Source organism: Erythranthe guttata, chromosome 8, assembly GCF_056151865.1.
Source record: "Erythranthe guttata isolate IM_541 chromosome 8, IM_541, whole genome shotgun sequence".
In the NCBI taxonomy this organism is placed as follows: Eukaryota; Viridiplantae; Streptophyta; class Magnoliopsida; order Lamiales; family Phrymaceae; genus Erythranthe; species Erythranthe guttata.
The window spans coordinates 7,660,979-7,733,067 of NC_142540.1; the positions used below are offsets into that span (position 1 = coordinate 7,660,979).

The 72,089-nt window shown below is 33.7% G+C and overlaps 5 protein-coding genes and 1 long non-coding RNA gene across 12 annotated transcripts; 1 reads left to right on the plus strand and 5 right to left on the minus strand.

Annotated features, from left to right (window-relative positions):
- Nucleotides 1-4,458: 4,458 nt before the first annotated feature.
- On the minus strand, nt 4,459-9,526 carry RXF12 (glycosyl hydrolase family 10 protein / carbohydrate-binding domain-containing protein). 2 transcript variants are annotated; one of them, XM_012998248.2, is made up of 8 exons: nt 9,049-9,526; nt 8,893-8,955; nt 7,975-8,345; nt 7,733-7,892; nt 7,272-7,630; nt 7,010-7,187; nt 5,906-6,442; nt 4,459-5,776 (listed from the first exon to the last, which is right to left on the minus strand). In XM_012998248.2, the coding sequence occupies exons 1-8, from the start codon at nt 9,112-9,114 to the stop codon at nt 4,658-4,660; spliced, it is 2,853 nt and encodes a 950-aa protein (XP_012853702.2). In that variant the 5' UTR covers nt 9,115-9,526; the 3' UTR covers nt 4,459-4,657. The 2 variants fall into 2 exon arrangements, with proteins under 2 accessions (XP_012853702.2, XP_088677978.1); XM_088821852.1 differs by having other exon boundaries at nt 8,893-8,964; nt 9,049-9,395.
- On the plus strand, nt 9,460-11,881 carry LOC148768438 (uncharacterized). Its single transcript, XR_016033103.1, has 2 exons — nt 9,460-10,136; nt 11,573-11,881. It is a non-coding gene; the product is annotated as an uncharacterized LOC148768438 (long non-coding RNA).
- Nucleotides 11,882-31,417: 19,536 nt separating this feature from the next.
- Nucleotides 31,418-36,133, minus strand: LOC148768439 (zinc finger CCCH domain-containing protein 38-like). 2 transcript variants are annotated; one of them, XM_088821853.1, is made up of 5 exons: nt 35,958-36,133; nt 33,100-33,150; nt 32,224-32,353; nt 31,708-32,047; nt 31,418-31,624 (listed from the first exon to the last, which is right to left on the minus strand). In XM_088821853.1, exons 3-5 carry the CDS (start codon nt 32,346-32,348, stop codon nt 31,595-31,597), a joined length of 495 nt encoding a protein of 164 aa, XP_088677979.1. In that variant the 5' UTR covers nt 32,349-32,353; nt 33,100-33,150; nt 35,958-36,133; the 3' UTR covers nt 31,418-31,594. The 2 variants fall into 2 exon arrangements, with proteins under 2 accessions (XP_088677979.1, XP_088677980.1); XM_088821854.1 differs by lacking the exon at nt 33,100-33,150.
- Nucleotides 36,134-48,709: 12,576 nt separating this feature from the next.
- On the minus strand, nt 48,710-51,884 carry LOC105973182 (UDP-glucuronate:xylan alpha-glucuronosyltransferase 1). 3 transcript variants are annotated; one of them, XM_088821858.1, is made up of 5 exons: nt 51,760-51,884; nt 51,550-51,606; nt 51,068-51,274; nt 50,346-50,962; nt 48,710-49,789 (listed from the first exon to the last, which is right to left on the minus strand). In XM_088821858.1, exons 2-5 carry the CDS (start codon nt 51,567-51,569, stop codon nt 48,783-48,785), a joined length of 1,851 nt encoding a protein of 616 aa, XP_088677984.1. In that variant the 5' UTR covers nt 51,570-51,606; nt 51,760-51,884; the 3' UTR covers nt 48,710-48,782. The 3 variants fall into 3 exon arrangements, with proteins under 3 accessions (XP_088677984.1, XP_088677985.1, XP_088677983.1); XM_088821859.1 differs by lacking the exon at nt 51,760-51,884 and having other exon boundaries at nt 48,710-49,777; nt 51,550-51,708; XM_088821857.1 differs by lacking the exon at nt 51,760-51,884 and having other exon boundaries at nt 51,550-51,690.
- A 984-nt stretch (nt 51,885-52,868) lies between these two features.
- LOC105973252 (uncharacterized) lies at nt 52,869-55,534 on the minus strand. Of its 3 annotated transcripts, none has more exons than XM_088821862.1 (7): nt 55,453-55,534; nt 55,355-55,420; nt 55,204-55,258; nt 54,470-54,520; nt 53,516-53,607; nt 53,341-53,418; nt 52,869-53,235 (listed from the first exon to the last, which is right to left on the minus strand). In XM_088821862.1, the coding sequence occupies exons 2-7, from the start codon at nt 55,408-55,410 to the stop codon at nt 53,085-53,087; spliced, it is 483 nt and encodes a 160-aa protein (XP_088677988.1). In that variant the 5' UTR covers nt 55,411-55,420; nt 55,453-55,534; the 3' UTR covers nt 52,869-53,084. The 3 variants fall into 3 exon arrangements, with proteins under 3 accessions (XP_088677988.1, XP_088677987.1, XP_088677986.1); XM_088821861.1 differs by having other exon boundaries at nt 55,355-55,435; nt 55,470-55,526; XM_088821860.1 differs by having other exon boundaries at nt 55,355-55,532.
- Nucleotides 55,535-60,311: 4,777 nt separating this feature from the next.
- Nucleotides 60,312-64,378, minus strand: ATXR5 (TRITHORAX-RELATED PROTEIN 5). The gene is made up of 6 exons (XM_012998279.2): nt 63,846-64,378; nt 63,495-63,575; nt 62,181-62,413; nt 61,988-62,088; nt 61,290-61,502; nt 60,312-60,850 (listed from the first exon to the last, which is right to left on the minus strand). The coding sequence occupies exons 1-6, from the start codon at nt 64,195-64,197 to the stop codon at nt 60,691-60,693; spliced, it is 1,140 nt and encodes a 379-aa protein (XP_012853733.2). The 5' UTR covers nt 64,198-64,378; the 3' UTR covers nt 60,312-60,690.
- Between the last annotated feature and the right edge of the window lie 7,711 nt (nt 64,379-72,089).

Consider the following 72,089-nt stretch of genomic DNA (forward strand, 5'->3'; position numbering starts at 1 on the left):
CAAATATTACGATTTAATTAAATCTTACAATTTACGATTCAATTCAAACTTCAAATTCTTTCGAAATTCATTTTTAAATTACACGAGTTGAACAACATTTCCTTAGATTTTTAAATTATATTATATAAAGATTTGTTAGTATGGGATATTTTTAATATATAATAATAATAATTATATGAGAATTAATAATTTATTTAACATTATTTATATAAGTTTTATAACCATTATAAATTGTAGCTTTGTGATATATATCCGTATTGCCAGTTTATTGTCAATTATGTGTTGTGTCTTAATGGTAAGTATTCTTGTATGTTTTCAGATGGTCACAAGTTCGAATTTAGGTTGATGCAATTTTGGATGGGTGGTTTAATGATTTTTACGAATAATGATATAATTTACATTATAAATTTTAATTCAGCAATAAATATATATTTAAAATTGCATTAAAATATAGAGGGTAAAATTGACATTTCATTAATAATTTATAATTGCTGATTTTTTAAAATAATAATTGTAAAAAGGGTATTTGCGACAATACATAAATGGAGAAAAAATACGTTTTTTCGGTGGGACACGTGTCGCAATTTAAAGGGGTATCTCATAAAAGTTTAGAACACAGGATCTCACCCTAGAAAGACCCTACATATAAATGGGTAATTAAATCTTACAATTAACTTCTTAGGGGTACATATGGAATTTTCAAGTAATGTTTTTTGGATTCTCGCATTTATTTACCATGGACATAATTAAGAAACATGCACAAGTTAATAATATATATGTTTAGTACAATGATATAAATATTATATGTGAACTGGATTCCAGAATTTATAGAATTGACTGTCAATCCACTGAATCTTTTGTTGAGATTGTTGGGTGTATAAGTTACACGTATTTTAGGTTGAATTTTTGTGTGATTTGATATGATGAATGCGTTCATATGTTGTTTAATTGACTATGTAGGAGAATAAATAGACTTCGAGGTTGAAGAAGGTAAGGAGACGGAACGACGTGAAAATCCACATAATCGAACGAAAACCCGTGCTACCTTCTCGGACCTCAGTCTCAGAATAGTGAAGGTCCAGTATGAGATTAGAAGGAAACAAAGCTAAAAATATGCCTAATGAGAAGAGGTTTCACTTTTCGGTGCAATTTGTGAGACCGCAGTCCGAAATGTATTTTGTGTGGAAATTTGTTGAAAACGTAGAATCTTGGTCCACAAGTTTAGGTATAAAAGACGCGTTTCCAAGAAGTTAGGGGTGTCTATTGAGCAAAAATTAGGAGAAATCTTAGAGCAAGCAAAGCGAGAAGACGGAGCAAACGAAGACGAAGATTTGACAATTCTTCATCATAGTTTATCTCTTATTATTTTTTCTCCGAAACCATGTATCCTTACTATTTTTATTGTTGTTGTATTGAACAACATGAGTAGCTAATCTCGTAATCCAGGATTTCGTTGGAACACTATGCGAGATTTGTTGGATTAAATTTATCTATGATCCAAGTTTTATGAATTATTTGTTTTTTCACCTAAGGCCTAATTTATTCATGAATATGATCAATTTGTGATATTGTCTTTGATCTGGCCTAAATGGCCGGAACAAACAAATGAGAATATGTAATGGGTTAAGGAACTAAGTACGGAAGGCGCGAGGAAGAAAGCCCAAGCCAAGCCCAAAAGACCTGCAAAAAAGTGTAACGTGAGGAGTCTCCCGAGGTTACCACTACGGCGATCAAGTCAGTTAGGTATTCGAAGAGATGAAGAAAATCACATTATAATGGCAAAAGTTTGTCTATTCTTATTCCTTAAAATTGCTATTTATACCTACCCTTTAGGTAAAGCAGTGGGTACCGCTGTCACTTTATGCAATGCCCTCTCGTTGAGGTGATGTGACCTTCCTGGTTTTCTGATATGTCATTAGCGAGCTCCCGCTTTGGGGCGCAGTATCACGGGGTACCCATTTTTCCTTGGAGCCAAGTGGTTACCTCGACCCATCAAACGAGGCCAAGACGAAGGAAGCTCAATTAAGCCCAAGAGTAGAGAATTCTAGAAGATCTTTTAGAATCCTCAAATTGATGCAAATATCCTTAGAGAATCTTCCTTTGTATATGTTAGTCGGAGATCATAGGACTTAATCGTAGACTTTATATCAAGATGATCACCACCATCCATGGAGGAGGTGGAGTTGTATAAATACGGGTAGAGTCATTCATTTGTAACCATCTAACAATTCATTAACTAAAGAGTCTAAAGCTTGAGAGCATTTATTAGCATTCTCCAACACTTGTTTTCTTTCACAAACTCTTACAGACATTCTTGTGCACTTTTGAGTGAGGTTGACTTAGCTTATTTGTGAGGGGGGAGATGGAATTTGCGTAAAAGGCGCTAATTCGTGGCTAAGTGCCGCATGATACTTGACCGAGTTCAAGTCCGTAATATCAAGCTCTTTGACTGTGAGCAACGACCTCTGACGAGCTCTCCTAGCTACGTGGAATGGGAGCTCGCTCTTGAAGAAAGAACTCGTTCATAAGGGGGAAGGGCTCGCTACAAGCCCTTCCTCACATTTTGTCCCCACGTGGGTGGTTCTCCAATCTTTGTCATTGCAGAACTTTTCGCCCTTGTTGTCACCTCAACCACAAAACTAGTCTCATCTATAAGCCGCCCATTCCTTGTGAGGAAGGGTGATGACGGCTAGTGATACCCTCATGGGGTTTGGCCTTATGTAAATTGTATTTCCTTCTTAATGGCTATTCTTTTTTCCGTAGCCAAGGCAGAGAACTGAATTAATAATTCTCTTTCTTCATTATCAATCGAGTTATTATTCACGACCCAGGATTCTATTTTATCATCAATCCAATCCCCATTCACGTTTTTTTTCTTTTTCTTATAGTGAAGATATCTCTTTACTTGTATGACTTAGATGTCTCGTATTTCTCAAAAAAGTGATTCGATTGATGGGATTTGATATGAGATCAATGATAACGATGAGATATGGCTTTATAGGGCAATTGTGTTTGGATCGGTCTTATTGAATTATTGAAGTAATTGACGAATTGCTTTAATTATCTTGAACCGTGGGTAGAAGAGCTCTCGATTTAATTTCATTTACTTGATGTCTTAGCATCAATCCAATCTCCATTCACGTTTTTTCTTTTTCTTATGAATGAATATATCTCTTTACTTGTATGCCTTAGATATCTCGTATTTCTCGAAAAAGTGATTCAAATGATCGATGAGATTTGATATGAGATCGATGATATCGATGAGATATGACTTTATAGGGCAATCGTGCCTCGATCAATTTCATTGAAGTGATTGTCGAATTGGTTTAATTATCTAGAACCGTGGTTAGAAGAGCTCTCGATTTAATTTCATCTACTTGATGTTCTTAGAATTAATATAAGATAGAAATATACATGTATTCCTTGTGTAGCCGTAATTAGAATTTGTTCTTAATGTTGCATGTGATAATCGATTTGCATAGAAGTATCACAGATTAATTATGCATGTTAGGGTTATAATTCATTGCGAATACTATTTATTATTAATCGAGTATTTCGGGATAATAAATTAATTCATTAGTTTGCATGATTAGGGCTTTTTTTTTCCAACAAGCACATAGAGGGAAGACGAGATGCTAAACTTTTTCCCAATTTGATAAAATTCTCCTTTATTTGCCTTTTGCTATTTATTTATTTTCATAGTCGTAAAATTAATTAATTAATACAAAACCTAATTTTGTTAATTCGATATAAATAAGTTGTGACAATTTAGGTACTTAGAAGTAGGAATAATTTGCTCCTAGTGGGTACGATTAGGAATGTAAATGAGTTGAATCGGCTTATGAGCTCGTTGAGCCGGCTCGAGATCGACCTCGAGCACATCCTTAGTTGCTCCTAAGCTAATGAGTCGACTGATGAGCTTTTTTTTATATTTATATTTTTAATATATATATATATATATATATATATATATATATATATATATATATATATATATATATATATATATATATATTACTTTCTATAATAATAAAATATTTAATAATCATACTATATTAATAAACACATATAAAAAAATTAAAAAGAGTATCAGTTTTATTTGTTATTCTATAATTGTTTTAGTATCATATAAATAATTAACAATAAAAAATAATATTAATATTACGTAAAAAATAAATAAATTAAATAATTAAAATGAGCTGAGTTCGAGCTCCTAAACTCGAAGCTCGAGCTCGCCAAATAAGACTCAAGCTCGAAAAATCTGACAAGATCGGCTCGAACTCGGTTCATTTGCACCCCTAGATATGATATATCGACTCTCAAGAGTCCACTTTATTACTTGTTAACAATATGAGCATTTGCGTACGTGAAAATCATCAACACAGATCAACTTGCTTATTCCTTTAAACGAATATTCTACTCCAGAGAAACAGAATTTTAAGAAAAACAACCAATCAATTTCAAGCGATACACATAATAATATGATACTTTTATTTTTATTTAGTTGAATCTTACAATAGAAACAACAACATTATTCACATAACATGATCAACATTACAATCTACATTGTCAAGCTACCAACAAATTGTTTTTCTTCTTTTACATGTAGCCTGTTTCACAATGTGCAACAGTAAATTTATATATATAAAGAAAGAAACTAGAGATCAATGGATATTTCAATTGGATCCTCACCGGGATCAACGACAAACTTCCTCGTCAACTTCTTTCCAAATATAGTAACAACCTCAACTTCGTACGAACCATGAAACCCTCTAAACTCAAACTGCCCTTCTCCATCGACACACCCACAAGCACGCGTCAACCACTCTTCCTTAAGAGCAAGGTACCGTTTCCCCGCCTCGTTAACCTCACCTTCCGCATTAACCAAATGCGCGTTATCTCGACTCATAAACATCTCCCAAAATCCCCAAAGCACCACCCCCTCAACCGCTGGGTGCGCAAAAGCCTCCCTAAGCATAACTTCCAAATCATCCCTTCTAACAAACTCGTTCTCGGACGACACGTCGAGTTCCGTGAACCAAATCGGAAGCCCCAGAATCCCCAACTTATCGAGCGCGCTGCAAACAATGGGCCCCACAGGACTATCTATATGCCCTTGTATACCTACCCCACCCACGGGGGCCCCACGCGCTCGAAGATCGAGAATTTGTTGTATGTACTTCTCCGGCGAAGACTTGGAGTCGCAACCATCTTCTACGTGGTAGTCGTTCACGAAGAGGGCAGGGGTGGGGTCCACTTGACTTGCCGTTTTGAACATGTTGACCCTTGTGTCCTTTCCGAGGCGGTCTTGATAGAACGACCCGTGGAGCATCTCGTTGTTCACGTCGTAGTGCTTGAATCTCCCCTTGTAGCGTGTGAGAAGGCCCGTGAGGCGGTTTTGGACAGCTGTCGCTAGGTCGGGTTTGGTCAACGCGCGCAGCCAGGACTGGACGGTTGACTCGACCTCCCAGAATATGCAGTGGCCGCGGAGTTGGATGTTGCGGGCCTCGCAGAAAGTCAACATTTCGTCGGCGTCTTTGTAGTTGAAGTTGTTCTGCTGTGGCTCGGTCCAGTACCACTTGAGCTCGTTACCGAAGACCGACCAGTTGAAGTTTTTGGTGAAGAAATCGACGAAGTCTTCGTTGTCTATGTTGGACCTGTTTATGCACGATCCGAATGGGAAGCTATTTTGCGTTTGTTCGATTTTCAGATAGGTGCCGACCAATGGGAATGAATCTGATGTGTTGAGGTTTAAAATAATGTCGCGCTTACGTATCTGCACGGTTTAAAACATGCAACAATTTCTTGTAATGTAAGATTTTTAGCAAATTTCATACGTAAAAGATTCGAGCGTTATTAAAACTTTTCTACTGTTTACTTGAACAGCAAGAAATCGACAACTAACCTTATCCGTTCGTTTTCTCAACTCTCTAAACCTCGCATGCCGATCGACCGGAAAGATTTGAAGCCCCGCAACCATCAAATCAACACCGGCATCAGCACCCTGCACGTAAACTATCACCTTTGCCGGTTGCTTCTCGATCCTGAAAGATCCACCGATTTCATGCCACCTGTCATCATTAATCTCGATTTGACCACCGTTGACCCATTGACCGTCAACTCCGAGGGCGATGTTCACTCCTTGAGGTCTAGTTGCTCCAGTTCCAATTCGAACCCATGCGGACACTTGATATGTCAAATAGAGTTTCACTTTATCCGTAATCGTTTGAGCGGGACCCATCCATGTTTGAGTACGATTGGTGACGAGGATGTAGCGGCCGTTTAAAGGCTCGTGGGGCCCGAGTGAATCGGCCGCCATGGGAGGGAGGATATGTGGCGAGCCGTGGCCGACACTTAAAGTGCAATTTCCAAGAGTGAACCACCCTTCGGTGCCGTCGTTAAGGTTGCTATTAGCGATAATATTAACCCCATAAGCAGCATTCTATTTAATAAAAAAAACAACAAAAAAGAAAAAGGTGAGAGTACTTAATTTTATGTAGGGGTGAAATCAGATTGGAATTCGGATTTTAGGTAAAAAAAAAATAAAAATAAAAACCTTTTTTTTTTCAATTGAAAAACAAATTCCAATTCCGTACCAAAAAAAAAAAATTGGAAAAATCAAATCAGAATTAAAAACTTGGTCCAAAATCGGAAATTTTTGGATCGGAATAGGCAGAATTCATAAATTCCATTTTTTAGTAATCAATAACATAAAATCTAGAATAATATTGATACTATAATAAGTGTCTTTTTTCGGAAAATAATCGGAGATTTTCTCAAATATTTTTGGAAATAAAGTAGGATTGGAAATCGGAATCAAATATGCATTCCAATTCCAAAAAAAATCGGAAAATCGGAGATTGGAACATTTGAAATTCATCATGAAAACAATTGTTTCAAAATCGGAAATTTTCGGATCGGAATCGGCAGAATTCGGAAATTCCATTCCAATTTCTACTTCTCATTTCATCCGTCTTTTCCAAGTTAACATTTGTTTCAAAAGATGTACCTCAGTGGCCGGTGGAAGTGGCGGCGGGGCTTTGGCGGCGTGCTTTACAACTAGGTTATCGAGAAGAATATCAGTGCCCGGAGGTGGGCCCTCGAAATAAATAATTATTCTCGAGGGAGAACCATTTATAAGAAATTTCCCTTGCATTTGTACCCAATCTTTGTCTGTTGCCTGCACACTACATACATGCATAACCGACAAACTTCTTAAAAAGATCATACATCAATTCTAATGAGTTATATATTAATGGTCGAATTAATACCTGGCGATGCCGATGTATTGTTCACGGAGATCTGCTGACTGGACCCACAGAGTTGTCCTAACATTAGCACTAGTTACATTATTGCCGAATATTCTAACAGTGGCAACAACTTCGTACGCCAGCTTCCTCTGCACTCTCCCCGTTATCTCCTGTTGAATCCCGTTCCAATTTTGTGTGCGATTGGCTGTCGAAGCAAAGAACTTTCCGGAAATTGGAAGAATTTTTCCATCCGACATAGAATTATTTAATACAATCTTGCATCCTCTACCGGACCAATTATTAAGCCCATCGTCAAATCTCGGGTTCTGTATGATGTTCGCGTTCTCGTTTTCGTCGCACAAAGACCTTGTACTTGGAATCTATTCACATGCAAGAAGAGATATAACTTCTTGTTATACATTAATCTTTTACAAAAAAAAAGTATATAAATCAGTTTCTAGATTAAAAAAAAAAAGACTTACATCGAATTTAGTGGAACTCGGGCACGAAATTGCTACCGATCGTATGAGGAGGTCAACACCAGGCGAAGGCCCTTCAAGATAAAACGTAGCTCGTTTTGGCATAGCGGATAGAGAAAATGTACCTTCTATTTTCTCCCATTGCTCCATTGAAGCAGAAGTTCTGCACAGGTCCCGTAGATTCAGAATTTGCCACCTCATTCAAGAAGAGGAAACGAAAAAGAAGCGGGAGGGTACAAACTTACTTTCCGATGAAAATATAGCTAACCGATGAATCTTGATTTTCGACTTTAAGAGTTGCCTGCACATGAGATCCACGTTGAGGAGCAGCAGATATTGCAACGAGAGCGCAAACGCTATAAGTGGAAGCTACGGAGACTCTGTTGGTTATGTCTTGTTCGAGGCCTTGCCAAGATTCTTTTCTGTTTGTAATTACGGCAAAGCGGGCCCCGCTTAATTTTGCCGGTAGAGGGTAGTTAGAATTACCCTCTGAGGAAACAACAAAGCCATCACAGTTGTTAGGATTCCACGATTGAAGTCCGTTAGAAAAATCATGGTTAAGGATTATATTAGTAACCGGTCTGCTCACTGAATCTTTCGACTCTTCATTGGATTTCTGCCAGAAAAAAAAACAGAAAAAAAATCGAAAATCGAGTGAATATGAGCAGCAAAGTAATTAGCATACTAAATACAGTAGAACCTCGATAAATTGATTACCTCGTTTAAATAATAGTTTTTTCTGGTCCAGACTCAGTAAAAACCTACTAAATTATTAGTTTGATAATTTAATATTTCATAAGAGTTTGCTAGTCCCAACTGTATTAATTTATAGAGGTTTATACAGTCGAAAATGTAAGATAATTTAGGCGGCATTCGACGATTCATAATAGCTGACGCAACAAATCGAACAACTAAATCATCGAAACAATCACATCATATAAAACATCTTATTTTTCTTTTCTCATTGCGAAATTGAAAAAAACATATGAAAATGCCGGGACACAATTATTAAATAAGACAAGCATAACAGAACACAACAAAATGTATATGGTCTATTCAATCCGAAAAGGTCCGGAAAAAAAAACAAGAATTAGACAAAACTAATTTCAATTATCAATACATAAAACGAATTAAGTGAACAATTCGATGTTCGAGAAGATTACCTCAGACCGAAAATCGCCATTGAGGTTGCTAGTGGACGGCTTCTCCATAATGCCTCTTGATCCCTAAAACCCCTAACATCGAAAAAAATCAATGAAACATCGTACAGAAAAAAATAAAAAAAAAAATCAGTAAATCAAGAAACGTAACGGCAGAACCTTTGAATGTGATGGGCTTTGCTTTGAGATTGGGGTTGTGAAGAAACATTTGAAGAACGAGCTCATTATATATAGTAATAATAATAATATAATATAAACGTGTCTCTCTTCTCTGGAATTGTTTTTTTTGCAAAGTGAAGTCTAAGAAAAGCGCGGGACCATAGCAATCAACATTAAATCGATCGGCGTAATCTTTGTGTTTGAGTCCGGAGTTTTCGGATTTGGGTTTAGAAGAGTGGATTATTATTGTTGGGTTTTTTCTTTGGATTGCAGAAAGGGGATTTGATGTGTGGGATGCTTGAATTGAAAGACAAGATTTAGGCCGGGTCAAGCGGCTACAAGCCATGTCTATAATAAGCTCATAAAACTACAGCAAATGCAATTCAATGGTTAGGTATACAAATTGGCTTTCAATTTCAAGGGCTTTCTCAACTTAACTAACAAGTAACACCTCTCTTTTTGCTTTTTCTTTCTTTTTTGTTTTGGAAAGGAGCTACTTTTATGCTAATACGTTAAGGGCCCTTTTGGTTCAGTTGATTAGCCCTGATTGATAATATAATCCCTCCAGTACCGACGTTTGGTTCAGGTGTCACGTACCCGGGATTGATCCTCGGCCCGGGTCTGTGTCCCTTATTTGCGTGATAAGTCATCCGGTCAGGGAGGGTGGGTTCATGTAATCCCATGTTAAATTGATTGTGGTAGGAGTGTAAAATTACTTGGACACCCTCATACTGAATCAATTATTTCACTTGAACCCAATATAAAAGCTTTTTTTCTCTTCTAAATCCTTCTCACCAGCCTTCACTCTGCAACTCGTATATCACGACCTTCTTCCCCCTTTTCACCTATCTCTCTGTTACGCACTAATTGTTGTTTCTTAATCTAACTATTTCTCAAATTTAACATTATTGGAGTGGAAAATCGGATTAGGAAGGCAATTGTTTGCAGTCTCGACGTTTTCCGATGATATCTGGAGTGGAAAATTGGAGTGGAAAATCGTCTGCACAAATTGGAGTGGAAAATCGGATCTTGCAGTTTCAACCTTATACGCTTCAAATCGAGACTAGTAACTTATACCCTGGGTTCATGTAAGTTCTTATTTTCTTCCTGTAACCCTAGATTTTTTGATTTCCCATTGAAGAATAGAAACCTCTGCAAACACGAGTTCCCCTTTTTCCAATCGATTTTAGTAAAAATTAAAAACCCTTTACACCCCATTTCATGAATTCCAGTGGAAAACGACTAATTTCCTTTTGAGTTGCGCGATTGGCATTAATTTCATGTTGGTGTGAATGTTTACATAAGTGAATGTTTGTTTTTTATTAGCTCACTTTTAGATATATAGAAAAAATTATTGGTAGTTGTTTGGTGTTCTGCAATATTCACAAGTTGATATTTCTCTCTAGCTTGCATTTTGGTGATTGGGAAGAAGCACACTAGTGAGGATGTGTGATGTTAAAATTGTACATCACGCCTTGAAACTTATTTAGATTTTCATTTCCTATTATTTCCTTGATGGAGTTGTTGAATATAATGTAAGGAATTGAATTAAATGTTAAATTTTTAACTCTTAAATTTGAAGTACAGTTAATGAGCAATATTATATTTATATACACTCATCTTCTCACTAATTATAAATGTTTATTTGATAAAATATCATCCCTTTCTTGTGTATCTTCAGCTAAGTACTTTCCAGGTAAATTCATTTTTCTTAAATTTTATTTTTATGAATTTATAGACTCCAAACACCTAAAGTAGGATTTGATTTAATAAAATCCTATCATATCATTCCTTGCCCTAAACAATTTTTCATTTACTCAGTGTCATAAAATATAAATGCTCCTGGTTGTGGTAAACCTTGTTGCCCATCAAAAACCTATTTAGTTAATTAAAATAATTTATTTATTTCGGAATTACAATTTCTTAAAGATTTAGACCCTGCTTTAAGCATGTAGCAGATTTCAGCAGCATGTATTATAATATATGTGTGACATTCGAATACAATTGTGGGATAATTATGTACTGCCATCGCAAGTCATAGAGTATGTCTTTGCTAATAATTGAGGTAACTGCAAGTTTATGAGCTATTTTAAGTGACCATAATCCCAAAAGCATATTAGAATTTAGAATCATATTATACATATTGGTTAGGAATTTAATGCACTCGTGAAAGTTCCACGAGGTCTACTTCTGCCCAATTTGTCAAGCTCGTCATTTTCTTATCCTTGCAATACATTTGACTCATTTTCTCCATGTGTTGAGTATATTGCTTGCTGGCTATCTAATATAACTTAGGAAAACAATCCCAAAATTTGGATTCCTATTATATACACTTGTGGAGGAATTGTGGCTACAAGTACATCAATTGTACAAGGTATAGCTCTCTACTACATTTAATATCTGCGTGTGTGTGCTCATTCTTCATTCATAAAATATAGCCATTAATCAATTCATTTGTACTATTGTGGTTGAGAGTTTTTCACATGTTTTTTTTAGTTATTTGAAACTGAGCTTGTGATGGCAGTTGTGAGAGGTCGTAGGATTTGAGTTCACTTGTTTGGTAATATATCACTTTCATAGCTGGTGATCGGGTGCAAGTCAAATACAATCCAAGAAAAAATTATAGAGGATGACTGGTGCATTGAGATATTCTCAACTCGATATTGTCTAGCTTTCTTAACTTTCATTTTGTTTATCATGTTGACCCCCGGAAATGTTGTTTGTTTCACCGTTTCATCTGTAATAAGATTTGTTTGATGAAATTTTTCCAATTTGATACTTTGTTGTTAATTTAATGATATGATCATAAATAATTTATTTATGTTTCAGTGAACTACTACTACACCTAATCTTTTTCCAAAGAGCAAAGAGAATCTCTATGATTCGCTGTACAAATTTATGTCTAGGCATAAATTCTGACTTATTTTTATTGTGATGCTTTAAGAGTGTTGCACTTTGTTGTCTGTTTGGTCTTGTAAAACTTCTGATTTTTACAATTCAGAGTTTTCCAAAATGCTTCGATAATTTTTTTTTCTTGAAGTCAACGAAAGTAAATTTTTTTTCAATTGTGAACACCACAAAAAATATGTGGAGGGCTTTTGGCTGGTGAGATGGATTCTTTTATACAAATAAATGACAAGGGGTAATTTTGGAAATTACTACATTTATCCAATCAAAACTTCAAACCAAACCAGGGAATGATCGAATCACGCTGGTTATTGTCTTTGTAATCCGGTAAACCAAACATAAGCTATGACATTTTTTCGTTAATCCAAATAGTGCAATCCTACAAGGATTGTGCTATCCCATCCTAACCCAACCAGTGAACCAAACGAGCCCTAAAGGGGAAATGTGGGATAACACCCTACTTTTGAAAATATATATGAGAAGGTCTAATGTTTTTTCTCTCTAAGGCAAAAGCCCAAATTCTGAACTTAATTAGGTAGACTCCCTGAGGATAGAGGATATGACTATTTTACCCTTATTTTCTGTTTTATTGGGCAAGGAAATTCCCTAACGGTATAGAAGGAAGCAGCTTCTTTTTCTCCCTCTGTCTCGGCCCTGTTTCTCACGGTGCTTTGTCTCTCTCTCTCTCTCTCTCTCTCTCTCTCTCTCTCTCTCTCTCTCTCTCTCTCTCTCTCTCTCTCTCTCTCTCTCTCTCTCTCTCTCTCTCTCTCTCTCTCTCTCTCTCTCTCTCTCTCTCTCTCTCTCTCTCTCTCTCTCTCTCTCTCTCTCTCTCTCTCTCTCTCTCTCGCTTTCTCCATCTCAATCGCTTCCTTATACGATTGGGTAGGGTTTCGGATTTTTGGGTGTTTTAGCGTGATTTGCGTCGATCGAGGTTCAGCTTTCTCCATCTCAATCGCTTCCTTAAGGTTCGTTTTTTTATTTTTTTTTACAGAGATTTCATGGCTCGTTTTTGCTTATGATCATAATGCGCGACTGGGTGTTTGTTGATTTTACAATTGTGATTTTGAGTTTTCGTGTCTTTTTGTACAGTTTGGGGTTTTTATTGGTCAATTGTGTTTGTGTTGATGCATTTCGATATTATATTGTTTTTTGATTTTTTCAGAGAATTGTAATTATATATACCACAGTAGTCATGTTTAGCATCGTAGACCTGTTGCATATACAGAATTGTGTCGTTTTGATTTTTTCTGAGATTTGTATTTGATATATACCAGAGTAGTCATGTTTAGCATCATACACCTGTTGTATATCAGAGTAGTTAAATATATGTAACAGTAGTCATATACAAAATTGCTTTTTTTGAATTTGATTGTGTATATTTTTTTATTTGTATTGATATACACCAGAGTAGTCATGTATAGCATCATAGATCTGTTGCATATCAGGGTAGTTAAATATATGTTAAAGTAGTCATATACAATACTTTTTGTTTACAGGTGCAGAATGTCTACAAATATTGTACTAATAATGAGGTTTGGAGAATTATTTGGTGTGAGAAAATGTGTTACTTCCTTTGGTTTGAAGAGTTTGTTGGATTCGTAAGGGCCAAATGGGGCTCGTTGCACCAGAACACCATGTCTCTCACGTATACGGTTGTTGGTCATGGGGAGGGTGTGTTGTGTGATGATGCCGATATGTTTTACATGCTGTCGTTAGCGCGCTAGATGTCTCTTAATTGTGTTGAAGTGAATGTTAAACAAAGAGAGGGAGTTGTTCCTGATGTGGTATCAAGTGTAGCATGTTTGTCTAATCGGGCACAGCTGCATCATGAGGTTGCGTTCGAAATTGGTCAAGGTAGTGGAAGCAATTACTTGCAAAATGCTGGAATGTGTGCTCAAACTCAGTTGATGAGTGCTAACTGGGCTGATTTGATCAAGGATGTTGGTCAAGTTTTTCGTGGAGGTGCTGTGGAGTTTAGGAAAGCTTTATGCATGTATTCGGTGGAAACTGGATTTGAGTTTACATACGTTAAGAATGAGCGTGTGCGTGTCACAGCTGAATGCAGACACATGACAATAAAAAAATGTATGTGGAGGATACACGCATCAGTTAAGAAGGCCAATGGGTATTTTTATATAAAAAAATTTGAGAAGCATCACACTTGTGGATCTTCTTTTGGGTCGTCAAGGCAGAATAGAATGACGTCTGACATTATTGCTGGTATGATAGTTAATTTGGTACGAGCAAAGCCAGACATGGTTGCTAATGATGTTATTGTGGAAATGAAGATGAATTATGGAGTCGGCAGTAGCTATTATGTGGCTTGGAGGTCTGTCACGACAGGGAAGCAACATGTTTTTGGTGATGATACTAGTTCATACTCACACTTACCGTCGTACTTCGAAGAATTTGGTCGTACCAATCCGGATAGCGTTTATAATCTTGACATCGATGCAGATACGATGAAGTTTTGACTTTGTTTTTTTGCTTTTGGTGCATGCTTGTCGGGTTTCATGTCGACCGACACTCTCCCTGGATGGAACATTTCTGCACAACAAACACAAGGGCATTTTGTTAACTGCAATTGGGCAAGATGGTCATAACAGTAAGTTTTTGTACCATTATTGTGATTTATGACTATATATGGCTATATGTTACTGAGGCTGTTGTTGTTACTTTGTATACAAAACTGTTCCCGGTTACATTTGCCATAGTTAGTGAAGAATATGATAGCAATTGGGCTTACTTTCTTACTCATTTGAGGGTTTCCATTGGCACGGATCGTGCACGTTTTTCTCGGATCGCAATCACGGTATTTTGGATGGGGTGAAAAATATATTCCCTGATTGTCTTCATATATATTGCTTGTATCACTTGCATTTAAATTTATCAAGTAAATGTAGAGGTTGTCCATCTGGTTTTCGAAAGAAGAAGTCTCATTTGTTAGATGATTGTGCCTATGCTCCTACGAAATCTGAATTTAATGTGCATATAAAAGAGTTTATAGAAACTGGCGGTACAAGGATTAGAAATTTTCTAGCAGACCTTCTGTTTAACAACTGAACTTGTGCACATTTTGAGGGGAATAGGTACGGGCAGATGGCATCTAGTGTTGCAGAATCGTGGAATATGAAGATTGACGGCATTCGTGGCCTGCCTATAACAAATGTGGTTGATGGTCTTAGGAATAATATGATGGTGCAAATGTGTATAAGGGCAGAGGAGGCTGCGGTTATGTCAACTGTACTTTGCACTCCCATTCAGGGCGCTGTTGATAAACTAGTACATGACGGTAGAGTTTTGATAGCGAAGAGGGCATCAGAGTACATTTACGAGGTGCTTAGTACTCCAACAACTGCTGTTGACATTCGCAACAGGTCGTGCACGTGTAGAGTGTGGCAAGTCAATGGTCTGCCATGTATACATGTTGCGTATGTTCTGTTCCATAACAATAATGATGGTTATGCATATGTTGACTATCATTATACTGTTGAGTGTTATAAAACCATGTATTCGCACAATATTTATCCATTTGTCCAGCCAGATTTTGATGGTCATTTGCTTTTGGTTGAACCTCCAGACTATCATATTCGGCGTGGCAGGCCAAAGTGAAGAGAATTCCTTCGAGAGGTGAGAAGATTAAGAGGAAGATAAAATGCAGCTCATGCAACTGTATGGGCAATCACAACAAGAAAACGTGCAGGAGGCCTGTCTCAGACTTGAGTGGAACAGAAATGTATTTCAATTTTTTTTTTTTTTTTTTTTTTTTCTACTCCCTTGAATTTGTGTGAAACATAAATTGTGAATTTTTTTTCCTTGAGTTTCCAAGTACATGATCTGTTTTTTAAGTATTGAATTTTGCTATTACTGATACATGTAAGTACAGTTTTCTGTGTTTGGATTCTAACACCTGCAGTCACTTAGTCATATGAGTATTTACAACTACGGGGTCTTAAATAGTCATATGACTATGTGACTATAGGTGACTATGTAGTCACAGATAGTAATATTTTCATCTGACCAAAAAATGTAGATTATAAATAAGTAGTCATTGATAGTCTAACGACTATGTGACTATAGGTGAATATGTAGTCACAGATAGTCATATTGTAATCTGACCAAAATATGTAGATCATAAATAAGTAATCATCGATAGTCATAAGACTACGTGACTATAGGTGACTATGTAGCACATGTAGTCACATTGTCATCTGACTTTATATGACTTTATGTAGTATTCATAGATGTATGTAGTAGTGTCATACAAAAGTACTACAAAATAACATTTGAAGAATGGTAATGCATATAATAGCCATAAGAAAAGATGTTTTAAGTACTGCAAAAATACTCATACAAAAGTACTACAAAATAGTTATATAAAAGTACAACTACATAAGATTTTGTTTTGGTGCAAATAGTTTACAGAAATAAAAGCTTCACTTAACAGGATGTCTAATATCAATTAATCTTCTAGTGGAGCAGTGATTCAACAACGGACCTCCTCATGCAATCGACACCGATCTCAGAGCCGTTGGTAACCAGTAGAATTTGGCGGAATGTGTTCCTTATAACAAACAGGACAAAAATACCACAATCACTTGAATCATCTGTTTGTTGGGGTGAGTCATTTATCTCATGCAGCGGTGCGTTTATGGGAATGGCGGAGATGTTAAACTTCCTTGCTGTGTTTTCGACATACATTTTCTGTGTACATGAATGGATTAGATATTTGTTTATTAAATAGGAGGTGCTGGAAATAAATAGTCAGTAGTTTTGTACCATGTCGGTGGCGTCAATCAGGTATGGGTCCTTAAGACCTTTGCGAGAATGTAATGAGTTGTAGAAACGCCACTCATTTAAATTTATGTCCAATATTAACAGTGTCCAGTGGTTAGCCCCGGTTTGAGGATTACTGTTGGAGTGTAATGGGAAGATGAGGTATCTATGTTTGCTAACTTTTGCCGGTATGCGGAATGTTTTATTTTTGGATTGCCTCAACGATGTCTGTTAGAACTACTGATTAGTTACCACGGGAAAACATATATTTCTTTTCAAAAAAACAATTGCAAATATATTATCGACTTTGTACTAGTAGCATGCTGGTGAACGTCATGCTGGTTCCTTTAAGCGACTCATTAGCGCTACCTTCAAACAACCCTGCAGCTAGCTGATGTCCCAATATCTCACAGTAAGCATCTATAACCTGTGATTGTACAGTGCTATTAAATTTGTGTACATAATGTGGGCAGGATAGTTTATATCATAATTTTACCTCGCCCGAAATATCTTCCTTTCTGAGGATGATAAAGATGTCAGCCATCCAAACATGAATATTGCCATCTGGATTCTTCCACACTGTTCTACTACATTTATAAACATTTTTGAAGTATGAATAAGACATGTGATTATGCAGTCATGGGTAGTCATGGGTAGTCATATGACTACTCTTGACTACATATGACTGTATGAAGTAGTGTAGTATAATATTCATATAGATGACTGGATATATGACTGTAGATAGAGTTTACTTACTTCCCATGCACTATTTCATCTGCCATTGTGTTTATTATTGTCTTGTCTCTCGCACTCATGCCGATGAATGGGTTGTATTTTTTTGTATCTGAAATCTCTACGTTTCTTGGTGCTACGTGGTGTTACTTCATGTTTTTTTGACCTCGTACATTTCCCCACTGCAGATTTTGGGTCGTTTAGCTTGGCCTTGATATCTTCCTCACATATCTCAAAGTCGTTGTCCGAATGATGAATTGGTGGGCGCTCATCAAGTGCCTTTGCATATTCTGCACAATTAGCTTCAAACTCAACTATCTTTTCATCCCTTTGTCTAATTTTCTCAAGATGAGTCTTCTCAGCTGATTTTAGGAGGGTGATTTCAGCTTCCAAGAAGATTTGGATTGTTGTGTCCTCAGGCATGTTTGTCAGTGAGATATTTTCTGCTTCAAACTCTTGTGTCAACGACAGAGGTTTTTCGGTTTGTACAGTTGTTGTAGCATTTGTCACCTCTTCAAGACGTTTGATGAGGGATTCATTCGTTGCTTTCAGTTCTGCATTCTCTTTGATTTTTCTTTCAGCTCACTCTGGTTGGTCTGTGTTTGGCTCAAGATATTGAAAGACGGCCCATCAGCTTTGCTAAGCGTTACCTCGTCATGTAGTTTTGCAAGTTGAAGAGTGACATGTGCCTTTTCGTCAACAAGTACCTGCTTGTCGTTTTTTAGCATGACTATCTCCATCTGAAATTCTTCTACGACAGCTTGCAGTTGCGACACTTGGGCCTCCTGTTCTGTCCTTTATTTTGTTTCTACCTCTAATAGCCTCTTTGTTTCATTCAGCTCGGTAGTGATCTTGAGTTCATCTGATGGCTGCCGCTTTTTGTACCAATTTTTGATTGGGACATTCTCGTCAGAATCTGAAGCAGTGTCAGAAAGAACACTAGCATTGCTGTTGTTGTTATCGTTGTTATGTTCATCGTTTGCATCATCGCTGATATCGTCCAGGACCAAAATTCCATCTAAGATTTGTTGTTCTTGCTCTGTTGGGATCAGCGGATTCTCTTTGACGAGTTGTGGATCGATATCGTTCATGTCCTTGCTGCTCAGTGTAGATGCAAGCTCAGATATATCCCACCGCCGAAATCTTGGGAAAGCAAAATCAGCCAGTGGAGGCACGAATGCTACATGCTCACACATCCAATACTGTGTAAATAAACATAAACAATTAGTCATATTTGTGAATGTATATGACATCAAGTGACTATAAGTGAATGTACACGACAACAAGTGACTATAAGTGACTATTCATACTTACCAGCACAAGTGGTATGCAACCATGGACTTTGTCGTGTTTTTTTGATGTGTGGATTTGTTTAACCAAGAAATCAGTTATCCCCCTGGCCCAGTTGAAATCATTTGTTTAATCTATATCATCGCAATACTTGAACATCCACCAGGCTACGATTTCAGCTGAAGTGTTGAAAAGGACAGTTGACATAAGGTGTAGAATTATCAATCTGACCACATCTTCAATGTCTTCATTGTTGTCACTATCTACGCACTGAAGTAGCTGGTGTTTCAAAGTTTTTTGGTGAAGCGATGGGTGTGCGTCAAATCTTCGTGCTGCGAGTCCTTGTTGCAGCTTTCTTGACCAGTCAAAAATCGTTCGTGTGTTGCCAGATTGGATGCCAAAGATTAACTTGCAATCTTGTGGTGTGATTGTAATATTTTTGCCTCCTATATGGAATGCCCTTTCTGTTTTGTTGTATGACGTCATTATTTTGAAAGTTCCATTGTGTGTTCATGCGACGTCATCTCTGCTGAGTTTTTGTTTTGCGAATGGTAGAACGAGATGGTAGAATGGGGTACGGCGAAGACATGCATAGTGGGGTGGTCGTAGGTTTATATCTTCGAAAAAGGTCACGATTGATGGCATTTTAGCTCGGTATTGTGTCCATTTCCCCTTCTTACGTGAGTCTATTTGTTTATTTGTTTCAGTATCTGCTAATAAGTACTCTTGAAAACAACACACACACAAAACACACATGAGGTAGTAAGCAGGATGTAGTAAGAATGAATATGACTACGTATGCAAATATGACTATGTAGTACTACCCATGACAACAACACCCACACACACAAAAAACACACAAAAGCTTAAGCAAGTATGTATGTGACTACACATATGAATATGGCTATCCAGAACTACACATGACAACAACACCCACAACGACAAAAAACAGCACAAATGCTGCAGCAAAGGATGGATGTCACTACAAATGACAATATGACTATGCAGCAGTACCAATGACAGCAACACCCACACACAGAAACAGCACAAATGCTGAAGCAAAGGATGGATGTGACTATATATGAAAATATGACTATGCATTACTACCAGTGACAGCAACACCCACACACAAAAACAGCACAAACAAAACAACATGCATGAATGTGACCACATATGACAATATGACTACGAAGTACTACCCATGAAAACAACACCCATACACAAAAAAACACAAAATATGTGGCATGCATGAATGTAACCACATATGCAAATATGACTACGAATTACTACTAATGGCAACAACAGTCAGACACCAAAATTGGATACATGACTACGTTTTTTTCACAAATTTCTGTACTTGAAGTAGTGAAATGGTTGAATTAGGGTAGTACCTGTTGCTAGGTTTTCGGTCTGTGCCATTTTTTCCTTTCGATTACGGCCTGGAAAAAAAATGTTTGAAGGGGGTTTTAGGTACCAACGGAGGGGGGGAACAAAGTATATTGTAATGCAGGCATAAACTTATGTTTTGCCGGTGTCTTCTTCATTATTGGTGGAAGGTGACTACTGTTGATTTGGGTTGCTCCTCGTTTGGGTTGCCGTTTCCGGTGAATCTCCGTAGCGAGAAGATGGGTGCGATTTTTGCGGAGAGAAGGTTGATTTTTTGGGTGGTTTTTTGGTAGGTTTTGATAGTGGATGGACGGTTGATTTGGGAATTGATTTTGAATTTTGTATAAATTTGTATATGGGCTGGGTTTGGGGTGCAAGGGTAATTTCGGGTTTTTTTGGGCCAAGGGTGTATCTCAAAAAAAGATTTTTAGGGGTGAACTTATGCCTATATATTTTACATTCTAGGGGTTTATATCTAATGGACCCTAGGTTAAAAGATTGGGGAATGCTAAATCCCACGCTAAAAGTAACTAAATCCCGCACATAAATTAAAAAATATTCTCTCTCTATAAAAAATATTCTCTTTCTATATTCTATTTTCTCTGACTTCTCTCTAACTTTTTTCTAGGGTTTTCCACACCAAAAGTTACTAAATCCCGCACATAAATAAAAAATTCTATCTCTATAAAAAAATACTCTCTCTCTCTATGCTCTATTTGTTAGAGTAGGTGACCAACAAGCCAACTTGTGGCTGTGGTCTTTCGTATTTATTATGGTAATAAACGAACCTTTATTCGTATTAATGATAAAACACCTTGGCATTCTATATCTTTGTCCCTTTGTCACAAGCATAGATATAGTCCTTACAGTTATTACAAGTACTAGTAATTGATCGTTAGGATCGTGAGATATTTACTTAAGTATTATAACTGTTAAACGTGTTCCTAGTCGAAGGGTTACGCCACCAATGAGGATATCGACCTTTCCCATTAGAAGACTAGCACTTAGTGTATGTGTACTGCATCTCATCAGTAAACGGTATTGTGATATCGGCATGCATAAGTGGGTGCTCGTAAGTTGACGAGTTCAATGAACACCCTCACCCTAGAAATCTCTAAGTGGTTCCCAATAATCGAGTAGAGATATCTATGGTATAGTTGTACACCATTAGTCCTTATGACCTAGACATCACCGTGACTTCACTAGAGGACCAGCTGTATCGTGACCTGTCTCTGAGTTCCACCGAGGACCATCCCAAGGGCCAGTGTTCGTGCAGTCCGAAATCTAGTGGGAGGTCTGTGCATTGTAGTCGGGGATTCGATCGCTAGAATATTCTTGGATGTCCGGTGTGTTCTGATAGTTTGTAATCATTCTAAGTCTCTGGCCAGAGCTGACTAAGTGATGATTAGAGGATTCGATTCTCTAAGTCATGCATGTGACGATTACAATACTTAGAACGATCGCACCGTCATTGAACATATAAAGAGGTCTCGATGAACCAATGCCTCTAGTTCAATCGGGACATATGAATCGAAGGGACCGTACTGTACGTTAACTATATCTGAAGGTTCTTGCAGGCACTTCATTTGTATCTAGGGAATCATGACGCGTAGTTGCGAGACGCCAATCTTGATTCGTTGGGTGATTAAGGTGAAACGAGTTTCATCTTAATCGTAACTCTAAGGGGACGAGTTTTGACCACAAAGGGTTGTGGGCCCACGGCTAGCTTACACCTGAACCATTGAGGGTCACACTGCTCGTGCACATGAGATATTTGAATAAACGGTCAAAGATAAAATGGTTTATCTTTGCATGATTGGAAGTCAATATGATTGGGTCCAACATTCGTAATTTGGAATTATGAATGAGAATAAGAAAAGGAAAAGAATAGGCAAATGTATTAGTGGACTTTCTAAATCGGGAAGTTTCCAAATTTAGAAAGTGCACTGAATTAGGGTTTCAACTTTTGGAAAGTTGGAAATCGAGAGTTGGCACTCGTAATGACGAGGACATTATAATGATTCCGAAAATGTAATCGTTTCAATTTTCCGATCATTGAATTGAGAGAGACGAGCAAGTAAAAGAACTAACGAACTTAAGCTGTTGGGTCCTGTCCAACTTAAGCCCGTTAGGGTTTTATGCAAGACATATAAATGCTTGATTTATAGGTCTTACACACACACAACTAAGAGAACACACATTCATAACCCTAGCCGCTGCCTCTCTCGATCAGCCACCCTCTCCCACGGCCACCACCACCGCGCCGTCGCCGGAAATTCGCCGGAATCGGCCACCCGTTGGCCGATCTCTTTCGGTATTCCTTTTCTTCTTTCTTTTCTTCCGTTATTCTGACTATTACGTGTCTAGTGCCACGTGTTTAGTAGATCGAAGTATACGAGGTGAAATCCAAGAGGAGGAAGATCGAAGAATCGAAGATGCGAGAAGGCAATTCCGAAAAACTGCTCTCGGATTTTCTGCGCTGCCCAGCGAGAAAATTCGCCATAAATCAACCGGTCATCCGATGGACGTGAAATTTTGACAGCAGCTTCACGACTCATAAATCTACCATAGTCCAGAAGGAATTGTTCATCCATTAAATAAGAATGGAGATACTGAAGTCGGAGCAAGGCTGTAATTTCAGATCAAGCAAACAGGTTGGATCAATAGGAGTGGGAAGAGCAGCTAGCCATCTTCTCTGCGCGTGAATCACATGCCCCGCCGTAGCTCGGATCATCGCCGTTGCTGCCCCGGATTGCACGGATTAGTTTCCGTGGCAATCTAGCTTTGCTTAGTGCGCCTACCTCACGCTTCAAGAGGTAATGTTTCGAATCTATTGTCATTCGATTCGGTTACGTTTAAATTAATATATGCATGTTCGTTTTAATAAGAAACTTGTATGATTTTATGTGACTACATAAAATTGGTTTTATTATTGCGAGCATGATTATTTGATTTAAACGCGAGCATGCTAATTGATTTAATTTCGATTAAGTAATTAAGCATGTATGTTGTTTTAATTTCGCTGGAAGCGCAAAGGTACGCAATGTATGTTGTTTTTAATTTCGCTGGAAGCCCAAAGGTACGCAATTAATTGATTTATATTCTCGGGCATGTGCTTATGTATTTTAAATTCGTTTAATTCGCATAAAATTTTTGTTTTCCGCTGCGTACGCGTGCCCGAAACCCAACACTATTTTCTCGACTTCCCTCTAATTTTTTTCTAAGATTTTCAAAATACTAAGAAGTCGTCAAAAGTCTTTTTTTGTTACGTAATAATCATCAAATAATGAGTTCAATACCTTCTAACGACAATACACTTCAATCGGATGTAATATTTTAATTTTTTTTCCAAAGAATCGTCAAACGCAGAGGGCTGACAACCTGGAAGACGAAACAGATAACGCGCACATGTTGGGCACGCAATACACTGTATTCGCGTCCAAGGTGGGCGCCGTCTTTGATGCGTCCGCTTCTACTTTAGACACGGTCTTTTTTTTCTTTTTCTTTTTTGTAAATTAGTTTTTGTTATATTTTATTTATTTTTCAAGATAATGGCGAAGTTAATTATTCTGAATATTTTTTAGGAGTACAGTTGTTTAATTGTAGAGACGATTTAATACAGTGTCTGAGAGACACAACTGAAAGTCATGGTATTAAGCTAAGTATAGGTCATACTTTTTGTGATAGAGTATAAGTCATGTGACTGGTTTGAGAAAAAACAGGTGAAACGAAAGAATAAAGATGCAGAAAGTACAATATATACTGGCACGAAAAAATGTAATTGTGGTTTCTAGCTGAAGGGGGCTCTATAAACAGAGGGTAAATGGAAACTCTCTATAGTTTACGGGAAGCATAATCATCCTCTGACTTCGAAGCATAGTCTTTTTAAACAACTCTCGCAGAAGCAAGTTACCGAAATATTTAAATATTTATTAAAATTTATTCAGTATTTATTAAATATTTATTAATTATTAAATAGTTATTAAACATGTTGTCAATATTTATTAAATTATTAATTATTTAATTCTAAAATATTTTTAACATTTATTCAGTATTAAAATTTATTAAAATTTTATTCATCATTAAATAATTATTAAAACACTTAAGAAATAATTGAATTGAAAAAAGAAAAAAAAACGTCGCTTCTAACCTAGCCATCCACTCCAAAAAGAAAATCCCACACATGCTGTTTAGCCATGGACGCCAATTTCATGGAAGGTCCATGGCAGGCTGTGTCTCTCTCTCACTCTATACCACCCTCTATAATAAATAAAGCAATAGAATTGACAAAAAAAAAAAATATTGCGCTGCTATTCCAGGCGCGTCTCCCACCCCCCAAAAAAACCCCATGTAGCTTAATTTGTAGAATAAATTTGAGATAGAATGATAACCTTGATCGTAGAATAAATTAGAGAAGATTTTCTTCAAGTTCGATTCTCGAATTATAATACTATTTTATTGATATTTTTTGTGCAAGCATTAGAGGAAAAGAAGAACTTGTCTGAAGGAGAGAAGAAAGACCGACACATTTGAATTTTAGAGAGAGAAGGAAATTTTATTATTTGCATGATTTAGTAATTTCTATGTGGGATTTAGCATTTCAGCAAACGATTACATACTTAGAGCATCTCCAATGCTAAACTCAAGAAAAAAACTATAAAAATCATAGGTGTGAAGTACCAAATGTAGAATTTTAAAAATTTCTCTATCATATTCCATAAGTTTGAGATTCTCTACTACAAAGTCTTCTCCAATACAATACTTAAAATTCAAAATATTTTCTTATGTGTAGTTTATTACTGGGTTTTAAATTGAAATTAAAATTATTAATTTATTAAAAATAAAAGAAAACTTATTCCGTAAAAAAGAGAACAAATTTTCATTCATATTTTCATTCTTGATTTAATACTAGTAGGGTTTATACAAATTTATTTCAAAAGAGGGAAATAAAAGTGTATAGGGTTTTTTTTATGAACATTCATTAGTTAAATATTTTAATGAATAAACATTTTTTTTCTTTTCGCTAAACTATGAACATATATATATAATATACAAATTAACTATTTCTATAGATCACGCGTACGTCGTACGGTTCATTTGTTTTATGTGAGGGGAATCACACGAATTTAATTGATTAATGTTTGTGAAATTTATTTTTAAAACAAATTAAGTAATTAATTTGTGTTTTTACCCGAAAGTCGAATCTTCAAAGAAACATATAACTCCCATAAAATATTGTAGAAGAAGGTGGAATAAATAAGAGTAGAGCTATGGTGAAATTCATTTATGGTTTGAAGATAATTTAATTATCTTAATTTTTTTAATAGAAAGTAAAAGAAAAATTGTATTAAATGATGAGTTGGCACTTTAGACATCCTCAAGATGACACTTCAATTTCATAGTGTCATCTTAAGAATCTCTAAAATCACGGGTGCCACATCATTTGGAGATTTTTCTTAGGGGCTATTAGTGAGAATTCCCTCTAACATTATTTTAATGAGGATGAGTGTAACATGATACGCGTTTTCCTCACGTATAAATTACCGCAAGTATACAGTATCGCATTTTGCAGAACAGTGGTTCCGGATATCGATCCACAGGGACCTTGTAGATTTACATGTTGAGTAGTGTAATTATATTATCGTTATATTATCTAGCCGATCGTAAATATTTGGAATTGTGAAATCCTAATTTATAAGCATGCAAGATCGTAAACATGCAAATATAGAATGTACGTAAATAAAGTAACGACAACTCAACGCGGGGGTGACTTCGATTTAAAGGGGACTTCTAGGGCCAAATCCACCTATGTATAACCAACAACGATCTACAAATTAGCTATCTAAAATCACATTCATATTCGTTAACCCAGACGCTAATGTACTCTAACCCCTGTCTCCAGTATAGTTAGAGTCTACCCACATGTTCGACGTCTCTGTTCAGAACCTGCTATTAAGAGAGCATTTAGGTCAAGTCCTTAAGGGCTCCCCGAAGTGCATCACGTCTCCGTTTCCACACTCCGAGCTATGTTTTCCTAACTTCAAACAAGAAATCCTCTCTCGAGTTCATTCCTATTTAATATCAATCTGAGAGTTGATCAAACAATCAGAAGCATTTAATACAGGAAAACATAAACGAAATCAAAACACGACAAATAGATAACAGAAATGACGATCGAAATCAATATATACAAGGCTTCATTACCCTAGAATAAAATGTTCTTAGTTCATAACTAACATAATGTCAAAAGAATGTACAAAGGAAATGAATAACAAAACATAAAGAAATTGCGTAAGAAAAACCCAAGTTGGAACCCCCGTTGATGATTCCCGCGAAGAACTATCGAAAACCGTAAAAAGTCGAAGAAGAAATGAAGTGTGACGGCTTGCTTCAATTTATAGTAAATTGCAAAGCTTCCTCAAGAAGCTTTGATTTTTAAAATATATGCCCTCGAAAATCGTGTAAGATCGCGATCCAGAAAAGTCAGATCGCAATCTGGCTTCTCGTAAAAACGTGAACCACCATCCCAGATCGCGATCCAGGAAGTGCGGATCGCGATCTGCCCCAAAATCTCGATGCTACTGGAATTTGTCACCAGATCGCGATCCAACTTTCCTGGATCGCGATCTGCGTCTGAAATTGCTTGCTACAGGAATTTGCATCCAGATCGCGATCCGAAGTTCCTGGATCGCGATCTGGGTCTTAATGACCACTTTCTCGGCTTGGAAAACCGGTTTCGCTTCCAAATGGCTTCGACTTGGCAAAAAATAGCTAACAAAACCTAAAAAAGGAAATAAAACAAGAAACGCAATAATATATACAAATAAAGCCGAAACTCGGACGAACGAAGACCAAAACACGAAGATTTGATAAGCAAAAATCGTGCAAAACGAACACTTATCATAACACCCCCCATTTTCGGTATTAATATTATATTTTACCACCTCTATGTGCAAATTTATTAAAATAAAATTTGGACTAATTCTTGCACGATTAATAGTTGCGTGAATTATGTAATTATGTGAATTGTGTGATTATGTGAATTATGTGCTTAGGAAATATTATGTTGAAATAAATATTTCTCGAATTTGTAAAATAAATTATTTCCATGAACTTAAATTTTATTCTTGAATGATGAATTTAAATAAGCATTTTATCATCTTTATGCATGCACTAAATTTTAGAAAATAATAATTTACTCATGCATTTTAGGATTATTAATTAGTGGAGAAAATTAGGAAATCCTTCCCTTATTTTCTTGAAATTCCCGTCCACTAACACACACACACACAAAAATTTAAAATGTGATGCATATAAATTAGGAGAAGACAAGCATTAGAAGGCTTGTACATTGAGCATTGAAAGAAATACCTAAGTCTAGATTTTTCTAATCATTAGCTAGAGCACACTTAACCACTCTCACACTCCAACGTTAGCAAGTCCAAGAGTCACTCTCATTCTTCCTCTCTTCCGTCATTTTTCGGCAGCTCCATCTCCCCACTATAGCCACCATTTTCTCAAGCTCAAGCCACCCAAGAACCACAACCGCTCCTCTTCCAAAATATTGCAAAATCACCCTCATAAAACATGTATTTCCCTTTCTTCTCCATAGGCTTCGAGCTCTCCAAATACTCTAATTTTTTTTTTTGAAAAAAACCCCAATAACCCGACCCGACCCGAATGCCCACCCCTAATTATATTCCGGTGCTTTTGCACATGTGTTAGTTTGCTTGAACCAAATTTGCAGAATGCAGGGGAAGGACAAGTCATGCTCCCTCCTTTCTTTTTTTCTAATTTTTTTTTTTTTTTTTTTGTGTTATTATAGGTTACAAAGAAGAATTTGGCTTTGGAATATCCTTTTTTCAGTATGTTTTCTGCTGTTAGTTTCAGTTGCAGCCATCCAAAAAAGTTGATGATGTTGAAGAAGATAGGCACGTTGCAGGCCAGTTGAAGAGAATGAACTTTGCAGTGATACAATTATACATAGTCAGATATAAGATTTCGAGTTTTGTATTCTAACGTATAGTAATGTTGATGTGTTTTTTAGTTGAAAGAATTGATACATGTGATTGTTTTGATTTATATTGTAGTACTGTTTGATTTGTAATTGCAAAATTCAAATTTTGATTTTCTCTATGGATGTGGATTGAGTTTTTTTTTAACATAATAGGTGATATTTGTTTTTTATATAATTGGGTATACATTATTCTATAAGACTGTATACTTGAGAATATATTATTTTGAATTGAAATGTAAAAAACGGTAATATAAAGAAAGAATGTGGTTATAGTTGAGGATAGTCAAATATAATCATATTCAACTATAATCATATTCGATGTAGTAAATTTATCGAGAAAAAAGATGCAAAAAAAAAAATTAATTAATCCTTTTAAAGAAAAAGAATTATTAAAAGAATAATAAATTAATAAAAAATGTGAAAATGATAAATTTAGTTCAAATAATGATATATGTTTATTTATGAAAGGGGTGAGTATTTTCATTACAAAATATTTTGGGGGTCTCACCAATGATGAATTTTAGGGTTGAACTTAGTTTTATTTATTAGCGGTGTGAGAGCTTATTGCTAGAGGCCCCATTTAAAAAATACTAGAGAGATGTCTCACTAATAGCCCCGAAAGATCAAAGGCTTAAACTAAGATCGTGAAATAGAAAATCAAATGATAAAATTATTATTTTAATGCTCAAAACCCAAAAACTTCACTCCTATAACCACTCAATATATATTTATAAAATGACATATAAAAATAAAGATATAATTATTTTACTTAGAAATCATTTGATAACTATTATTTGAGCAAATGTATTTAAAAATGTATCAAAATAACATATCAAGTATTAAATGAATATTTAATAACTCATTTTGATACTTGTGCATTGGAATTATTCTAACAAAAAAATTTAATAATGAATATTAGTCGATTCTTTTATTTATAAATATTTTAAGGTTATTCAGTTCTTATAAATAAAAGATTATATCGATATTGAGTTGATTGAACGTGCTTTCTATGATATTTTGGTTATTTGTTGTATGTGTTTGCACACGCTTGAACCTATTACTTAAAGCTCAACAAGCGGCTTTTATTTGAAGTTAATTATTTTGTACAAAAAAAATAATAGAAAATATGTACAAAAATCTTTGCCCGTTGGACTACATGTCGATTTATATATTGTTTCATTTTTGCCGGAACTCAATTATTTGTTGCGCTGAAACTGAAATTACCATTTTCGTCTAAAATCTTGACAAACTCTACTTATTTTTTTCTCTTATTTTTGTAAGGAACATAATAACTTTACTTATGAGAATTACATCAAGTTTGAAAGGACAAACCATCAATCACTTAAATGTCCATTAAACTTTTATGGGGTAAAGTGCAAGTTATGGATAAAGTTCAGTGAAAATGTTATTCATGCTCCTTTTTAAAATTAGATTTAGCGAATTTTACTATTTGACATGCTTATTGTGTCTCCAATGGGTCCATTAATTATCTATATATATTTGGTCAACAACTAAGGGTCCAAAAACTTAAAGAAGTTTATATAACGACCAATCTCAATAATGTAAGGATTTGACTCCATTATATTAAATAAAACTTAATTAGGGTTATATTGAGTTACATTGACTCAATAAAGTTAAATCTCTTGAGTTATATTAAGTTTCTGCTTTATACCACTCCCTTCGTTCAACATATGACTTGAGGGTCAGACGAGTTTAATCGGATCAAACCCCCTCTTAGTTCATGTGCTTTAATTTTGTAGTTTATGACTCAGTGTACATCCCTACGTGGCTGAATCAACTACCCGCATGCAGTAACCTACCCCAGCATTCTCGTCTAATCTCCATCTAATATATCCAAGGTAAGTGATACATTTTGACGCCGTTTGTGGGAGTGCAAATCAGATCACGAGGCAAACAAGGTGATCAGGACAATAAACAACAATCCTCTTCCACCGGTGAACAACAACCCTCCCGTTGGCAAACAACAATCCTGCTTCGCAAGCAAACAACAACGTTCCTCCATCACCATAGAACGATAATAGGCTAGACCTTTTGTGTATCGCCAAAATGATTGAAAAAGTCCTACGGCTAAAGAAGTGTCTACTCGCGCCGCCTTAAATGCAGCCACTCGGGCTGCCGCAAAGATACATCGCCATATGTGTCCAGACCGATCCGTCTAACCCTTCCCAAGAGAGGAGTCATGCCCGAGGAAATCAGAACTCGCACTCCACCATCGATCCTAAAACTAAGATGATCCACAGGCAAACCACGAGACCCCCTACCTCCTCAACAAAGAGGCGAAAGATCCCGTGGCTCAACCAGATCACACGATTCGACAACCCAATGTCACCCACCAAGCCTTGACTACCGCGGTCGGCTTCAACACTTAACCTCTCAGCATCGTCGGCGAGACCTCCATACATCGTGTCACCAACAATGCACCTCCGAAACCCGCCAGTGGCGCCACCCAAACCTAGATGGCCTACATCATTGGCCAAATCATCGCCCCTCATCATGTTGCGATGTGTCTCGTCACCACACACCCAATTGACCTCATTAACCACCAATAGCCCCCATTCATCGCCTCCACCGACGCTAACACCCCCAACCGCGTTGCAAGCCACATCAAATCCTAGATTTGTGACGTTGGCCCATCTTATCGCCTCACAACCGGCAACGTTACCACCACACCCCTTCACCACACCAACCGCTCCGCCAGCAAGATCTACACCATCCAATCGCACCCCTTCCCCACTAACGCTTCTATCTATGCTAGACACTGCATTAACGCGCCGCCACCACTCCCACCATGACCCGCTACAACGCCGCCAAGAACCAACGAGCCCCCACTCCCAAATGTGCACCCTCCCTTTTCTTCAAAATAATTCTAGTGGTGGTGGTGGTGGTGGTAGTAGTAGTAGTAGTAATAGTAGTAATGATAATAGTAATTACAATAAATCACAAAATCCATGTATATAATTGTAAGTATTGTTCTAACAATAAAGTAGTATTAGTTGATGATGGGTCATTTTACACAACAATAGAAGTTTGAAACAAAATTCAAATATTATAAATTTTGAGTGTTTTTTACAACATAAATGCATCATTAATGATGGTTCAATTTTTCACTAACAAAGGTTTAAGATCATTCCATATTTGTAAAATTTTGTGATTCTTTTTGGTTTATTTTGCTCCAAATAAGCTTCAACAACGTTAATAGTGTGAAATTTTAAACAAATAATATAAGTAAAAAAGATTTCGCTTTCAAGCATAATAAATTGTGAAATACTTCTAAAATTTCAAGCAAATTGGATAGATGGGATATACAAAGTCATGTTTGAGATGAAATTTCATTAAATTAGTTAGTGAGAGAAATTTTCTCATGAAAAAGCCCGTTGTTTTGTTATTGCATGCAACCTAGCACTTTGTTGACTTGTACTAGTTCTTCGAGTATTTCCGCACATACTCCTGCAAAGAAATGTTAACATATTTAAGTTAGTTTACTTACATTCAGAATATCGAATACGTAAAAAGGAATAATTTGCACAAACCTCAATGAGTTTAGTGAGCTTAGAACGTGAAGATTTGATATATAGGTTGATATTTTTTTCTGTAGGGAAATTTTTATTTCCAAAACTTTTAATGACTTTTTCAGCCGATTTCTTCGCTATTACTTTGTATAAATCTCTGTCGATCTTCTTTTCTTTCCAATATGGGGTAATAAGTGTTTTCAAATGGTCCACGAGAATAGCCTTGAACGCGTTCAAGGCTTTAACACGATTACTTGGTTCTCCAACATTTATTAGAGGACATTCAACTTCAGTATGTTTTGTACCCTCTTTCAGTCCTTTCCCTTGTCCATTTATATAAACTGGACTGTATCCACTATCACTGCATATCAAAAGTATTTAATCATTGTAAAATTACAAATAAAATAATGTCAATTAATATCAATAGTATATTGATGAATATTATTTATATCGTTCACAAATTTAAAAAAAAATGAAGTACAATATGTATTTAATGAGATCTAAATAATAAACATCAGAAAAAGACAGTAAATGAACCTGTCCAGATGCATCATGTCACCATGACCAGAGGACCCATAACACTCCAATTTCCAATTATTCATGCCGGGTGACATTGGTGATATCTCAATAGATTTTAAGCTGTGTGCTCCATATCTGTCCATTTCTTCTGCATGTCGTATAAAAGAAAAAAATAATATAAACCAAGAGAACACCAACATACGTTGTGCATTATTTATTGGCGTCAATCAACAACCATCTCACTAAAGAAGTATACTACTCTTAAGAAGAAAAAAAAAAGTACCATTAGATCTTATTCGAAAAAATAAGACCATAAATTTCATAAACTTCTTATTTAACATATCAAACCTTCATACAAGTTTCTAATTTGGATAAGATCTTCAAAAGACAAAATAATTATCAGATTTTGTAAGGGTCACTTTTAATGTTCAATAAAGTTCCTATTATTAATAATGAGGCCGGTGATTTATAATTTTTTTTCAAATAATCCAATGTACTAACCACTTAAGAAACTATATGTTATTTATGTTATTGGAGGAATCAATCATCAATTGTTGTATAATTCTAAGGAATTACATATTATAGTAGCCCTTACACACGAGCGAATCTAAAAAGAGGTTTACTATTCAAGATGAGTGGTTATATAATATTATCACCTTATATAGGTAATATTTATACTAGGGAATAAATGACGAATATATGCATATAATTTAAAAGAACAAAATTATAATATTTAATACTAAAGCTAGAATCTCAAAAGAACATGCAAATGACAAAGTATTTTGCAAATCTCATCAACAACCAATTTAGGGACATGATATTTCCACGCCTAATGTAAGTTCATACCTCATAAACAATAACCATCTCATAAACAATAACTACATGCTATCATACCTGTTCAATGAGCTAAGTATCAACCTCTTTATCTTTTTCAACACGAATCTTCTGTGAATTAAAGAAATTAATTTGATTTGTTACTGTACATAATGAGAATGTAAATAGTGAATATTTGGATTAAAAGTTGTAATGGATATATTAACACAAATGCATATTCAAATGTAGATATAGTTACTGCTAATGTTTTCTTGTAAGTAACAACAACTCATGCATGCATATTTGTAAGGAAGACATAAGATCTCTATTCGCAAATATTGTCATTTTCATGTCTAGTGACCATGTAAATATAAGATAAAAACAATAACACAATAATGAGAGAATCATAAATTCCTGTATCGAGTTAAAGAGATAATTAGATGTGAAAAATATAATAATATGTATCAACTTTATAATTAAACACTTAAGATTGTTCATTATATTGGAGACGAAATAATCACTAGTGGATTTAGTATATACAACAAGATCCTATGTTGTTTTTTCTCACCATAATCATGTATACATAATAACTAATTGAATTTTCACACTTGGGGCTACATAATATTTGATAATTTCATTATCACGTGTACATGTGCCCAACTCCCTTAGCAATCATATAGAAACTTCAAAATTGGTACAAACATAGAACATATGTATCATCGTATAATATAAAAGGAGAACGAAATTTTAAATCCTTCTCCAAACCTTTTTTTTTTTTTGTATTATCTTGTCATGTTGAACGCATATATGGTTAATATAATTTTATTTTGTGAGTATACATCATCTAATGACCACACAATCATGAGGAATACATTTATATCCTTCTAGTAGGAATTGAAATTATTTTATGATCTTAAATCTTGGTTAATTCCCACATTTTATGTTGAATTTGACTATCAATATTGAACTCAATTAGACTTCTACTTTTCAATTTGGTGTAACATTCCTGACACTCCTAAAACTAAACCAAACTAAATGTGAATCACAATCTAATTTTCACATTTTAATTAATCCATATTTTAAAAATATAAAACCCAACTCCCTAATTTTTTTTTTAACTTGCCCATATAATTTTAATCCCTCACATCTCTCTCTCTCTCTCTCTCTCTCTCTCTCTCTCTCTCTCTCTCTCTCTCTCTCTCTCTCTCTCTCTCTCTCTCTCTAACGTTGGATTCCTTTCTTCGTCCTCTTTTGTTTACTGTTTTTTTAAACATACATACAGTCATGGAGTTCTAATTTTTTTCGTGTGCATCCGTATTTCACATTTTTCACCATAGTTGGAATTTGTTCGACGTTTGATGATTAATGACGGTTCTGTTACACGAACAGAGGACATGGGTGTTCTTATGATTGTGTTTGGCCTTGGAGACTGTGGTATGAGGTTAGAACGGAGGTTGGAAGTGGCTGCATCAACGTAGGACTCTTTGATGGTGCTATAGTTTGGTGGCCGGCTAGGGGTTGGTGGGCGAATAAGTTTAGGTAGATAGGGTTTCGCGGTTGTTGCTAGTTGGCAATACCAACCATGGTGAAGAACAAGAAAAATTATGTTGTTAGATTAGTTTTTTAGATGACTAGCTACAAGTGTCTATAGTTGACTACAAGTGACTATAGAGATTACGGACAAAATGCAGTCAACTTTATATACAAAATTATTATAGATTTAGATGACTACAAGTGTCTTAGCAAGTCCAGAAATGGGTTACATTGTGGGCTGGAAGTAGGATTTTGGGTGGTCTAAATAATAAAAAACAGGTGGACTACATTAAAATATAGGTATATTATATTAGAATTTGTTTTAATTGAGGTTGGGTTTGAGTCTACCCCTAGTATGATTTACATCTCTCGTATAATATGTAAGCTATTATAAGAGAGTGTAAGTTTACCCAATACACTATATAGTTGGGCAAAAAAAAAATGAAAGCTTATTTTGTTACGTATTATTACACTCCAATAATATATTCACATAAACACAACAACTTTCAGATATAAGGGCTTGTTTCCAATATTTTCTTAACGGCTAAATATCATACACCCCTCCTAGGACAACAAATTCAATTAGTTGGCTTCAAAGGGAATTTCAACTTAAATTGACCATATCGTAGCAATATCTCCACAATCTAATAACTTATTATATATATTAAATATAATCTCCTTAGGTCAAATATAAACTAAATCATCTTTATATTTTTTTAATGTTGTTAATGTGTGGAAAAGTTTACTACTAGAACCATATTTTATCAATTTTGAACAAATTAAAAATTAAAGTGTTATACCATTTCATGGGTAAAATCATTTTACTAAACATTTCAAAACATTCACATGGAGGTTTTGCTGAGATTTTTAAATTTGTACCAACATTGACCATCAAATCAAATAATAATGTTTCGCATGTAATAATTAATAATTCATAAAAAAAATAAAATTTAAAATATTGTTTTTTTATAAATGCATTCAATCGCATTATACTTTTAAGTTATAAATCAGATATATTAATTTATCATTGATACCGAGTCGCACCAACTCACTTTCTATAAAGTAAATATAAAATCACATACTGGTTGAAAAAAAATGAACTTGAATCATTCCAGTGCCATCAAAAAGTGATTCCTAACAAAAAAGTAGCATCATACCTTCGTATCTCACAACTTTTCAATGTACATAGAAAAAACAATTGCATAAAAATAAACAAGAAAATCTTTTTAAGAGCATGTAATTGGAGTAACATTTAAACAACACACTAAGAACTCCAATAAAATTATAAATAAATAAAATCCCTAAATCCAATCAAGAGATTACAAGGCACACAGAAAAGGAAAAACAAAAAGATAAATGAAATAAATGTTAATTTATCAAGAGATATAGAGAGATAGAAAAATTACACGGATCGGAGAGAAGCAATCACACTAGACGGAGAGAAGGAACCACACAGAGGAAAACGATTCGCCAATTCGCTTTGGTGAACACGCCGGTGTATTTATGTGTTTTATACAAATATTTATGAAATGGGGAGAAACGGAGATGGACTGTGAAGGTATGTGACAGATAAGGATTATTTGTCTTTGTTTTTTCCCTATGAATAGACGACTTAAATAGGCATATGATAATTTTATTTATTTTTTATTTAGTATTTAATTTTGGGCAAATTGCAAAACATTCCATTCGTTGTTTATAATATTTCAAAAATCTTATGTATAAATTATAATAATTCAATTTTAGTCTCTTTAAATGTACAAATAATTTAATTAAATATGCAATACTCATTCAGAGTAAATAGTTAATATTTTATTTGATTATAAATAACTAAATCATATTTCTCATTTTTATTATTTTTTTGGATTTACTACACTTTTATATCGATTTAGTTTTTAAGATTTAAATTAATTAATTAACTAAATAGGAAAAATTATAGTTTTGGTCCCTATATAATACACATTTTTTTGATTTTGGTCCTTAAATTTGTTTTGCCATGAAATTTTATCGTCTTGGCCTGCAATTTTGTTGTCTTCGATCGTAATATTACTGTCCCATGCAATAATATTACTATTTGGGACAGTAATATTAGTAAAATTACTGTTTGGGACAGTAATATTTGTAATTGTTTTGATATTCAATATTATTGTCTATCTGTCTCAGACAGTTAAATTATTGTTTCCGACAATTAAATTAATGTTGGAGACAGTAATTTAGCAGCCAAGACATATTAATTAAAATATTTTTTTTAAGAAAAAAATTCAAAAAAAAAAAGTCAACGCCGAAGACCGGCAGTTGACTGACCGGAAAAAAAATTCACAAAAAAAAGTTTTCAAAAAAAAAAAAAATCAACGTCAGAATCTTGCCGGAAAATAAATTATTTTCTGAAGAAAAAAAAAAGATTATTTGTTCAAAAAATTATTAAAATGGAGGTTAATGTGATATATTTCTTTAAATTCGGAGTCAATGTATAATATTGAGGAAGTTAGAGTATAAAGGATGAAATTGAAAAAAATACATTATGGAAGATATTTTAGACAAAAGACATGGGGATGGATTTATTTGGAAGACTTTTTTCTGTTTCGCCGATATGCAATTACCGCCCTTCTCATATCCCTCTTTGTTATAATAAATAATTAATATTTTAGTTTTAAATTTTAATCCCTATATTTTCTTCTTTGCTTCTTATTTTTTAAAAGAAGAAAGGGAAACATTACCAGGCGTACGATGCCAAACTTGAAGGAAGGGTTAATCATGTGACTTAGCAATAGCATTAGCTAGCTTGTGACTTAGCAATAATATACTATTGCTAAGTCATGTGACCAATGTTATCAGAACCGGACCGGCTATAGAACCGGACGACAATTTGGGTCATGGGTTTTTATGGTCGAACCGGCAACCGGGTTTTTGTTTTTTCCTAATATGTCATTATTTTATTAATTTTAATATTTTAAAAATATTATTTTCTTTATATTTTTAATCTCCCACTTATTATTTTCACTTTTATCTATTTCACCTCACTTTTTACTATATTTTACTACTTATACTCTATATTTTTCCATTATTTGTACTTCAAATCTGGCAATCGGCCACCACCCATGATCATATCCGACAATCTTTAGATCACTCATGACTAAATCCGGCCACCCACTACTAAGTTTGTGAAGGTTCGCTCGAATCTAGCCATAAATAACCAACTCAGCGGTGATTCGAGACGTTTTGGCCGAAAACCGGGTTCCTTGACTGACTCGTCGGTTCTCGGGTTTTACCCGGTCGAACCGGATTTTGGTCATTTGACCCCGGTTTTCGATATTTCCGGTTTTAGATGTCAGACCGGACCGTTTTTTCGCCGGGTCACGGTCGAACCGGTCCGACCGGCCGGTTCGGTCCGGTTCTAATAACATTGCATGTGACTTCGCAATAGCATTAGCTAGCTTGTTCCCAACCCCTTCAATAAAAACAAATGAAAGTAAATCTAAATTACGAGCTCGAGTTAAACATCCCACAATGATAGCGCCAAACGGAGTCGATGAAGTGTCTCAGCCTTATAGAGCTTCGACAATTTGTAAGCGGTCACATTCCACAATAATTGATCGCCAGTCCGATTCTCTAGCTTTCTTCATAGCTTTTAGAGCCGCCGAATTTCGGTTTAGGCCGACTCGAAAACTTCTCCACACACCACCAAATACAATTTCCCATCCAATCCCGAGCAATCATTGAAGTACTATAGAAATCTTTGTCCACCGGAAAAGTTGCATCTATGTTTATCTTAATAGTACCTTGGCCAGGTGGTAACCAGCTTAATGGGTGTTGGGACTTTGGTTCACTCGCTGCTTCGTTATTGTTTCATGGTAAAGTGCTAAATACATTGTGCTTCAGGTAAGGAAATCACCCGTCGACGGTCGATCCATTGTCTTCTCCATGCATGTCTCGGTTCCATGCGTTCCAAGCTTTCCACATGAGCACCGCCGCTAGCCAAAGTTGTTCCTTTTGGAGATTTTGATCGAGAGCTTCAACCAAGTCACAAAGTTGAGAGCAGGCCCCATGCTAACTCCATCAAACGGGAGCTGCTTCCACACTACGTCCATTCCTCGGCACTCAGTAGATACGTGCAAGATATTTTCAACGTTCTCACAGAGAAGACACGACGGAGAGGTAGACACTTTTCGTTTGTAAAGCTCTGATGCAGTCGGAAGAGAATTAAGGGTTGCTCTCCAGATGAATATGCGAATTTTCGGAAGAATATTCATTTTCCAAATTATCATCCATAGAACAGACTCTCCTCCACTTGAAGCTTGACCCACTCGATCATGATTCCCACCCACTTCCTCAAAACGCGAAAAAATGAGGCGGTAGCATGAGTTGATCGAAAATATCTCGTGCGGGGTAAAATGCCATGTCACTTTATCATTCGCCTGGTTACCTCCTATCGGCACCGATAGGATTCTATGCCTGTCAATTGGCCAAAAAATGGAGTTAATAAGGGGAATATTCCAATTATGTGAGACTGGTTCAATAATATCCGCCACCGTGTCGCGAAACAAAGTGTGAAACGATCATTTGGTTATTACTCGAAGACAATTATCATCCACGAACCACTGATCCGCCCAAGGTGAAGCGGACTTACCGTCCCCAATCCTCATCCTGGTATCTATTTTAAGGCAATTGCGAGCAGCTAAGATACTTCGCCACGTTAGCGAGGGTCGGGAACCAATGCCTGCTGTGAATGAATCAGAATTTGGAAAATATTTCGCCTTGAGAACTCTCACTAGGCCAAAATGCATTTCAGGCGACTTTTTATGGCGACGAAAAAATATTTGTCACACGATTTGCGACTATTTTATACAAAATCGTTGCAAATAATTGGAAATTATAAATTTATAGAAATTATTGCGACGATAAATAATTTCATAGTAAAATATTGCCGCACAATTAATTGCTAATATTTCCCTCCAATAGTTGCGACAAAAATGTTTTTATCGTCGCAAACTTGTGTCAATAATATACTAATATGTCGCAATGGAAAATAAAAATTAAATTTTTTTTACCAAATATATATTGCGACGTTTATATTGAAAACGTCGCAAGTAGAATGGACATTTTGCGACGTTATATGCGACATTTTAATTTTAAGTCGCAAAATTAAGACGTTTGTATTTTAACTACATAACTTGTGCTCCGAGTCTGTGCGATTTTCATTCCTCTTATAAATGCCTCATATTCTGCTTCGTTGCTCGAAATCCAATGTAACTTAATCGTAAATTTCAAGTTCGAATCCAATAAGGTCTATTATGAAAATACCGGCACCACACCCCGTTGTGGTGGAAGATCCATCAACATAGAGCTTCCATTCTTTTTCTATTGATACCCGCATAGTCTATTTTATAAAGCTGACCAATGCTGGTTCTTTAATCGAGGTGCGAGGTTGGTACTTACCTAGTATTGTCCCACTTCGACAGCCGGTCGTATGCTTCTTCATGATGCTTCAGGCTGATCTAATACCTGGCGTAGGGGTACGTAAACTCGTTTGTATGCAATTTTATCTACTTCGGACTTCGGAGTATCGTGACTCTATCTTACTAAGGATTTTGCTCACATAGTAGATTGGGAGTTGTTTCCCTTGGGTTTCTTTAAAAGGTACTGAACTAATGGCTTACTCCCCTACAGATAGATAAAAGAATAATGTCACTCCTTATTCTGGGGTTGCCAATATGGATAATTCCGCTAAGGTGACCTTCAGTGCTTAGAAGGCGTTTTGGCATTCAGCAGTCCACTTGAATCGGGCTCCTTTTCTAAGACGTTGAAGAAAGAGTAGTTTTTATCTGCCATACGCGATATAAAACGAGTCCAATCGACCACTTTTCCTGCCAGGGATTGGACCACTATGATAGACCCAGATGGGGCCATGCCCAACACCGCTTTTACCTTATCCCAATTTACTTCGATTCTTTTTTGCATGACGATGTACTCGAGGAATTTACCAGCACATACCCCGAAAGCATATTTCTCATGATTCAATTTTATAACGAAGCGACACTTAGTGTAGTGAACGTTTCTGCCTAGCCCCCCAAATTAGTGGATCGCTCCTTAATTTTCTATTGGATTGGCTTGCATCCCGGCTTTAAACTAAGCCGATGTACTGCATTTTTTTGGTCGATCCTGGTTAGATATTTTGGATGCCACGCGAATATGTACATATTATTTTTTAACAATTTGATTAGTTCCTCTTGAAAACTTAGTTCTAATTCCTTACTCACTTTAGTGATCTTTCCTTCGCCATGCGCCAAGTCTATTACCATTAGCTCATCCATCGGTTGTACGTGCATTGTCTTGTCTTCGAGATAAATTAGGTCATTTTCCATCACCCAGGTCTTCTCGGATCGAGGCTTCTCGTTTTCCTTTTTCTGTCAGCTTCACCATTTCAGTGTGCAAGACCTCGCTTGAATCTGGTCTCCCCTTATTTCACCTACTGGATTACCCACAAGGAATTATGGAAACGACAAAACGTTCCTAACGAGATCAAGAGTTGATAAGAGCTATAGTTTGCCCCTCTTATTTCATCTGATCGCTTGACCATGGTAACATGGTCCTTACGAGGTGGACCCAGTTCTCTGTTCCTACGCCCTTCTTTCGGACTGGGCACTGCCATCTAGTCAAATTCCTCCATTTTTCTGTTGATGGGCTTCGTTGAGCTTGATAAAATGAGAGGAACGATCCAACAAATTATCGAAGTCGAGCGAAGGTTCTAATGCCAACGCGCGAAATAATTCCCCGTCGCATAGTCCGAAGGATAAGGCAGCCATTAGTACCTCATCGCTTGTAAGTGGGATCTCCAAACTGGCTGAAGTGAAGCGTTTTATGTAACTCCGCAGACTCTATATATCCTTTTGTTTGATGGTTTTGTTTGATGCTAACAAGGACTATGAGTTTTTCTTGCAATTTTAGATCTAGCGAACTGATTTACGAAGGTGTTTGCGAACTGGCCTAAGGATCTAATGCTACTAGCTGGTAAGAGGCTGAACCAGGCTTGTGCGGCCCCAATGAGGGTGGTGACAAAAGCACGACATTATACTCCTTCGGTCAAATTGGTAGAGGGAGATAGTGTTATTGAATCGTCTCAAATGCTCATTTGGATCATTGGAGCCATTGTACTCGAACGAGATAGCGCGATAGTTCATTGGGATGGGGTCATCAACGATCTTTTTAGAAAATGGACTTATCTTTCCAAATCCACGTTGCATTCCTCTTCGAAGGGCTTTGAGTTCTTCAATGTCTCTTCGTGAGCTGAAAAATAGTTATCGCATTCTTCTTATTTGACACGTTTTTTTCGCCTCTCTTCGCATCTTACAATCTTGGGGTAACGGACAATAGTTTTTCAAAGCTGCCGCAATCATGGATTGTACCTCTCCTCGGGTGTACGTTTGTTCAAGATCTTTTTGGTCTGTTCCTTTTAGAGAATAGGGGGTGTCGCCGAGGATATTTTCAGTCTCCTTTGGCCGGAAACTTAAACGGCCTCCTATCGTAGTCCCTGGGGGGCATCACCTCTCGCAGCATAGATCCAATTTCAGCAGGCCGGCAAGGTGGGATCTGAGGGGTCTCCGGTGGACATGGTCCTTTCTTGGTCACAGCAGCGTCCGTTTCCTTTTGCAAATTTCGCGCGAGTGAGCTTTCTCATTTCATCTCCACGTCCTAGCTCTAATTCAATCGCTCGTCCTTCAAAGAAATTTTCTTGACGAATGATATTGTTTGTTTTCCCACACACGGCGCCAATCATCAGACTCTATTCTCTTGTGTTGATGATGATGGTCGTGACGACATTTTGACTATGTTGCATCAATCGTGGACCTCGCCTAAAAACTTGATCAGTTGTAGTACCTGCAACACCGTGGGGTTGTGGGGGTTGTTCCCGGTGTAGAAGCTCCGACGATCAAGTTAGAGAAATGGGGATTTTACTATTTTATATGAAAAAGGAGAGAAATATTCTCTTCCATTTCTTTCTCCTTTTATAGAAGTTTCTTGCCTTGAGCTTCAAGACTTTTCTTCTAGGGTTTTTAACCTAATTCTCTTTCTATTTAGGATCAGCCGCTATTTTAATGGGCTTTTCTATTAGAGTAAAACAAGTTTTCCCTTTCTTGTGGTTAAAACTCTCGAGTTGAAGAAATGAATCTGTGAACTAAGGAAGACTTCCTTACCTCGCATCCCGAGGTAAGTTATAGAGGGAGAAAAAGGCCTTTAGCATCTTTGGCACTTACTTTGGGCATCATCGTTCTTTGAGGCCCATTTATTCTTAGATATGCTTTGTTTGTATGAATTTAGCCCAAACAGGCGAAATGGGCCGTATCAACTCGTTATTGATGAAATCGATTTTCCGGAGCTGTAAAATTTGCAATTTGAGATTTTCCGGAACGGTGGTCAGATTTGGTAACAAATGGGTCAACCCAAAGGGAAGAAAGATATGGGATATTTTTTTGGAATTTACATTTTCCATATACTGTTAAAGGATATTATTGACATATTAAAAATAACTAGTAATTCACCCGTGCGATGCACGAGATCAATTTTTTCAAAAAAAATATTTTGTATAAAATAAAACGAACGAAAACTTTGAACAGTTGACATACATGTAAATAATACAAAATATTCATTTGTTTGTGATTTACCTTCATATTCGCTGAAAATCTTTTGTCACACAACATTGCTCGTAATTTTACAACATTGCTCGTAATTTTAGTTATATCGCCCGATTCTGAGTTGATAATTATTTTTTATCTCAAATCTACTTTTATCTCTGGACATTGCGGCGTACAATTGCCTATCCACCCTAATATTAACACTAATATTCCACTAACAACTACTACTACTAATACTAAAACCAACATTGATAATACTAATACCAATACTAATATTAATATTAAAATCAACACTAATAATACTAATATTAATACTAATTTTAATATTAATACGATGATTAATACTAATAGTCTAATACTAATATTAATATCAACACTAATATTAATAATAATACGCCACTTCTAATATGAATATTTAATGTTTAAACTAATAAGCCAATACTAATAAGAAAACTAATACTAATACTAATGCTAATGCTAATGTTAATGCTAATAGGCCAAGACTAATATGAATTTGAATACTAATAATAATACTAATAATGATAATAATATTGATATTGGTATTGATACTGATACTGATATTAATTTGATACGAATATTAATACACATACTGATACACATACACATATTGATACTGATACCGATACCGATACCGATACCGATACTGATACTAATATTATTATTAATACTTATACCAATACTAATACGATACTAATATTCATACCAATATTCATACCAATAATCATACCAATACTCATACCAATACTCATATAGATATAAATATTGATACATATATTGATACTGATATGGATACTCATACTCATACTCATACTGATGTTGTTATTGATAAATATTAATACTGATACTAATACTGATACTAATACTGATATTGATACTGATACTGATACTAATACTGATACTCATACTAATACTAATACTAATACTAATACTAATACTAATACTAATACTAATACTAATACTAATACTAATAATAATATTGATACTGATATTGATATTGATATTGATATTGATATTAATACTTATACTGATATTGATATTGATATTGATACTATTGATGATACTGCTACTGATATTATACTGATACTTATACTGATATTAATACTGATACGAATACTGATACTGATATTTATACCCATACTTATACTCGTCCTCATACTCATACTCATACTCATACTCATACTCATACTCATACTCATGCATACTCATACTTATAGTGATATTGATACTGTTATTAATACTGATACTAATATTGATATTGATATTAATATTAATACTAATACTAATACTAATACTAATACTAATACTAATACTAATACTAATACTAATACTAAAACTAATAATAATATTAATACTAATACTAATATTAATACCAATACTACTACTAATACTAATATTAATACTCATACTCATAGAGATCTTCCTCAAATTTCAGTTTGCAATCTCAACAAATCCGTAATCGAGACCTACTTCATACAAATTAATCTCGTAATATTGTACGTCGATTTCTTTTCATTGGAATATCAAACCATTTTGTTTTAGGGAAAGAGATAATTTCTCTAAAATGTTTTTAATGATCCAAAGAATACACACACATAATGTCCTCGTTGGATTGACAACATCGATTTTCACATATGTATATTTTACTATATATTTCACACATTATTTTTAATGTGTTTTTTTCCTTCCCTGATCAATGTAGAATGCTACATAATTTATATATTTCGCTAGTTAGTATAGGTTTTTCTGCAAAAACATTACTTCTAAATCCTAATATGCTTGCATAAATAATTATCTATTTCAAAACATACAAAATCAAATATTGTCACAAATACATCTAGGCACAATGTTTCTAATATATCATAATATTGGAATTACAGTGAATGAAGAAGGGTGAATCTATAATGTCATGTATGTACATAAAGATTCAAAAGATTAACAGCAAAAAAAAAATTATGAACGTACAAACTAATAATATTTTACATAAATATTAAAAAATGATAAAAATAAAAGAATTATTACGATACGTACAAATTAATATTGTAACATAAAAATATAAACACTAAAGAAGATTTATTTAAATATATTCAACAAATTATATAAGAATCTCTATTACAAATAACGAAATACATACATGAGTTACTTTAGTATTTTTTTTATTACATTATCACCTTCATTAAACTCAACTTCTTCATCGAAACTAAACTTACAAGTATTGAATGTATAATCAAAGATGGAAAACCAGAAGTAAAAGTTTTTAAAACCCATCCATATAATATATCTAAATCATATATTTGTATTCTACGCAACGCCACAATGCTTCTCCCTTGCGGACGTCGCCGCATATAGCACACACGATGTTATCCATGGATCTGAAAATTAAAAGGAAAGCAAAACAATGATTTGTTAGATTATTATACATACGCATACATAATAAACGTATAACGTAATAAACACTTGGCGAGAAATAAAATGCTTCAAACCGAGCATGCACATCGCACAATACTGATCGCATTATGAAATTACAAAACATAAATATGAAGAAAAAAAAGTTTTAAGGTGAGGACCTTGGTTTAGCATGATCATAACAAAACGTGTTGAGAAAGAATGAGATAAATGATCAGTTTGTGTTGATGGTCTTTATACTTCATTTTCACAAACTAAATAAGTTAATAAAATAACTTTAAGCAAACAATATATTTTATTATTTTTTGTGTTACTCGGTTAGAAAAAATCAAACAAATTCAAACAATTAGAATTAATAAGAATCCAAAATTATTGAGATGCATAATAAATAAATGCGATTGTTAGGGGTTACTAAAAAAATTATTCAAATCACATGTATTGATTTGATAATAACATTAAATAGTAATGAATTAATCAGAATCAGAAATAACATAACCAAGGAAACATAACAAAAGTAACCAATTTTAATATAACATGGCTTTTAAAATATTACCACTTTTACGTGTTATTAGGTATAAAATATTATGCTCATAATTTATTTAGCATAATACACACATTGATTTGATACAGTAATAAATAGAAACCTAAATAATATCAATTTGTATATAACAAAGACAAACATAACAAAAAATAAATAAACAAATAAAATCAGTGATCAATCATATCCTTAAAATTCATACTTTAAATAAGAATATCAAACAAATGAAATCAAGTCATTAATCTTATCCTTAAAATCAATACTTTTAATAAGAATATCAAACAAATCAAATCAAATTATTATTTTATGCTAATGTAAGACATTATTTTTTTTCTTCTCTAAAGTATAAGTTGATATGCAAAATAATCATTACAAATACTTATGTTACAACATTATCGAAAATACAAAAAAAAAATTATAATGAAAAATGCTAGGAAAATTAAATAAATAAAGTAATTTATATAATTAAAAATTATTAAAATAATTAATTCGTAATAAATGTAATAAAAAATAAAAATCTAGTTAATAATGCGTTTTATTACTTCATTAAATATTTAATGGAATAATATTGAAATATGTTACTTATATATACCATTTATTAAATTATTTATGACAATTTAAATATATTTCATTCCATTAATTGACATATTACTATTCAATTAATATATTATAATTTCCTAAGATTGAGTATATAAAAAGGACAACTCGATACAATATTTTATTCCATTAATTGACATATTACCATTCCATTAATATAATAATGCATTAATAAACTAAATTAATGTACAATTATAAAACAATATAATTACTATATAATGAATTAGTGATAATATATTAGCACTCAACATTTCAATGTAGTTAAGTGAAACAAATCAAGAAAAAAAGACGAAAACAATAAGTTTCCAAAAACAAAAACGACAGATGATCCAACTTTACACGAATTAAAAAATGAAATATATAAAATTTTAAATAGCGAAATTGCATATATAACCATATACTAAATGAGCTTGATGAAACAATATTAAAAATAATTACAGACATATATAAAGAATAGAAAATTGATAATTGCATATAATGTTTTACATTTATCACTTCGATGACGGTCTTTTAAGGATTGAAAAAAATGAGTATTTTTTCTCGCACAATTCATATGAGATTCACGAAATTCTTTCTATTCCTTTGACGCAACCAATGTCGTCACACATAGCCCATATGTCGATATTATCCATAATATCTACAAAAATAACATAAACAAACAACAAATAACATGTTAGACTAAATACATGTATATGTGTAAATAACCATTAGACACATACATTATATCAAAATAATGAAATAAAGAACATGTAAAACTATGAATATATTAACAACAAAAAAATACAATATTTCCTCTTTGCAGCCATTTCGGGCTGACCTATTTTTTTTATTTTTATGCGAGTGTAAAATTCGGGTGGAGAGTATGAGTGAGTGAAATGGATTGGAATGAGAGGTATTTATACTTGAATTTTATATAATAAAAAAATAAATAGTAAGTTCTTATGGAAATACACATTTAATGTTATAATCTTACCAATTATTTGATTAGATATTTTTCATGAATTAACCATATGAATCAAAACCAATCAACTTAAATAGGTAAGAAATCAAATTATATGACATAAAATTGGGGAATGATTGATAATTTATAGTAAAAAAATATTTGAAATTCAAAATTTGGAATACAAAAATTTTAATTTCAAATTTTAAATGTTATTTAGTTATTAATATTTATAAAATAAAATTAATACATATACATTAAGTTGGCAAAATATTTAAACAAAAAAAATCCATGTATAGTGATTAATAATTATTAATGATTTGTAAAAATAATAATTATTAGTATTATTATTATTATTTTCGAATATTATTATTAAAAAAAACTAAATTCCAAAATATATATCATAAAAAATGAGTGTTCTATTTTTTTAAAAAAAGACATTCGAAAAATATATTTCGGAAAATTAAATTAAAAACGTGAGATAAAAACAATTAATCAACCGTGTATAGATAATTAAATATAATAATAATTATTTCGCTATAAAAAAATAGTGTGTAAAATATGATATAAAAAATCGAATACTCGTTAAAAAATTGAGTGTTCTGAATTTAAAAAAAAAAAGAACAGACGAAAAATATAGTTCAGAAAATTAAAACTATAAAAAATATAATATTTTTAGAAATGATAGGAAATTAAATTCCTGAAATATTATATATAAATATGTGGTAATTATTAAATGATTGTGTAAATGTGAAATAGGAAAGAACTTAAAAACATACCTAAATAAAAATGACACATAATCAATTGAAGAATCCACCTCATCAATTGAACTCCAACTAAGCAATTTTGACAAATGACATCATCATTTGTCACATGTCAATCATTGAGGGCATATATTCTCTTTTTATATTATATATAGATAAATTTATTAGAAATTAGTTCTTATTAGTTGAATTTATACCTATATAATCTCTTCTAGGAGGACATATAGCAAATTTACCCTAATATTAATATATAAATTCCTTTCTCTTCTTCTTCTAAATCAAAATGAAAAATTCTAACAACAATAACTATACTATTAGAATCACATAAAATATAAAGATGATCAAGGGTTTGTAGTAGTAAGATTGAAAAGGTCCATTTCTTGATCCCAATGCCTCAACATACCCTTCCAGCTACAATCCCTATCAATACACTTATCCAAACGCTCATCCCTAACCCTAATCCTCCAATGCCCGTCCGAATAATTCGCCTTCTCCGCCTCCCTTCGGTCCCACTCCAGCTGCGCCTTCTGTATCGTCCTCAGCATGCAGTAACCCTGCAACTCCTCCGGCATCCTGTCGTGCACCTTCCACCACCGCGCGTGCGCCACGTCGCTCGCAAACTCCTGCAGCTTCGCCACGTTCCAGTTACAGTCGTAGTCCCTGAAACACACCCACGGCTTGTTCCCCAAGTAATGCAGCACGTGCAGCACCGGCGGCTCCGCCTCGAACAGCCTCACCTTCGTCTCCCTCGCCTCCGGACCGTCGCCGGCCCAGAAATTCTTGAGGAAGTTCACGCGCCTCGGGACGCGGTGCCACCACGTGAAGATCTCGTTCAGGTAGCCCTGGTCGCCGCCGTTGTACGACTCGATGCCGTCCACGTGCTCCATCAGGAGGCGGAACGTGCAGTTCGAGGGCTCCAACACCATCACGCCGGAGTTGAAGAGGGCGCCGTTGTTGCCGGTGGCGGAGATCTCCGGCGACCGGAACAGGAAGTCGATGTTTCGGAGGATTAGGAGATCGGCGTCGATGAAGATGACCTTGTCGTAGTCCGTCAGCTGCCATAGCCGGAACTTACTGTAGTTCCACTCGTTGTAGGCGTCTTTCTCAGCTTTGGGGTTTCGGATTCTCTCAACTGTGCGGACCTGCCAACCGGCCAGCTTGAGCCCGGCCCGGTGGTGGTGGCTGATGGTTTCGTCGACGAGGATGACGAGGTCACGTGTCGAGCCCGACATTCTTAAGCTCTGCGCTGCCGCTATGGCACCGCACACGTATACGGAAGCAGAGTGCAGGATTGTGGCGTACGCCTCGCGCTGCCGCTTTCTCGTGTAATCCTCCCCTGTGTTTTTTTCTTTTTTTTTAGAAAAGAAAAATGCAAATTTAATATGATGTTTAATACTAATATGATAAAAAATAACATAAGAAATTGGAACGAAAATTCTGATTCTGATTTCCGCCGATTCTGATCCCGAATTTTCTGATTATGGAACAACTTTTTTCATTCTAAATTCCGATCTTTCCATTTTATACTGGAATTGCGATTTACTATCCCATTTCGGAAACTACACTTATAATATCATTATTATTAAGTATTTTATATTTTAGATGACTAAACATTTGAAAACTTCTTAATTCCGTTTCGTAAATTTCTGATTTTTCCGATTTTGATTTTTTTTTAATAACGGAATTGAAATTTATTTTTCATTTATGAATAAAATCCAAAATTTCCGAAAGTGCTAATTACGATCCGATTTCCACTTTAATAGTAACAAAATATATGGCCGGGACATTTAATTTGTACTAATTTCTAATTGGTGAAACGGACTTATCACTGTGGATAATGAGTTGAAAAAAGGGACGAAATAAACGAATTTATAGTGATAATACAAGAATAGGATCGAAGTTACCTCTACCTCCAAGTTGAAGCGCAAGTTCGCATGATCCAATTGGGAGCCGAAGCTTCTCTCTCAACGAACTCAAATCCGGTTTGTACAGCCAAATTTGACCCTCACGCGCAACAAGATCCTTGCACGTAAACAAATTCGGTATAGGAAAGCACCTCGTCACAAAGAGCACATGCGGAGGATAACTCCCCTTGCAAGAGGCGGCCACCTCAGCAGCCGCCACCTGTAAATGCAGACGAGTGATATCCCTCGACCACTTCCCTTCACTACGACACGGGATCTTCACCGCAATGAGATCGAGTCGTTGTCTCGGGATTTCAATGCTGGGCAATGAGGGGCATTTTGGTACTTCATTTTCTTGCTCTTCATCGATCCACTCCGGGTACAATGATTCCCACGTCACGGTTTCGTCCGCATAGTCGAGATGAAGAAGAGTGTGATTTGCGTTGGGGATTACGTTTTTCCATTTATGGATTTCGTTTTCGTTGAAATTCAAAAGGCCAACTCCTTGGATTTTTTCGTTGTTATTTTGTGGTAATTGGTTCAAAGCTCTCGAGATTTCCTCCCAATTGATGTCTAAATATGATGTGTACCGATGATCCGAGCCACCCCATATCCACCTGTTCAAAGAATTCAATTCAATTTACCATGATATCTTTTCAAGTACTCTAATAAAAATTTACGACATAAAAAAAAGGGTATTTGTTAAAGGACAATTGACTTACCGAGAAACCGAGTGGGATGTACTGTTGTGATAAAAAATAGTCGGAGAAGAAATGATTGTGAAAAAAGCGCCAAGTACGATGATAATGACGAGATATTTGAAGGAGTAGAACTTCCACTTAGCGGCCTTGTATGACGTGGCAAATTGAATAGAATTTTCGACACTCCTCACTTTGATCCGCTTCAACTTTCTTTTGTATGCGTCGTCTCTGGATTAATACATGACACGAGTGTTGTTATCACTAACAAGGCGAGACAAATATATATATATATATATATATATATATATATATATATATATATATATATATATATATATATATATATATATATATATATATATATATATATATAAATTTAAATTATTGATGAAATACTATGATTCAAAGACACGAGCGTATGATCCTCAACTAAAATGACGAAAAAATAATTCCTTGTATCGAGAATTACTAACGAAAAGAAAAATAAAATAAAAACTACTTACATTCGTAGTCTGGCGTCCATGGTGATTCAGAAACAACCGATCAACCGTGTTGCGTGCCTATTTTATGGATATTGAAAAGAAGATAGTTAGTGTTAGTTTTTTGTGAGAAGTAAAATAATATTAAGGTGGTGATTAGATACAAATATTACAAGTAATGATGAAGAAATTGAAGAGCGAGAATGGAAGATAATCATCTCAATATTATTGTACCATAAAAACAGGGGATATATAACATGGGAATGCCATTCAAAGGTTATCATGTTTCATGGAAAACGGTAATAGTTTACCGGTAACTACCATATTCATTCACTGTAATTAATTTGGATACATGAACACACACACACACACACATGTGTGTGTGTGTGTGTGTGTGAGGGAGAGAGAGAGAGTGTGTGTCCAATTGTTCTTATGTTTCATGTGTTGTGGAAAAACTACCAAGAATCATTTTAATTTGGTAAAAGGAAGATTGACATCATTAGTTTCCTCTTCGATATTTATTGCAATTTCAAATGACGATGATGACGTGGCGTGATATTCGTCGTCGTTTTATTTTGAACAATCGCGTATGGATTTTTTATTTTTATTTTAAATGTGTGAAGGATTTTATAAGATTAGAAAACACGAATCTTCTTTTATGAAAAATGATATGGTTTAATGATGATGGGTTGAAATTAATTATACCAAATGCAACAAATAGTTTGGTCAATAATTATTGTCATTTAGTATCAGTAACGTCTGCTCACCATACATCTTCTTACACGTACACCTTTATTGTGTCAAATTCATTAGATTTTTTTTAAATTCTGCGAAATGTTCTCTAGTTTGTACTCATTTTGTGCAAAAATACAGTTCCAGAGGCGCCACAATCTGATATTTACAAGTCAAAAGACACATCTTATGATCATTTTTCTTCAAAATGTGGAACTCGAATGGCATAAAACGAGTACAAACAGGATAATATTCCACATAATCTAGAAGATTCCACTAAATTTGACATTGTAGGTAGACGTGTACGAAGGTTCATAGTTGAGGGTTGATTGTAATTACCCAAACATGAGGAAATTTTTCGTAATTTGACCTCACCTCAGGGTGACCGTAATTTACCCTATATATAAATATGTAAACAAATTATAGAAATTAAAAACAAATACAAAATATGCCAAATTCCAAAGACAATTCATGTAATAGGATAATGTAATATAGTATCTTCATAATTTAACAGAAAATAAATATATTTAAAAAAGATAAAACAAACAAAACCGTGACAAGTTCTCTCGAACCTCTCCGATATTCAAAGCAAAAGTAAATGGTTCATATGATCAACGCGAATACACACTTTTTATTGCAACAACCATTCTGAAATCATGTTTTTTTTTTCGGCAAAGAAAAAATCCGTTCATCGTTTGCACTAAATAGCAAAATTTACTCTGTCTAAGTCAACCAAATTATAAAGTTTACATATAAAGTAGGAAATGAGCACAACCCTCAAACATATAAATATATCCAAACAAAATTTTCGAAGAAAATGACATACTTCAATTATCAGAATCGGTGCTCCTCTCTTCTTTAGGTGGTGCCATTTGTCTGGTGAGTCGAGATCTCGTCCAGGGATCCATGGCTGCCCTCTGTGGTGGCTGCGGGGTTGGTGGCTTTGATTGCCTAAGTTCGTTTTCTCTATCTATAAACCTGCCATTATTTTCGTTACAAAAATTAAAAATAAATAGAGACTGCTATTATACAAAAAGATTAAAAAATCGTGACAATATAAACTAAAAAAAAAAAAAAACATACTCGATATAAGCCATAGGTGCAGCATCACCGACACGAATTCGAGTTCGAAGCAATCTTGTGTATCCACCAGCCCTATCTCTGTTATACAACATATATCACAATCACATGTTCAACAAAAATTTAACAGAATTGAAGCAAAAAAAAAAAAAAAAAGTTGAACAGGATTGAGAATCACTTGTATCGATGAGCCAATTCCGTAAATAACTTGTGAATGACATCATCCCCACGGACAAAGGCAGCAGCTTGCCTTGCAGCGCATAGTGTACCCTGTAGTGATTTGGACAGGTGTCAACATCCCAAAACGAAACAGATTTTTCCAGAAACACACACACACACACGAGCACAAAAATAATTAAAAAGAAAAAAAAAACGAGGATTCATTCTCCAGCTTTTTTTATCTCGGAAAAGAATATTTCTTGGACAAGACCTTGTAACATAATTTATTAAACATATGATGAAGGAATACATAAACATGGAACAATTATACAGTGGACGATGCAAGATGAAACTTGTTACGAATAATAAGTTTCGATTAACATGTTATTACAGATTGGTCAAAAGGAATAAATAGTTTCGATTCACAACATAAGAAATGGGAGAAATATTTACAAATAGGTGCTTGACAGAGTGTTGCTACATGGTATGATTTTACAATGAGGTGACGTGTACGAGTTTATGATAAGTTCCAAATATTCCAAATGATTTAGTCAGTGGTATTTTGGTGGATTTTTCGATTGTTTCTTCCAGACATCACTATGGAGTATGTAATAACTAGGAGAATCCAGTTAGAACGATGTAATAAAATTATTTTATTTTCGATTTTGTTTGTCGAGTGGGGAGTATATAGTACCTCTCTTAACTGTATTGAAAGCTCAAAATAAGGGGAGAATTGAGAAAATCCGAGATCCGACATTTTTTTTTTCTCTCAATTTTCTATCAAATTACTAATTTTCAAATTAGTTTACATCTTCAACAGATGCATCCACTTTTCAATAGGTTTGACGAACAATCAAAGTAGAGTCTCTCCGCCATATGATTTTCCAAAACAACAAAATTACACACGAAACCAACAAACGATGACATAAACAAATGCAAGGAAAAAAACGGATCGTATAACAGAAATACACACCTCCTTCCCGAGTTGTACCATATTATCAGCAAGCCTACGAACTTCCTTTGCCTATAGAAATTATTAACACACGAAACAATTCAGACAGATATCAGTGTTTTATATTTTCACTACAAAGCCGAAAGTTGAACCCAGCATCACGAGTTCTTTAATAAGAGATGCAATACAAAGAAATTAAACATTAAAATGAACGCAAAGAACTTCCCTATCAACATGTTCTTTAATAAGAGATGAAACATTAAGAAATTTCGATTGCCGCAGACTTCATCGGAAGAGGAAATACTGAGTGGAGAACTAAAAGGTTTCTCTCGTTTCAGTAATTTGATCAATTACGCATATCTTTCTATTTTAATTTTTCTGTTTTTTTTTTCTTTTTTTTTTTGATAATCGCCCATATCGATGTTGCATAAAATTTGCAACAAAGCCGAAAACACGAGGAAAAAGTAGTGCATTTTCCCAATTACTTTAAATTTGAAAACTAAAAACACAACCTTTTTTCATTTCAAGCACATTTGATACCTAGACAAGAACAATTATTTCCTAGGTTTAGTCTCTGAGAATGATTTCTTCAAAGATTCCGTATAATTTCCTTATACAAATTCACGCAAATCAATTTTCCTACTTAAGATATGACACAAACACATAATCAAAAGAACAAAGATAAATCAAAACATTAAAACCCAGAATTTTTCAGAGCTAAAAAAAGAAAAAAAATTAAAATTAAAATTAATTACCTTCGCCACTGTAGTTTCTATCCGCTCGTGCTTCACTAACTGAGATACCATCGTCCTACAAAATGCAAATCAATCCATTGTTCAGTAAACTTTCTCATACAAAAAAATTCAAAAAAAAAAAAAATCAAAAATTGAAGCAGGTTAATAATACCGAAGCATGGACATTCTATGGCCTGTGGGGCGATTGAGCTTCCTGAATTTCGTCATTCCCACGTTTTGTGTGTGTGTGTGTGTGTGTGTGTGTGTGTGTGTGTGTGTGTGAGTGAGTGTGGCGAAGCTGAAAATCGAAAAACCCTTTGAAATTTGTTCTTAGTGATGCGAGAGATGAAAAAGGCAGAGAAGAAATGAGTGATATAATGGGCTTCTGAATTGGCCACTCATTGGGTTGGGCCTAAAACATTATTTTTCAGTCCCAAAAAATTTAAAATTTTAATTATCACCCCAAAATAGTGTTTTCCGTTACTTGCTAACGGACATGTAACGGTAGTAACCAAGAGTGTTTAAAATTGAAACTTGGAGGTGAAATTTGTTCACTTTGGAACAAGGTGGACCAAAAGTGAAATCGAGCCAAACATGAGAGACCAAAAGTATAATTCTCCTGTTAAACCTCCATAAATTAATACAGTTAGGACCATCAAAATCCTATTAATTTAGCGAAATATTAACTTATACTTAGATAACTTATACATCAATTAATAACTTATTAATTTATGAAATTATTTTTAGGCTGCGGCTATATACAATACTCATTCCACTTGTGCAAGACCAAATTAAAGAAAGATTCCAAAAGATTCTATTTTATTAAGATGGAATGACAAGTATGCCCATAAATTAAATTGGCTTTTTTTTCTCATGTAAGACCAAATACAAATAATGAGAAAAAAACAAAAATCGACACCAAGGTGTCGAAAAACTATGCAACAAATCGACACTTAAGCGTCGAATTTCATAGGTAAAAATCGACATTGACATGTCGAATTTGTTGCACAAATTAAATGTCGAATTTTATACCTAAAAATCGACATCTAAATGTCGAATTTTATACCTCAAATTCGACATCTAAATGTCGATTTTTACCTGTAAAATTCGACCTGTACATGTCGAATTCGTTTGCGCGGGATTTTTTTTGGAAAATCGATATTCTAGCTAAAAAAAATCCATAAATGCATACATTCTTGGGTTCTTCCATCGTAAAATCTTCTATTTTGATGTCTTCTGACTCCATACTTGCCATCTTTGTAAGATTTGTTGAGTTTTGATGATTTTGAATTTCTAGGTTTTGTGGGTTAATGGAGGAGGAAGGAGAAAGGTCTTGTGAGTTTTGGAAGATGGAGAAGATGATAGTTGGTCTTGTGGTTTTGTGGTCTTGTGATAGGGTTTTTTGTGTTTTTGAATTTTTGGTCTTGCATATTTGGAATTTTTTATTTTTTTAATAAATAAGGGTATTATAGTATTTATACATTGAAAATTTTAATTTGGTCTTGCACAAGTGGAATTAGTCTTGCATATAGTCGCAGCCTTATTTTTATGGGTTTATTAGATATAACCCCCTTAAACATTCAAATAATAGGGGTAGACCCAAATTTAAATTTGCCATTTTGATAAAAGCCCAAGCTTTTCGTAATTACATAATTACCCTCAATCAAATCCCACAAATCCCGTTACTTTACCTTTTTTAAATTAATAGACTATCTCATATCTTTTAATAGACTATCCCATGTATCTAATTCGACTATGGGTTTAATTAATTGACTATTGGAAAAATAATAATATATATGGAAACTGAATAATATGTTTGTTTGAAATACTAATCAATTAGGGTAATTTTCCTTATTATATGAAAACGATTAGGGTAAATAATAATATATATGAAGAAATAATAATATATATGGAAAGTGAATAATATGTTTGTTATACTAATCAATTAGGGTAATTTTTCTTATATCATGTAATAGACTATCTTATTGATCTAATTCGACTATGGATCTCGTTAATAGACTATGGATCCCGTATTATTCAACCACATAGTATATTAATAATTTCAATATAGTACATTAATCTGCTATGATAGTATATTACGGTTATAGTATTGATATGAAATTGTGTTACAAACAATATACCACTGAAATGACAAGAACATTGAGAACAACACCAACGTAAAGTATACCACATAACCAATAAAATAGTACATTAATAATCTCATAATTTCAATCTAGGGTTTTGATAAAATACATAAAACACATCATAACACAATTAAACCAATATGTCGAGTTAAAAAACTCTAGTACATTAATAATCTCATAATAGTATAATAAAATGATAATGGTAGTATCATACGGTATTCATAATATTATACTACTGTATTACAACGGTTTAAAACTTAACCGAAGTTACCGAGCCATTACATCGTAAACACCTCTTTATAGCAACCAACCCACCAAACCTCAACAAAATCCGTACGAAATTCGCCATCGAAAAAACCTAAAATCATGAAACAAAATTAAAAATGCAGAATACTAAAAAATAATTAAATAGACTGCAAATACATTTGAATGATAATACATTAATATTATCAAAAATAAACTTAAAATGCAAAATTCATACGCTAAATTAAAAAAGACTACGAACTATATTTTAATGTACTACCCAGCACACTTAAATCGGCTGTTATAAACAAATAAACCAACTATCGATCGGGATAAAAACATGAACTCGACCAAAGCGGACAATTATTCCGATTATTGCATAAACCAACTACGAAGCTCATATAAAACAACTCTGGTCCGATCTGCGTGAACCATCCTCTTCTAACTCTGTCAATCCTCTTCCAAACAAACATCATCGGCAAAAAAAAACGATATATATATGACGGAATAATATTGTTAAAAAACGTTCTACTTAATAGAATCAAGTATCAACACAACTCTTAAAAATTTCTAACCACCGTACACGACAATCATGGACATTGAGCAAAAAATAAAAACGAATAACGCATTCATACCCGTTTAACAACGTCCAACAACAAACGCTCAAAAATCGATCCTATTTCCACGACGGTGCAGAAATCTTCAATGACGATAAAACCCGCTGGAACGATGTAGAGAATCTTCAAAAAATATTGTACACGATTTGATATAACGGCCAATGATCTCACGTAAATTTATTCCGTGATTGTAGGCAACGTATCAGCAAATCTCAAATCACGTATTAAAGGAAATAAATGTCGTTTAATAATAAAACAGGGGTATTAAAGGGAAATTATATAATATATTTTGCCAAGTTGGCAAAATTGGGTGTATCTCAAAAAGGAGAAAAAAAATTGGATCTACCTCATTAGAAAATATGAACAAGGGGGTTTTCCCTAATAATCCCTATTTTTATTACTATTTTCAACAAATACAATTTTTTTTTTACGTATGTATTATTCATTCTACCATTAGTTCAATGTACTATATAGCCAGTTTCTCGATTGGAAGCTCTTAAAGCAGCAATGGTATTGAACAATTTTCTATTGAGTTCCGAGAAAACTATACAAGAAGTTCTAATCATGCTGTTAAGAACAGTGGAGGACATATATGAACTTTAACAAAAAAACAAGCGACAATTAAATTATATTATATTAAGCCTTCATAGATCTATATAATATGTATTGTAATATTTAATGTAAGGATTATTTTTTGCCATATTAATTTATATATTATATGGGGTTTCTTAAAATTTTCGAATGTGTACTATCTTATAAATTCAACGAATCATTACTTTAGCATATTGTCCCCAAGTCGATACCGAAAAAAAAATATTAATTGAGGTTATTAATTTATCGCGTATCAATTTACATCGAGGTTCCACTCTATTAGATAGAATTTTTGAAATTTGGAATTTATTATAAACTAAGCCTTGCATTGCCAAGATCATACAATCGAGGGTTAACGAGACATACCCTCATCTGAATAATATTATAACTAAATACTCCACATTATTTTTAATAGGTGAAACTCCTTATTTTCTCACAGCTAAAAATATCCCCATATTTCCTCTTTGAAAACACCCCTCACTTCTTTACTGGAAGAAACCAACCACCTTGTCTTCCACCAACAAAAATGCACTGTAGCAGTCAAATTATACTTAAAGGTGTTGGAAAAAGATATTTTAGAAGAAAAATTTGAAAATAAAGTGATATTTGTTTGTTTTATTAGTTAGACATTTTTTACCGTACCAACCACATATTTTCACCGTAGCAGACACATTGTGTGGAGGAGAGATAAACTTTTGAAATTATTTTGATTTTTTTTTTTTTTTGTTTTTGAAAAGCTAAACAAACACGAATTCGTTTCGTTAAAAAAATAAAAGTGAAATGGGAATGTAACAAAACATATAGGATTGGGGTGCACGAGTTGGTAAAATGGTGCGGGAAATATTTGGAGTTGTTCAAGTAGACGCACCCCTCGACCCTCCCTCTCAAGCAACCCAAAAGCCATCTCACGTGGCAACTCCCTCCCACCGGTATTGTCAAAGGTGATTTTCGACGCAGATTTACCGCCAATTTTTAACCTTTTTTAATATTTCGATGGTGGCGAGGGATTCTCAAAGGCGTACGTTGTGGTGGAATGTCGAGAAGATTTCAGGAACAATTCGACCGGTCGAGGGCGTGGCCCAAGCGGCACTCAAAGCAATCCAAATAGCAGCATTTCGAGGGTGGTCAGTCATAATCGTGGAGGGCGACTACCTTCAAATTATTAGAGCGATAAGAAGAAAATCTCCCTCTCACATCGTATAGTACTTTCTCTGGAAGACAATAGAATCATTTCGACTAAGTTCAGTGGTTGCTCGTTTTCTTTTCGATTTTGACTGTAACAAGGGTTTTGGCGAATTATGCCTAATAATATTTTTACATTGTAAGTTATATTGCCTAAAAAAATAGAAATGTGAGGCTTTATGGAATTAGTTCAAAATACTGCACATAATTTCAAAAAGTTCATTTCATGATAGTTTTTAGTTATTTTTCAGTTGCTTGTGTCATTCTCATATGAACCAGAAACCAAATTCGTACATACATAGAGGATATTTTTTTCCTACATGAACATATAATATTCATACACCTCATAAACTGAAGTATGCATAAAAACAAATTTCCTTAAACTTTCAAGCTGTAATCCAAATATTAAGATATACTGTGGTCTGGCATTAAATTAATGCAGGCTATTGTAATAGCTTAACATAAAAATTTAAAAAAAAAAAAAGAAAAAAAAAAGGTGCACTAGTTAAATATTCTACTGTAAAGAAAATCCAACTATGTAATTCTTAATGCTCCTTAAATGGCTAGGGGGGCATGATAAATTAAATTTTGAAAAAAGAAAAGGAAAAATGGTTCCTCAACTGCTATCAGGAGGGGTGTAAACGAAAATGAAATGTGCGACTCTTTGGACAAGTCACGGAAAGATTTCTGCGACAAGACTCGGACAAATTACGGGTTTTTAAGTATTGGAGTCAGACGAAATTGTGGGTGGGATATTCGTGCTCGTATCCATTATAATCGTAGTAGAGCCTTTCCCCCTTGGAAATATCACGCGTTGCAACCAAAAGCACATGACATGCACCACCAACATTATATCTCACGCATTTCACGTTCTGCTTCTTCCGCCCTTCCCTGCAAAAAAACGTACAAGTGACCATAATTAATACTCGATAAATTAATAACCTAGCTTAATTAATAATTTTGTCCGGTCCTGGCTCGGTAAAAATGTATTAAATTATTATTTCGATAATTTAATATTTCGCTAGATTAATAGAATTTTGTCAGCCCCGACTGTATTAATTTATAGAGGTTTAACTGTGTTTCCATTACACTATGGGGAAAAAACTATGTTTCGGGAAAAATGATTTAAGAAATAAAATAATGTTTGTTTGAGTATCCAAATCATGTCTAGAGATGTTGGGAGAAAGGTATTTTGGAAGAAGAATTTGACAAAAAAATGAAGTGATGTTTGTTTGTTTTAGCGGTATCAGTCGAGCCTTTGAAATTCGATTTGAAAAGATTTTAACCAGCATATTTTTATTTTGGCAAGAAATTCAAAAGAAATACTTACAATGTATGATTGTTTATGCCGCTAATAAAACGAGCAATGTTTCCACGCTTGTCTGGGCAGACGATAAGACTGTCAGAAGGATCAGCTGTTAGAAGAAGGGTCATCAAACTGTCGCAGTCATCTTGTTCCCGATTTTTAATATAGTCCACATCGCCTGTATATTCCGCAATTAGCGTCATGTCTTTTATCGGACCATCAGCTTCTACTGTATATCTGCAAACAACATTGATAAATTGATTGGAATTATTACTTTGAGAAAAAAAATGATTTTTTTTTTTTGCAAGTGAAAAACTAATTCCAACTCCGTTCCAAAAGAAATCGGTATTCCGGAAATTGGACTGGAAAAAGTGGTTCCAAAGTCGGAAATTTTCAGATCGGAATCAGCAGAATTCACAAATTTCCAATTTTTTAGGAACCTAAAATATAAAATGCATAATAATATTTATAGTGTAAGTGTAATCGCCGGAAATATATCGGAAATTAAAATCGGATTGGAAATCGGAATCTCATATATATTCAAATTCTGATCCAAAAAATTTCGGAAAAAATCGGAATGAAAAATATTGTTCCGAAATTGGAAAATTTCCGATCTGATTAGGCAGAAATCGGGAATTCGTTTCCAATTTCCACCGCTAGTCCTACACTACCACTTATGCATGCAATAAAATAAAAGAGAGTAACACAGAAATAATAAATACCCTTCACACGAATCAAAGGTGACGATAAGCGGCGGATATTCGCCTCTCGTTTGCATAGCCCTACACAGCTCCAAAGTCTCAGTATCCTCTTTCGAAAGTACCTGACAAATAATTAATTAATATACAAAAAATCAGAGGATGTTAATTACAATTAAACATAGTCGAGAGATTCGGGTAATAATAAGAAATAAACCTGCATGCCACCGTTTTCAAAAATGGCTTGATTGGCTGAGAGAGGAGCCATGTTAGGCATGTAAGTAAGTTGATTGCTAAATTCCATGCGCTGAGCTGTCAAAGCCGAGGCGAGAGACGCCATCTGTATCAGCCTTCTTTCTGGATCTTCCAACGGGACGTATGCTAACAGTCTCCTTCGCTTCTTGTGGAATACTAGCGTACTCGCACGTCTGCGCCGTCTTTTATTAACTTCTATAAATGCGACAAAAATGAGAAAATACACGTGTAAGATTAGAAAAGACTCGTTCCCCTGTGATAGACGACAAATGTCGGAATGGATATCCCTTTTTTGAACTAAAAGGAATTTATTGGATCACAAAAGATCTTATAAACCTCATTTTCTTGACCTAAAATATCCTCATTAATTTATTCCTGCTAAAAGTGATGGCTATCTATATAGATAGATATAGCTGCATTCCGATAACTAATATTTTACAGTTTACTACATTTTTAAGGTAGGGCATTGCCTTTTTTACTGTTGTCATCTGAGTAAACAACAGACGAAGCAATGGGCTTATCATGCTTGTCCGTCGGGAATATTAACAACAGACAAGGTTGTAAGGGAAAGGCAATTGTCAGTACGAAAATCCTAAGTTCACATGATTAATCATTTCAATGTTATTCATTAACAAAAGACGTAACTAACTAGACCTAGATGGCGTGGAAGATACGAAGTAAAGCAAAATACGGATTATACTCCTTAAAGATGGAAATTATTTCCACTCCTACAATAAATTCTGAAACCATTTGTGAGAGCATCGATATTACAAAAACGAGACTGTCAGCATATTAAGACAGTTGAGACTGAATTAAGACAGTTCTCAAAAAAAAAAAAAATAGACTGAATTAAGACAGAATGATGCTCAAATTCTGTTAAAAGAAACTTACAGACAAGACGAAACAGATAACGAATCGAGCATAACTAGACTCCATAATCTCGTAGGCTACTCAATCAAGTTAAGCCTCTATTCGATAAACAAAAGATACACGACCATGAACTCGATCATAGCAAACTAATCAGTGAACATTTCAAGACATCATAAATATCGAGACATTAAACTGCAATGCAAAAAACTCTCTGACAATGATGTAGGTTTTATAATTTTATTAAGGCAACATTTCAAGAAAAACGTGTCTAGTTATTACATTTGCAATCGAATTTCTGTTTGCACCAAAGAATCTAAGTAAAATTAACATCTAAAGTTCGAAGAAAAACAAATCCATGAGATGATTAATGATTGTGATGAAATGATGGTAGGAACAAAATTCATACCCTGAAGAGAGGCGCATTTCCCATCGACTTCCTCGGATTTCTGAATCCTGAAAAAATCAACAATTTTCTTCTGCGAAAAACCTGCATAAATTAAATAAAAATGGTTTAATAATAATAATTAAAAAATTGACACAACCTAATTACCTAACCATCACCATTTTCACACACTTAAACACAAATGATCGCACACACATACACACTCTCTCAATAGAATCATGTAATTTATGTATGTATCTATATTTGTATGATAACTGTTCCTTTGAATACAGGAGTTGTATAGATAGATATACACATGTGCATGAATATAAAGATTGGATTTTTTTTTATTTATTTATTATAATTTGGTAGTACTTTTGATTGGGCGAATTTTGTTATCGGAGCAGGCCGGGCAGAACCATGGCCCGATTGGAACTCGGGCCACGATTGGGCGGACGCAGAGCATGTGGAAGCCTCTGTCACACCTATCGCACAAAAGCAGCTCGTCGGCTAGCTCGCCGGAGCCGCATTGCTCGCAGGCCACCCGGCTGTAGTAATCTCCGCCGCCGCCGTCGGACTGGTCGCCATCGTCACCCTCCAACAGCACCACACGTTTGGCCACCCTCATGATCTCCTTAATCGACCGGTATTTCTGCCTCCTCCTCGGCTGAGCGGCGCCGAGCTGCAGCTGGATTCTATGGGACGCCGGAATTGACGACGGCGCCATGTCGAAATGCCGGAATTGGAAATAAAATTGATTCCCCAAGGGCTAATTCGAATTTTAAAAATAAAAAAAGAATTCAGATTATTAACGTTGCTAATTCTGAGTTGTCTGTCTCGGCTGAAGTTTTAAGAAGGGGGGCGAAGGCGCAGGGAATAGGAAGAGGTGGCACTATGATGACGTGGCCATGGACAAATGGAGGGGCTATCGTGCACGGCTGAATTAACAGTTTGGTGTGCGCCCCTTTTCCAAATTTTTTTTTTTTCTTAGCCCTTTGTCGTCGAGACTTCGAACGATAAATATTATAAACGAACTTTCATTTAATTTGTTTAAGTGTTACTTCGTACGTAGTTTTGTGATTATTTGTATCACTATTGATCCGGGATCGCTTGAAATGAGTAGTTCAAAGGTCGATTTAGGGATTAGTTTAGGAATGCGGGTTCGAATGCCACGTGTTTTGCGTTGATCTAAGTATATGATGCGTGTTCGTATTTCTCGCAAAACCACTGAACACACTAGGTGACACGCCAGGGATTTCATTGGCGATTACACTTCGATGCTTAAATCAGATAATGACGCGTGTCGATAATTATTTCAATACTTGAAAGCAGTTAAGTCAAATAGAGATCACGCACCTTAAAATGTTGATTATACCGAAGATTAAATAGATGAAAGCTCACAAGAACTTTTTACTATTTAATCAATGTAACGGTGATTCCTCTTACTAAACTAAAGAATCACATCAACTATATTTGTTAATCTCTAAGATTTAATTAAAAAGTTTCCTTCTCGTTTAGAATTGTAAAAGATTACTCTCGAGTCGAATGCGTGTGTTCATAGCATATGGATATGATCGTAACATGTATAGTCAATATGGATTTTACCTTTTTTAACGGAAAAGGACACACTATATTAGTATTTCAAAATGCGAAAGAGAGCACAATATAAGTACATCGATAAAAAAAACAAAAATACAAATATGATCTTCCTTACCGTCGAAACATGAAATGAGAAATTTAGAATCGGTTTCAATAATAATATTAGAAATTATAACCAAATCGATACCGAGCAAGTTTCAGTCACGTACACAACGGTACAACCTTTGCTTTGTTGTTAGTGGGTGAGCCAATATTGATAGCAAAACCCGAAACAAACTATACATAATGGTTTCTAATAACACCTCCAATACCAACAATCATTCGATTATTGTATGAAGAGCTACCAATATTGAGCTTAAACCAATCCACGGGTGGATACTGTCATATAATCTTAAGATAGTAAATTTTACCCGAGGTTTGTTTAGTCTTATAGGAGGAGTATTGAATATTCTTCCACATTTGGTTGTATTTACATGTACGTTTTTTTTAACGGACTCGTTGCGCGCTTTCGAAATAAGCCTGAACAAATGGAGGGTTTATTTAAAATAGGCTAGCGCAATGAAGCAAATGTGGGTTACAACAACAAAGAGAGTAGATGTTAGACTCCAAAATCTTACGTTTGCAAAGAAAATCAATTGTTGGAATACTATTACACGTAAGCTCACGTATATAAACATAATTCTTGATCCGACATCAAGATTTTATTCCAAGAATTGTTCCAGCAAATTCCACCGCGAGGAAAACTGCTTTTGCTTCTGCCGAAGAAGGATCAAGAGGCTGCATAATATTGGTTGAAGACCAACCGACACACTCCCCGGAATGAGTTCTTGCAATAACACCAATGCCAACTAATCCATCAGTCGAGTTGACGGCCGCATTGAAGTTTATCTTGATCACATCTCCTCGTATTTTTGTAGAAGTAAGATAACTTCCCTAGCTTCTTTGAGCTAACCATCAAACATATATCTATTGCGAGCAAACCATATAACCCAACAAATCAACACGCATCTCTCGAAAACTACACTATCCGTGTCATTTTCTTCATGTGCAAAAACCATTCACCTAACTCACAACCATTCCATCTATAGACATACCACGGGATATTATTTAACGCTCATATTTTCATCGAGAGAGAGCACGTAAGTAAATAATATGGAGTAAACTGCAAAAACTACCCCTGTGTAATCCCAAAATAGCAAAAACCCCCCTGTGATAAATAAACTAGCAAAAACCCCCCTGTGAAATTATTTAAATAGCAAAAACCCCCCTATGGAACTATTTGAGGGTTGACTTGATATAAAAAGACACAAATACCCCTGGAGTCTTGCAATTAATAAATTCTTATATTTTATAAATATTTTAATTATTTTATTTAAAAAATAATCAATTTAGTTGTTTACTATTTTTTTTAATTTCTAAACAAATAAATTAAAAAGAATAAATATACATATAATATGTATATATATAAATACATTTTGAGGGTCAATTTTGTCATTTCAAGTCTAAAAAATCAGCTAGGGGAGATTCTGCCTTTGACTAAATTTCACAGGGGGGTTTTTGCTAGTTTATTTATCACAGGGGGGTTTTTGCTATTTCGAGATAACACAGGGGTAGTTTTTGCAGTTTACTCAAATAATATGGGACAGAGAGACTAATATATAAATTTAAGCTCTCTTCAAACTATGGTCTAAGAACATGACAATTGTCTCATTTTGGAATCGACATGTGTAATCTTATGTGGCGTCCTACGTGTTGCTTACATGTCCTTACATATCTTTTTTTTTTCTCCAAAAATCATTTTAGTAATAGTCAAAGATTGTTATTTCATAACTTATTGCTGATTCAGTTGATTACCTAAAATACACTTGCCTATTTTTGTATTATGCTTATTTCATTTATTTGATTTGTTTATATATTTATGTTATATTTGACTATCTTATCTTATTGGCAAATTGAATTTATTACATTGATAATGGTATTAATTCAGCAAATCGCTACGATATAATTATGTAAGTACATCATATGGTTGTAAATATATCATTATTGTGATGTGTTTGACTTTATTTATGTGACTTGGTAATAACATTTATTAATAAAAGCAAATAAAAGGCAAAAGTAAATAATTATGGATATCATATTGAAGAATTAATATGATATGAAGATTTGATTTTTATGGATTTTCGGATTTAATAAATTATCTCGTTATTTCATATTATAATTATTACGAACAATATGTGTCTCTTTAACAATTTAACATGATGATATTATCTTAATTAATGTTTAAAAAAATAGTTAATTGCATTTATTACTATGACAAATAAAAGGCAAAATTTACTAATTTTGGATTTGTTAAAGATTTGATATGATTTGAAAATTTAATTTTTTCAGATTTTCTGATTTAATAAATTATTTTCTTGCAATTGTTTTTTTTTTATAATTTAAGGGCTTGTTCGGTTACCTATATTTGATTAGTTTAAATTAAATGAGATTGGATTAACTCTATAGTCTATATTAACTAACTAGTAATTCATCCGTGCGATGCACGAGATCAATTTGTTTTTAAAAATTATTTGGATAAAATAAAACAAACGAAAACGTTGAACAATTGACATACATGTAAATAATACCCAAAAAAAATGTTTTATTGAATCAAAATATACATTTGTTTGTGATTTACCTTCATATTCGCTGAAAATCTTTTGTGCACGCAACATTGCTCGTAAAGTTAGTTATATCGCCCGATTCTGAGTTGATAAATATATTTATCTCAAATCTACTTTTAATTATGGACATTGCGGCGTACAATTGTCTATGCCACCCTAATATTGACACTAATATTACACTAACAACAACTACTAATACTAATACTAAAACCAACATTGATAATACTAATATCAATATTATATTAATACTAAAACCAACACTAATAATACTAATGTTAATACTAATCCTAATATTAATAGGATGATTAATACTAATAGTCTAATACTAATATTAATATCAACACTACTATTAACCAACCCTCATTAGGAGAGTTGGTACCTAACATTTACCAATAGCGTAAAGGTCTAGGGTTCGAGTCTCCCCCCTCCCCTACTTCCCCTTGTAATGGACTTGAATTTACTAAAAAAAAAATTAAAAAAATCAACACTACTATTAATAATAAATACGCCAATTCTAATACGAATATTTAATTTTTAAACTAATACGCCAATACCAATACGAACACTAATACTTATACTAATACTAATATTAATACTAATATTAAGACTAATGCTAATGTTAATGCTAATACGCCAAGACAAATATGAATTCAAATACTAATAATGATAATAATACTGATAACTGATATTAATATTGATACTAATATTGATACACATACACATACACATACACATATTGATACTGATACCGATGCCGACACCGATATTAATACTCATACTAATACTATTATTAATACTAATACCAATACTAATAATGATAATAATAATGATAATAGTAATGATAATAATACTGGTATTGATATTGATACTACTACTGATATTAAAATTGATACTAATATTAATATACATACTGATACACATACACATATTGATATTGATACCGATACTGATAGTGATACTAATATTCATACTAATACTATTATTAATACTAATACCAATACTAATACCAATATTAATATTCATACCAATACTTATACATATATTCATATTGATACTGTAATCCATACTCATACTCATTCTCATTCTCATACTCATACTCATACTCATACTCATACTCATACTCATACTCATACTCATACTGGTGTTGTTATTGATAATGATACTAATACTGATATTGATACTGATACTAATACTAATACCGATATTGATACTAATACTGATACTGATACTAATACTAATACTAATACTAATATTAATACTAATATTTATACTAATATTAATACTAATACTAATACTAATACTAATACTAATACTAATACTAATACTAATACTAATACTAATACTAATACTAATACTAATACTAATACTAATACTAATACTAATACTAATACTAATACTAATACTAATACTAATACTAATACTAATACTAATACTAATACTAATACTAATACTGATACTAATATTGATATTGATATTGATACTATTAATGTTACTGATACTGATATTATACTGATACTTATACTGCTACTCATACTTATACGGATACTGATACTGATATTTATACATATACTTATACTCATACCCATACTCATATTCATATTCATACTCATACACATACTCATACTCATACTCATACTCATACTCATACTCAAAGTGATACTGATACTGTTATTAATACTAATACTAATATTGATATTGATATGGATACTAATTAATACTAATATTAATACTAATACTAATACTAATATTAATAATGATATTGATACTGATACTGATACTGATACCGATATTGATACTGATACTGATACTAATACTAATAGTCATACGTAAGTAATGTTGACATAATTATAAATTAAACGTTTAAATTTAGTAATTTTGCCGCATAATGAAATTAGTGATTATTTGTTTACTGTTAGTTAAATAAAATTATTATTATTTGAAACAAATTAAAAGAAGATACATAAAACATGTGTCAAATGTAGGTACTACTACTTGTCAAAAATATAGTTTATATTTAAATTTTATTTATAATCATATCAATTAATATCCATTATTAATTTCTTTTTGTCTCTAATTATTATTCTCAGTATATGATAAACAATAAAAATAAGTTTACGATTTACATACTTAAACATAAATTAAATAGCAAAAGGAAATTGCTAAAGGAAAAGAAAAAAGAAGATTGACACATATAATAAAAAGTAAATAGCAAATTATGAAACAAAAATCTGGAAATACAACTATCAATATATAATGGGTATCGAGAAAATATGTGGTTATCTTTAAATATTTTATTTGATCTAGAAAAAATATGTGGGTATCATCTATATGTAACATTTATATTGACTATTTAATGTAGCAGATTATATATATATATATATATATATATATATATATATATATATATATATATATATATATATATAATCTGAATATTAAAAAATGTTAAAACAATATTGTGGTTTTAATTGTAATGTACTAATTTAAGACGATAAATAATCAAATTTAATGAAATTAAAAAAATATAAATATTCAAATTTTATACAGATATCACAAAATTTTTAAATTAATTAAAACGAAATGAATATTTTTTTTTCAAATCATTCCAAATACAATTTCATAAATTATTCGAATGTATATTTAAATTACAAAATTATTAACATAACTATTTAATTAAAAATTTAAATAAAAATAATACTAACAAAAATAATTAAAATATTATATTTTTGGAAAATTAAATTATAAATAAGACAATAGCTTTCGGATTTATAGAATATAAAATTTTGAAATATATATATATATATATATATATATATATATATATATATATATATATATATATATATATATATATATATATATATATATATATATATATATATATATATATATATATATATATATATATATATATATATACATGTGGTAAATATTTAAATGAGTGTAGAAATGTTAAATATATAAGAACTTAAATATGTACCAAAATCAAAATGTCAACTAATCAATTGAGGAATACACGTCATCAATTGAACTTCAACTAAGCAATTTGGATATATGACATAGACATTTGCTACATTTCTTTCATAGATGGCATAGATCCACTTTTTATATTATATATAGATGGTACATATAGTTTTATTTACAATATAATAAAAAAAAACAAATAAATATGATCCAAATTTATTGAAATAAAATTATAGAAACTAATATGAACGTACAAATTAATAATAATGTATGTACATATGAACAAAATAGATAAAAATAAGCATTATTAATGGACACAAAACTTAATATTGTTACAAAAATATGTAAACGCTAAATAATCTATTACATGCTCAATCAAGTTCATTAATCTCAATTTCTTTTTCATCGAAACCAAGCTTACAATCATCTCACGTATAATCAAAAGATGAAAATGCATAACTATTTTTTTCTAAATCCATCCTTCAAATATACACGGATCATATTTATGCGTGCTATACAACGTCGCAGGGCTTCTCTCTTGCAAAGGTCGTCGCGTATAACACAAACGATGATATCCATGGATCTGCATAAACCAAAAAAAAAAAAACGAACGTAATTTAGATTGTTATTATATGTAAACATACATAATAAATGAATAACATCATATATATTCAACGACAAATAAATGCTTCAACCGAACACATCGATAAATACTAATTGCATTATGAATTTACAAAACAAAAGGAATAAAAAAAAAAAGAGTTTAAAATGAGGACCTTAGTTTAGCATGATTATAACAAAATGTGTAGATGAATAGAGAGATGAATGAGTTGGGGTTGAGATTGAGGGTATTTATACTTAATTTTCACACACTAAATAAGTAAATAAAACGATTTTAAGGAAATCATATATTGTTTATATTAGTTAATGTATATATAAATGCATATATACTAAAACATGTATACATATATATTTCACCATAATTGGACATAATTAAAATAAATTTAAATTGATTTCTTAAAATAAAAAATAGACATGATTGACAACAAATCCGGTGATTGATTTTATTTGATGCAAATTCAAATAACTTATTAATAATTAATAATTGAAAGTCAAACTTTACATAAATTAAAATTAATTATGGTGATATTATTTCCTTAAGTTATCAATATATAATAGATATGATATTGATGATATATATGTATATATAGATATGTATACATAAATGATTTAGATAATAAATGCATATCCGAATTTTAATAAAAATCAAAATATATGAAATATACAAACAATTTTGTTTTATCTTATTTTGTATTATAGTAATAAAAATATAAATTTCATAATATATTAAACAACAAATTAATTAAATTTAAAATTTTAAGCATCCAAGTCC

Coding starts and splice junctions, on each gene's coding strand:
- RXF12 (XM_012998248.2), bottom strand. CDS start 9,114: ATGAGCTCGTTCTTCAAATGTTTCTTCACAACCCCAATCTCAAAGCAA. Junction 6,443..7,009: donor CACTTCCACCGGCCACTGAG/GTACATCTTTTG, acceptor TTTATTAAATAG/AATGCTGCTTATGGGGTTAA. Junction 5,777..5,905: donor TGAGAAAACGAACGGATAAG/GTTAGTTGTCGA, acceptor TAAACCGTGCAG/ATACGTAAGCGCGACATTAT.
- LOC148768439 (XM_088821854.1), bottom strand. CDS start 32,348: ATGGACAGATATGGAGCACACAGCTTAAAATCTATTGAGATATCACCA. Junction 32,048..32,223: donor GACATGATGCATCTGGACAG/GTTCATTTACTG, acceptor TTTGATATGCAG/TGATAGTGGATACAGTCCAG. Junction 31,625..31,707: donor AGCTCACTAAACTCATTGAG/GTTTGTGCAAAT, acceptor ATTTCTTTGCAG/GAGTATGTGCGGAAATACTC.
- LOC105973182 (XM_088821858.1), bottom strand. CDS start 51,569: ATGGACGCCAGACTACGAAT. Junction 51,275..51,549: donor ATGGACGCCAGACTACGAAT/GTAAGTAGTTTT, acceptor GTATTAATCCAG/AGACGACGCATACAAAAGAA. Junction 50,963..51,067: donor ACATCCCACTCGGTTTCTCG/GTAAGTCAATTG, acceptor TTCTTTGAACAG/GTGGATATGGGGTGGCTCGG.
- LOC105973252 (XM_088821862.1), bottom strand. CDS start 55,410: ATGACGAAATTCAGGAAGCTCAATCGCCCCACAGGCCATAGAATGTCC. Junction 54,521..55,203: donor TAGAAACTACAGTGGCGAAG/GTAATTAATTTT, acceptor TAATTTCTATAG/GCAAAGGAAGTTCGTAGGCT. Junction 53,608..54,469: donor TGGTACAACTCGGGAAGGAG/GTGTGTATTTCT, acceptor AAATCACTACAG/GGTACACTATGCGCTGCAAG.
- ATXR5 (XM_012998279.2), bottom strand. CDS start 64,197: ATGGCGCCGTCGTCAATTCCGGCGTCCCATAGAATCCAGCTGCAGCTC. Junction 63,576..63,845: donor CAAAATTCGCCCAATCAAAA/GTACTACCAAAT, acceptor TAATTTATGCAG/GTTTTTCGCAGAAGAAAATT. Junction 61,503..61,987: donor ACCTTTGATTCGTGTGAAGG/GTATTTATTATT, acceptor TGTTGTTTGCAG/ATATACAGTAGAAGCTGATG.